Here is a 72,089-nt window from a genome sequence, read left to right as displayed (position 1 = left end):
TCCAAGTATCCATGTCTACCCTCACAGCTTCCGTTCTATTGCCAAGAAAGATTAAGCCGTTACCCCAAACTTCGATGACTTTGGCATTGTGCATCCAGGGTCAGCCTAATAGGATATCGCAGTCCACTCCCTTCATGACCATAAAGTCAACTGAGAACTGGATGCCAGTGATTTTCACCGGTCAGTTTTTAAGTACCCCGAAGGGTTTCACTCTCATACCGTTTGCTAGTGTGACATTGAAGCCGGCGGTCTCGACAGGCGGGTTTCCCCAAGTCTGAAGCACTGTATAGCTTAGTACACTAACCCCCGCTCCTGTGTCTACAATCCCCTTTCTCGTTGTGTCACCTAAGGTTAGACAGGCAAAACCGCATGCATCTCGGTGTCTTCCCAGAAAGCATTAATGTGCAAGGAATTAGGCACAGAGTGCAGCGTCAAACTCAATATTTGTGTCTCTACATCATGGTCGTGCATGTCTGCAGCAGCTTGCTCTCGCAATACTTCAACCCACTGCTTCAGGTCTTGCCATAGGGTGGAATGTTGGCTAAGCAAGTCTCTAGTCTCAACGTCACAGGGGTGGTCACTAGCATGGCAAGGAGGTCTTTGGCTGCTCGTCTTTCTCCTATTCGGGATTGTCCTAGCCAATGGCCGTGATTGATTTGCTGGCTTGTAGCATCAAGGCTTTGCCTAAGCGGTACCACTTGCGGCGTTGTCGCATCTCTCGATTTTGGTCGAGTGGGTGAGACTAGTGTACTTATGCTAGAGATATCTTTGATCTCGTCCTCTAGGATGGGCTCAGCATCTTTTAGGTGCTCTGGGGCCTCTTTTACCCATTCCTTCACTTTCTCGATAGCCTCTAGTTGGCGCTTCGGATGCGGGTATTCCCCTACCTTAGCACTTCCCTTTTCGGCTGTCTTAGGAGCTCAGGTTTCTGCCTCTGCATCAGTGACCTTCTTTTCAGCAGAGAGAGTTATGGCATCTCAATTTTCAGTGTGATCTTAGCTTCGGGTTTCTTCTTTCTCCATCTACGGCTCTTCTTCCCGATCGAGATTGCATCGAGGTTGCTAGGACTTGGCAACGATATGCCGGCCTGCTTCGTCTATACTCGGGTCATGACATGGAATGGGATAGGTGTTGCCTCCCCATCGAGGTTCTCGATGCCAAACAGTCCCAATGGGATAGATGGCACGTTGACTGAACTTGAGGATGGTTTTCGCTTAGGACAGTCAATGAAGAGATGAGTGATTCTGCACTCATGGCACCTTAGGTCTTCCTTGTCTCTATTTGGTTGCTCCCTTTCAGGACAACATGATGAGACGTGCCCTGGATGACCGCAAGTCCAACACATGATTGGATCCTCCGTCTACCCTCCTAGGCCTCTACCTCGGCCTCTTCCTAAGGCTATCATTGGTACTGGTCGATAGTCCATAAGGACTGCTTTGCCCTTGTCATCGTGCGAGACATATGGGTATATATAAGTCTCTTTCTCATTTGGCTCCTCCACGTAGTAGACTGGAGCGTCACTCGGTGGATGGGTCACGTAGGGACCAGGAGGTCTAGGTATGCCTATAGGGTTTATCTCCATTCTACGAATAGCCAATTTAACATCGTTAGGCACAGGAAGGGCCAATGGGCTCCCCTTCCGAAGAGTTGTTGGTGTCTACTCACTAGATATGGCTAGCCGTATGGTTGTGAGTACAGAAGTCTTCTCGGTAATCTGCAATGCACGAGGTCGTGACCGAATCTATCGCAATTAGCACAAGGCCGTGACCTAGGGTCTTGACACTCGACCGGTAAGTGGGTTCCGCCACAGTACACGCAGTGGACATGTGGGCGCATTGGTCGTCTCAACATATCCTGCAATTTGGCTATCTCCATTTTTACCTCAGTCAAGTCTTGGTTTGTCTCAATGGCTTTCCCTTTGTCTTGGGCCGATGGACCTAATCATTCACTAGAGATTGACGCTCTCTCTGAACTCTGCGAGTTGGTCTCTTCTAAATTTGAGCTCCTGGAGCTCCGCTCTTTTAGCTAGTCGTCTACTCGAATGGCCTCTTCAAACACCCTAGCTAGCGAGTATCGCTGCAAGCTCGAGTTGCATGCCAAGGCCTTATATAGCTACTCACTCTGTATTCCACTGATAAACACGGTGGACACAGCTCTTTCGGTAGGTCGTTCACCCATGGGGATTCTCTTGAAGAGGCTCCTCACATGGGTGACATAGTCGTGGATGTCCTCTTTCTCTTTCTACTTGACATTCATTAGTCTTACTAGCAAATTGTCAAAGTATCCAGGCTCAGAGAATCTCTTGATGAAGAGGTTTTTGAGATCGTTAAATTCTGCTTGTTCTTCGACATCTAGAGTCATGTACCAAGTCCTACCCTGGTCGCCTAAGCAAAGCACGAATGCTTGAGAGCATTGAGTCAAGTCAGTGAGGCCGTTGGCCTCGTAGACTTGCTCGAATTGCTCTACAAAGCCATATGGATCATCGTGGAGTTGGTACTTGTCGAGTTGCTTTGTAACAATTGGGATTTTAGACTGGCCCTTAGAGCCTTGGTTTGCTCCTAATCCTGCTAGTAATGATGTCACTAGTGCTACAGCACTCTGCTCTGCTGCTGTTTTGTCAAGCAGTCGCTTCATGAGAAACTCACTCAATGTCAAGTCTCCTTCCAAGGCTCTCTCGTGATTGGTCCAATTCCCACCTGCTAGGTTCAACACCCATTGTACCTCACGCAATTCTGTGTTCTACCTTATGCTCCTAGCACGCTGGTCTTGGTTGTATTTCATTATGCCTTGCAACACCTTGTGAGCTAGCTTCCATTCCTCTTCCAAGTCTGTTATGATGGCCTCTACCGTTCTGCCACGGTGCTCATACCGAGCGTGCGCATCGTAGCTGCTCACTAGCTACTGAATTGCCTCTGGAAAAACTCCCAAGTCGAGTTTCTTCTTTGGCCTGCAGTCTGAGCTTTCCTCTGTCATGATCACGTTCTCGTGCTCCACCAAGTTGTCGATCAGGTTGAGCAAGTTGGTCAGATCCACTTCTCTAGCGCCGCTTGCTTGGTTCTACTCTGTGCTTTGGTCATCGATTTATGTCTTGGGATCTTCTCATATTGGTGGGTTCCTTGAGGTGTTTATCTGAGTGAGTTCCTTGACTTGTTGCATCCAATCCTCAATTTATCTCTACTCAGTGTGTGTGTGTGTTATTTCCCGTGCACTTGTACTCAATCAGGCTTTTAACTGTCCTTAAGTGTACTTCAAGTGTGGAAATTCAGGGTGAGTGCGGAAAACAAGTATCTAAGCGGCTTACGCACTCTCGCTTCGTTTTAGGCCAAATAGACTTATTGACCCACTCTAGTCGTCTTATCAGGTTTTAGGGGTTCTCGCTGCGTTGTCTTACCCATTTTAGGTTTGTTTAGGGTCTTTGGCTCAGCTGGCTATCGCTAGGACTCTAGGTCTCACAATAGCCTACTCGAGCTGCTAAGTGGCTGCATCGTACGAATTTGCCTATTCTATGCGCCAGAATCGAGTTATACGCGTCGGGAGGGCTCATCAAGGTTTATGCGACCGAACTCTAGCCAGGTCTGGTCTTATTTCTTGAAAATTTGGAAAAATCCTGACTCGACCCAACTTGTCCAAATTGCAAGGGCCGAGTGATGGATTCGGACAGGCCGAGGAACAAATGGAAATTGTGGGCCAAGTGTTGCTCAAAGGGGCCAAGTTATTGTGGCCGAGGGCCGAATGGAAGCTTGAACAGGGTGACTCGGACGGGCCGAGGAGATTCACTTGGACGGGCCGAGGGCTAAATGGGGTAGATTAGTCAAGGCCCGAGTTGCGAATGGGCCGAGTGATATGCTCAGACAGGCCGAATTGACTAGTGGGCCGAGTCGGCCGAGAGTAAGTGGGCCGAGGGCCGATCTTGGGACTCGACCCAGGAACCGGCCACTCGGACGGGCTGAACGACACACGATGATGGCAGCGAAGGTACTAATTTGCTCAAATCTTGAGAGACATGCAATCATATCACACCAGAGCTTCCAGATTAGTACCAAGGCATAAGGGGAAGGGCTCAATATACCTAGAACCCGTGGTAGACTCCCTGGCGGCAAGATCGAATCGAATCTCCAAGAGCTCTCTCTCTCTCTCTCTCTCTCTCTCTCTCTCTCTCTCTCTCTCTCTCTCTCTCTCTCTCTCTCTCTCTCTCTCTCTCTCTCTCTCTCTCTCAATGTCAGGGTATGAAATGAGCTCTTCCTTAACCTCTTGGCTCTTAAACCCCTTCCCGGGTAAGGTTTTGATGTCTCCAATCACTCACTTGCTGACATTAAACATCCCAAGGACTCCTTTTTTCAATTTTTGCATAATTTGTGCCCTAATTTTCCCTGTTTTTCAGCAGCAAACCCTACACTTCTCCGATCCAGTTTCCTAATCCTAACCTACGCTAAATGCAACAGAGATTGAATGCAAAAAACTGAAATGATTTCTCCATCTTTTCCAATCATCAAACCAACAAAATAACCCAAGATACTTACTTGTTTCAAAGATAAAATAACCCAAACTTCCTACCTATCTCAAGCTTAGTTTTGGGGATGAATCCCAAACTTCCTACCTATCTCAAGCTTGAATCTGTTGGTCCCGGCAACGAAACCAAAATGTAGTGGGAGCTCTCGCTCAACCGCCAAGACCCACGGACCACTTATTGTTTCAAGCGTTTCAAGCAAGCTCTCATGGCTATCTCTCACCTAGCCAATGCGCCGTCGATCCTCTCGGGGTGTAGTGAGATTACCTTGATGCCAAAATGAGTTGCCTCCTCTCTCGTACATGCCGGTAGCTCCACGATCCTAGATGCTAGCTCAAGCATCATCAAGCCTCCTCCATCTCCAAGCTCCATCCACCATAGCCATGCGCGTGAGAAAAGAGAAGAGAAGAGAAGAGAAGAGAGAAGAAGAGAAAAGAGGAGATGGTGAAAAGCTTCACCCTCTTGATCCCTCACTCCCACACACTCACTCTCTCCCTCACACTCTCACACTCCCTCTCTCAAGAGCACATACACAAGTAAGGTGAAGAGAATAAGAGGAGAAGAGAGGACTCTTGTTAGCCACACACCAAAGAATGAGCTTCTCATTCACTTTTCAACTTTATATACAAAACCCTAAAATCCCATGGACACCCATCCCTTTTTACATGACCGGCCATTGTGGCAAGGTCCCTTTTTCTAATTCCCTCTTCTTGCTTCATGCCCTAAGCCTATACCTGCCATCTATTCTTTTACAAATGGCACAGGAGGGAGCCTGGCGCTCTTTTACAAAAGTTTTTAAAGTTTTTTGAGGCGCCTTTCATTTAAAATTGCAGTTTTTGTCTCAGCTTAGCTTTAGGGGCCGCCTCTACGCCTTTACTCTTTTTCCATCATTTTTTTACTTTTTTTTTCATTTTTCTGGCATCTCGAATTGAGGCTAACACCTGTGTATTACTACACTGATAGTACCCACCACTGCACACTGCAAGTGGCAGGCGCCCATCACAGTCACTTATTCTTTATTCTTTTAGTGACAGTTTGAATAAAGGAAGGCCCGGCCACACATTGTGGTTGTTGGAGTTCCCACTTTGAGTTTCACTCTCTCTCTTGCTCTTGCTCTCCATCCGCTATAGCTCTCACCGCCAAGCTTCTTCCTCCTGGGTTCCACTTTCCTTTCACATAGTAGGAAGTCCACTTCCAGCTGTCTTTACCTATGTTATAGGTGTTGTTTCTTTGATATCTAGGGTTTAGAAATGTACGGCTCTATCTACCACTGAGGCTGAGTATGTTGGAGTCACTGAGGCTTGCAAGGAGACCATATAGTTGGGCCGTTTGGTTCATGACCTTGGGATTGATACTATACTGCCGTCTGGTCTTCCATGTGAAGACGAAACACATTGAGGTGAGGTATCACTTCATATGTGGGGTCATGGAGGACAAGTCTGTTAACCTTGTCAAGATCTCCACTGACGAAAATCTTGCAGATTTGCTCACAAAAAGCCTCACTACTAAGCGCTTTGCCTTTCTCAGGAGATTGATGGGCGTTGGATGAGATGGCGTTTTTCCTCATCCTGTTGTACATATGTACATTGTACTGTCTTTTCTTGTTCTTTTCCCTCCTCACTGGGGCAGATTCGCCTTTAAGTGGGAGGTTGTTGGGGGTAAAGGCACCTCTGCCTAGCCACCTGTGCATTACTACCCTGACAGTATCCGCCACTGCACTGCAAGTGGTGGCGGGCACCCGTCACCATCACTTTATTCTTTATTCTTTTAGTGGCAGTTTGAATAAAGGAAGGCCCGATGACACATTGTGACTGTTGGAGTTCCCATTTGTGTCTCTCTCTCTTCTTGCTCTTGCTCTCCACCATAGCTCACTTCCAAGCAAGCTTCGATCCTTCTCACCTTTCAGTTGGTAAAGGTCTTGCCGCATGATCAAGTTCCTCTCAGTGTAGGAGAGGTGTATGAAGGGGGTATTAGGTTCATACTAAAAGGGGGGAGGTGGTCCACATTGATCTCATATCTTGTGAGCTACTACTCAACCGGCACATACCATGAAGTCTCATGAGCTAGTTGTTTAGAGGCATCAAAGGCTCTCCTAGGTAGTCTATCTAGATGCATGCCACGTACTCTGTGTATGAAGTTGATGATCTAAAAAAGGGCCTCCATCATCATGGGGGGTGTAGTAAACTTGGCTCTCATGATCTCGTATGGTACTAATGGTTTGCTTCATTCGTGAGAACATGATGACATGTGGCCTCTCAATGTGTGTCCATAGGTATGTAGCCAAACTAGGGGTTCGAATAGGTGTACCATTCATCATGGCTGGTGTGACCAATGTGTCAAATAGCCACCTCCCTGTGCAAGTGTGTGAGGCTCCCGGAAGTGTACCTAGTGGCATTATCTCTCCATCATGGCCAATGTTGCATATCCTTGTGTGAATCAATCTCTAGCTCCTTATACCATGGTGAATCTCTAGTAGATGTAGTGAATGTAACCCTTAAGTAGACATATGAATCCACAACCTCCACATGTCCTCTTCTTAGGGTAAAGAGACCGATCTCCTCCTCATTGGGGCCGATGTGTGGAAGATCAAGATCTTGGTTTTTCCAAGATTAACTACCAATCCATGTTATGTGCAAAAGTCATGAAGTGCATAAAGATGTCGTTGTAGACTCTCCTGTGACTCAAAGACCAAAACAATATCATTAGTATAAAGCATAATAGAGACCAATATGCTTGCTATCTCTATCCCATCACCTCCTCCTAGTATGATGTGATCTTTACCTTGTCAATGTAGGGTCCTAACGAGTGTAGAGGAGAGTGGACATTCTTGCTTCACTATGATGGTGCTAGAGATCATGTCTAAACGTCTTCCTGGGCATCTCACTCAAACTATCACCCTCTTGTACATTGTATAGATGTCCCAAACTATGTTAGATAGAATCCCCAATGTCATAGTAGTCTATCTCATGGAACTATATCAAAGGATTTGCAAAAATCCACAGAGCAGCAAAAAAGTCTATTTTTTCTCACTTTTGCTTGCTCAATCATGCTCCTCAAGGTAAAGATCTGGTCAAATGTAAAGAATCCCCATATGAAATGAGCTTGTCTTCTTACTAGTCTCAATCTTCCTATCATTGCATGTGTGTTGAGTTGTGCCTCCATCATTGGACCATATACCTTTTACATTGTATGGTCCACCATCATGGTTCTCTAGTTGCCAAATCTGGGGGATTTCTTGACTAATGGATAGACACAATCATATGCATAGTCCACGTCTAGTAAGCCTTTTACTAGAGCCCTATCAAATATAAAAGCATGGAGAGGAGCAAAAATATCCTTTGTGTAAATGAAGTGCTCACCCTATATACCTATGTGATCCATTGATCATCCATGCTATAGGTACTTTATCAATCTCCTCACCATATCATGTGTGAAGAAGGTGGATATGGTAGGGTGGGGCTCTGGTGGGTAAGGAATTGGTGCTATTGGTGTGGTGACATCTCTACTCATGAATAAATGGTATAGATCCCAATATTGTACCTCCTCATTTGCTTGCCATTTATGATGAGTCAAGGTCCTCATTTGCCTATGAGTTTCTCTCTCTATAATAGATCCAAGTCCTCTCTAGATTCGGAGGTGCCTCTATAGCTCCTTACACTCATCATTGTACCACCTGTTTTGGGGCATGGTCCGAGGTCATGTAAGTCCACTAGTGTGTATGGTGTGGAAAGCTCTAGAGAGTGGCTAAGTGCATGATGGAGGTGAGTGTCCCTAGGGAGTAGTTTGCTCAAACTATGTAAGCACATCATAGACATGATAATTGTATATGTCAACTAGGTTGTGCATGAAATGGAAAGTAGTATGCTTTGTGTGGGCAATGGCTAGTACCTATGGGCATGGAGAGGAGGATACAGTGAGGGACATGTAGGTATGATATGCTCCAATCAAACAAGGAGGGATGGTGAAGGATATAACTAGTTCCATTGTGACAATGGAGCCTAGTACATAATCCATCATGCTAAAGCCAATGGGTTGAAAGCAAGTTACTGGTTTGGATCTAGGCCATCTCTTCATCCCATTATATATAATGAGATGGTGAAGGATCTAACTAGTTCCATTGTCATAATGGAACCTAGTACATAATCCATCATGCTAAAGCCAATGGGTTGAAAGCAAGTTACTGGTTTGGATCTAGGCTATCTCTTCATCCCATTATATATAACGAGATGGTGCCATGACCCTAGCTCTAGTAGGTACTAGTTGATGAGTACTACCTCCTCTACTATTAGTTGATACTCTACATGTGCCCACCTCCTCAACATCCATCACCTCTAGCCTCCCTAAATCCTCAAAATCATACATATCACACTATTTGCTTTGCATCCTAGCATTAAAATCTCCTACAAAGAGGATCTCTCCTAGTCCGAAGTAATATACAATCTCATTTGATAGGTCTATGAAAGGGGACTCGCCTCCTCCATCTCCCTCTCTCTCTTGGCTACTTGAGCTCCTTGGTAGCATATCACAACCTCGTCAGGGAAAAATAGCAAAGGGCTATATATAGTAGCATTTGATCATGAGAGATCTCCACTTTGATTCATATGTATCGTGCATCAAGTACTTGTGCCATGATGAAATTTCATCCTATAGCTCCTATTTGATCAAAATTGTTACTCCTCTTGATCCTCAAGTGGTACTTGATGTCTCTGTAGCTCTTATATATGAGAGAGAGAGAGAGAGTACAAGGATATAGGGGCATAGCGACGGGCAGTTGTGACGCATATTAGCGGCGGTACTCAGAGAAAAAAAAAGTGGGCGAAACTTGAGTGTGGCATTTTGTTGCAAAGAGCGAAAGAGATCGTGCCTTTGGGAGAGGGAGAGGGAGAGGAAGAGAGAAAGAGAGAGAAGGAGAGCTTCTTACCACTACCATTACCGCCATCATCGTTGTTCACAAAGAAGAAGAGGAAGTGCACGAAGGAAAAAGAGGGGCCGTCGCGATGAAGAGGAGACGAAGAATCCATCCTCGAGCATTTGCGGTAAGTACATTGCCCCTCTTGGTTTGTTCTTGTTCTTTCTTGTTTTCTTTTGTTTGTTTTTTATGAGAATGAAGCACATTGAGGGAGAAAGAGAGGAAACGAGAGAGGGAGAAGAATAAAGGAAAAGGAAGAGAGAATAAACATAAACATAAAAGATAACAAAGAAAGAGAGAAAGAGAGGGAGGGAGGGAGGGAGGGAGGGAGGGAGGGAGAGAGGAGAATGAGTGAGAAAACACGAGGGGGTGGAGAGAAACAAAGAAAGGGTTTTGTCACGAAGAGGAGACGAATAATCCATCTTTCTCTTATTGGTTTGTTCTTATTCTTTAAAAAAAAATTCTTGAGAATGAGGTGCATTGAGGGAGAAAGAGAAGGAACAAGAGAGGGAGAAGAAGAAAGGAAAAGGAAGGAAGAGAGAGAGAGAGAGAGAGAGAGAGAGAGAGAGAGAGAGAGAGAGAGAGAGAGTAAACATGAAAGATAACAAAGAGAGAGAGAGAGAGAGAGAGAGAGAGAGAGAGAGAGAGAGAATAATGAGTGAGAAAACACAAGGGGGTGGAGAGAAACAAAAAGAGGGTTTGTCATGAAGAGAGAGAATAAACATGAAAGATAACCAAGAAATGGGGAGAGAGAGAGAGAGAGAGAGAGAGAGAGAGAGGAAGGAAGGAAGAGAGGAGAATAAGTGACAAAACACGAGGGGATGGAGAGAAACAAAGAGAGGGTTTATCGTGAAGAGGAGACAAACAATCCATCCTCCTCTTATTGGTTTGTTCTTGTTCCTTTTTTTTTTTGAGAATGAGGTGCATTGAGAGAGAGAGAGAGGAAATGAGAGAGGGAGAAGAAGAAAGGAAAAGTAAGAGAGAACGAGAGAGAGATAATAAACATGAAAGATAATAAAGAGAGAGAGAGAGGAGAATGAGTGAGAAAACATGAGGGGGTGGAGAGAAACAAAAAGAGGGTTTGTCACAAAGAGAGAGAATAAACATGAAAGATAACCAAGAAATGGGGAAAGAAAGAGGGAGGGAGGGAGAGAGGAGAATGAGTGAGAAAACACAAGGGGGTGGAGAGAAACACACACACACACACACACACACAGAGAAGGGGAAGAGAACATAAAATAAAAAGCGTAAAGAAATGTGCAAAGAAAGGGGGAGAAAACCAAGACTTTAGTTGACATTAATTTTGTTGAGTTACAAGAGAAGAAATCCCTTCTCAAACAAATTAATAAAGAAAAAGAGAATGAGAACAAAAACCAATTGTTTGTCATAACGTAGATAAAATGAAAAACGATAATGGTCGTGATGTTCAAGATCGTAAGGTGTATCTTAATCAACATGTCCAGTGTCCTAGCTCTCAATGCAAGCTGGCAATCAGATGAAAGCATCGCTTGTCTATAGAACACGTACAACGCTTTGGCGAGTTTCAATCGAAGATCATGGATCAGACAATCTCAAACTTTGAGCAAACAGTAAGAAAAATGTGTATCAAGCATGCCTTATATTCGCAAACTAATTAAATATCATATACAAAAACATTAAACGTGGCTGTAAAATTTAAATAGGGAGGTGATGTCTCATCGCAAGGAGGAATACACCTATTGCGGCTTAGTTAGAAGAGTTCGTGGGCGTGCAATGGATGGAATGCCTGAGCCAATCCACCACTTGGAAGGCACGACCCATTCTATACCATCAATACCAGAGGAGACATGTAGCCTTTCAAACTTTCCTACAATCTTGGAGCCTGAGATGGAGGCAATGATCGATGCATTGATGCCCAAGGATGCTGAGACATGTGATCCGCTAAGAGAGGAAGCATCCATACCATTATATGATAGGTGCCGAGTATCTCACCTAAAGGCGTTGCTTGCACTCTTAAGTGTGCAAGCAAAAATATGGATGGAGCGATGCGAGTGTGACCGAGTTGTCCAGGTGTACCTCGTATGCTTTGTTGATTTTTTTTGACACCATTATAAAAAACAATTGTGCTTTTTCAAGATGTTTAATTTCTTTTCAAGTTGCTAAAGTATCATATATTACCACTTGGGAATACCATGCCTGAGTCTCGTGATGATGCGCGACATGTTTTACGAAATCTTGGCATGGACCACAACAATATCCATGTATGTGTCAACGATTACGTGCTATTTCGAGGAGAGTACGAGACTATGGAGACATGTCCAAAGTGTGGTGGTCATAGGTGTCGACAGGACTTGTAAGGGCAAACCATCCCTCAAAAAGTTTTTAGACACTTTCCACTTATCCCCCGTAAATGTCATATGTTTCATATGTTGGGCATGGCAAACTCAATAATGTGGCATGCACAAAATAGATCCATAGATAGAGTCCAACGAATATCAACGAATTCACGCACATAGAGCCACATTGACTTTACCTTTCCAAGATTTGCATGAGAGCCAAGGAATCTTCGGTTAGGTCTTGTTATGGATGGTGTGAACCCATTCGGTCTTCACTCAACTTCTTACAGTGTGTGGCATGTAGTCCTTGTTAACTACAACATCTTGCCGTGGCTTTCTACGAAGAAAGGACACCTGATCCTTAACTTACTTGTTCTTGACTGCTACAAAGTCAAGAATATGGACGCCTATCTCCATCCATTAGTTGATGAGCTTAAAATTTTATGGGAGAAGGGGGTCACCGTGGAAGATATGAGCAAGCGTGATGGTTGATGGTCCGCCAATATAGGAGCCATTCTCACGTGGACCATGCATGACTTTTCGAGATTCGGGGAGTGCTCGAGTAAGTAGGCTTTTGTTCTCGTTGGTCATATTTATCATAGCTCATTCAAGTTTGTATTTACTAAATGGAGGTGTTGGGACAAGTCTAGTTCAATAAATTATCAAGTCTATTTACACACCGATGGGTATAATGCATTCTCTCATATTCGCTTTTTCTAAAGACGACCAACTATCAGGGCTAAAATCCCATGATTGGCATAAGATATGCTAGGTTTGTACTAGGAATGGATTGTAAGTGGCTTGTGCATTTTGTTATTTGGAGTCTAGTACAATGTTTGTAATGCTTCTTCATTTGTGGTAGCTTATACTACCGATCGTGATTTCAAGACGCCTTACTCCAGAAATACACGGGGCGATTTACAGGTTGTCAAATTTAGTGTAATGGATCTCACAAAAGGAGATCAAGACATCCTCTATTAAATCCGCAAGGCAGGAAGCAATGGAGTCGATCTGTCTCTTTGAGAAGTACCTACCTACTAGCATACTCACGATACAAACCTATCTCTTGGTACATCTTGTAGATGAAGTGGAGATTACGGGACTTGTCCATACACGATGAATGTTCTTCTTGGAGCGCTTCATGAAAATCCTGAAAGGCTTTGTGCAATAACAAGCTCGGCCAAAAGAAGGTAGCATGGCTGAAGGTTGGTTGGTGTCTGAGATGTTAGGGCATATTTCACATTAGCTACCAACGGTGGATTCAAACAATGCTAGGAGATTGACATGGGACCATAGGCTACATCATACTTGTAACATCCGCCTACACAATTCGTTGATCAATTGCTTATAAGGATACTTTAGAATATGCATTTTAAGTAACACTATTTTTTTCAGAGTTATATTACCGTGCTTTGCTTGAATCTTTACATTGATTATGCTAACATCACTTTTTGTCTCTGCAGGTGACATTTGACGATATTTTGAAGAGCACAATGAGTCAAGGGATGAGCGACGAGGAGTTGCAAGATATATTCACATGTGTATCTCCAAATCAGATGGCTCAATGTAGAGATATGGGGGACCAGGAGTTGTCTCAGACACCATCATGCCATTTCATTAGATCTACATCGGCACCCTCTGATGCTTTAGTTTCCAGTAGACAAGGTCGATGCTCCAAACTTGGGCTCGAGCGTCGCCTCAGATGGAGGGAGTGGTTCTAGGGGATGCTGCGGAGACATGGATGTCGTGAGCTTGCAGTCGACTCGAGATACATATGCTACTCCTCGCTCTCGTACATGTTCGAGAGAGGGTGGCTTAGGTGGTGGTTATGGAGGCATTGATGCAGTGTCTCTGTCTTGTCATTCTAGTAGAGTTGTATCACCCATAAAATTTGTCACACCTGTGGGGACATCTACTCTAGTGACTCCAGCTTTTGCAGTCATCCGTAGGTGGCACCCCTATGGGTGCTACTCCGAGAGATACCACCCCCGTGGGTACACCAGATATATAGGGGTCTCCTAGTTATGCCTAGGGACGTGGTCATAAATGGAAGAGGACACATCTTAGACATACCCCATAGGGGTATGGATACCTTGTAGATAACATGACAGGAGGTGTGATCATGAATGATGAGGGGAGGAGGGTGACGGCTCGTATGAGAGAGTTGTGCCAACAAGTTTTTCGACACAACATCTTAGACCATTGAAAGAACATACTTGAGGGAAGCAAGGACTATATAGTAACATCCTTGCATGAGGAGTTTCCAGTACCCACCATGGTAGAGAGGTTTTCCACAGGCTGGATGATGGAGTGCAGGCGTGCGTACATGTCACACAGACAATTGGATGCACGCAAGGCACTCAAGAGTGGCACCTTGAAGCCCGAGTAGCTCCATGTAGATGTCTGACGGAGACTTAGGAAAGAGGCTATAGATTCTCCGAGACATTGGAGACAGCAGCGCGAGGCAGTGAGGGCACAAGTGGAGATAGGGGTGGTCCATCGTCTTGGGAGTGGCAGTCACAGGACTTGTCTGGAGGACTTTGTAAGTTTTTCTTTTGTTATTCTCGCTTTCTTTTTTGCAATATTACTTGTAGTGACAATCATGTTTCTAACAGTTGTATTTTGTTTTCTTTATAGTACTCCATTATAAACTGTAATCCCACCGGCCTAGAGACTCAATGTGCAGAGAGACACGGTCTCACCGCATTGATCAATAGACTGTATACACACGGCGGCCCAGTAAGTCACTCATCTTTCTTGTCCGTAGTTAAAATGCATTATATATGGTGGACTAATATGTAGTAGTTTTTTTTTTTTACAGACTCTGTTTGATACTCCTTTGCGTCGGGACAAGCTTTCGAATGGCAAGGATCTATAGCTCATGCTTGGATTCGTGGAGTGCACATCCTCTTTCTTTTTGGTCCTATGATTTATGTAGATATCTTCTATGTACTATGTTATTATCATCCTTTGTATCTTGCCATGATTCCATGAGTTTTCATCAACGATCTTGTATCTATTCTATGTTTCAGCCTTGTGGGTTCTAGTACATTTTGTGCTCATTTTGACGACCATTGTACACTTAACATGTAATCCATTTGTAGAATGTAACTGTCGCTATTAGCGTCGCAAATTTACTACATGAGTCGCTATTGGTGTCACAATTTTTTTGCTCTGTAACCATTGCTATTGGCATGCGTCACAAATTTATTGCACGTGTCGCTATTGGCATCCCAATATGTGTCACAAACCGTCGCTATTGGCGTCAGTATTTACGTCGTTATTTGCATCAATACCAACGCTAATAGTGATGGTTTTATTGAGATACTAATATTGACGCGTTTAATAATGACGAGGGCAAATTTTTTTAATGAATATTTTCGTCACTTTAAACGTTGGTATGAGGCTTGTATGTTGTAAAGAGAGAGAGAGAGAGAGAGAGAGAGAGAGAGAGAGAGAGAGAGAGCATCAAAATGATCAAAGAGTTGCATAAGAGAGAGATGTTACAAAAAAATGACAAAGAAATGTAAGTGAAAAAGTTGAAAGAGAGATAGGAGATGTAAAACGATAGAGAGAGTTGGGAGAGAGAAAGAGAAGGGAGAATTATAACATCCCAAACTTGAATACATTGGGGATGAAGAAGTAAGGGAAGTAAAGTTGATGGACTATTGAGAAAGAGGGAGAATTTAACATCCCAGACTTGAATATATAGGGGTCGAGGAAATAAGATGCATGACAACTTTGCTTCCTTTTGGATGTTGCTTCATGTGTCACGAAGTGGCCTAGCGTTTCGCACACAAGGAACACTAATTTAGTTTAAGAAGACTTTTGGTGAAGATAGGCCTTCCAAAGCAAAGAATATTTTTAAGTGGGCATTGTAATCTCAAGGACCAAATTTCACCTTGGTTTTCTTTTGCATACATATAAATTGAAAGCCTTCTCCACCACCTTTAGGGGCAAAGGATTACCTAAGAAGGCTTCCATTTAACATTATTGAAAAGAGCTCTTACCATATTGATGAATACAAGACCCAAATGCTTGGAGATTTGAGATGATGAAGCACTAGCTCATCCTATCGTATGCCTTGTCAAGGTCTATGTTGACCATCACAAAGTTTGCATCCATTGCAAGGGCATGATCAATCGACATAATAAGGTTGAGAGCAACATGTTGGATCTTCTTGCCAAACACAAAACCAAATTGGTGGAGGTGGATAATTTTGGCAAGGAGAAACTTGATTCTCAATGCAAGCACTTTAGAGAGAATTTTGTAAGTGAAGGGAAGCATAGTGAGTCACCTCTAGTGTGAGGGTTTAGATTTGTTGAGGGACTTTGGCACTAGGTCTGTCGATGGGGTAAGGAGCTAGTTTTCCTAAGCCAATTGAGCAGTTCTAGGAGCTCATTGGATCATGCATCCCAAATGACTTGAAAAAGCTATGGGGGTAGTCCATCTATGCTTCGAGTCTTACCTTGCTTCATGGCATCCAAGGCAAACTTGGCTTCTTCTTTGGTGAAGGGTCTCACGAGCAAAGGCCCTCATCAGCTGGATTGGTTTCACCACTCCCTCCAGAAATTGAGAGGCATTTTCCTCAAAGTCCCCCTTCGAAGACACAACAAGGTGTCGATCAATACATGGCTAATTGTGTGACTGAATAATGCTACATGGACGATGGATGACTAGCTCCGTCTGCTTGTCGTCAGTGGATCTCCTTCATGTTTCTTTTGTGTAGCCGCTCTGTCTGTGCTCCTCTGCACCCTCAGTCGGTGTGCTGCTTTGATCTCCACAGGTCTTTTGACTTTCACGCCTATTTAGGTGGGTGTATCACCCCTCTTTGTGTAGGCGTAGCGTGTGTGGTCACTTGTTTGGAAGCGAGAGATGGAGAGAAGCTCGCGATATCGAGGGGCAGAGGAGAGAAGGTGAGGGCTGCGCAGAGAGAGACACACAGATAGAGAGGGTGTGTGTGCGTTTTTGCTTTACACGGAAGGGAGAGTGGGTTGTTTTCCTGTCACAGAAATGGGGAAAGAAGACGACGATCAAGGAAAAGATGAATGAATTACCTTGGAGTGTTGAGGGCGGTCCGCGCATGCATGCTGTGCTCTCGGAATGTTGCTTCTCGTCGTGCTAACGATTAAATGTCCTACCCCTGCTCACATGCTCGATGAGATAGGAGATTCAAATGCTTTTTAGCATCGTTTCATGCAATGCTCAGGGTTGATGCTTTTTTCCCCCTCCACTGAGGAAAATCATGCAATGTTCAGGGTTGATGCTTTTTCCCCCCTCCACTGAGGAAAATCAGAAAGAAATAGATTTCTTCTTAGTTAAATTTCAAAGGAGAAAATTTTGAGCGAAAACGCGATCCATCGGCCCCTGCTACACGTATCCTACTAGTTCCTGCACGTGTAAACTGGTAATAGGACGACAGTAGTGTAGGTCACGACAACTCTTGTGTTTGTGCCCAGCTAGACGATTTGGTGTCAACAGGCAAGTCTCGAATGGGGAAGAAACGGAGACACGAGGAAATCCATGAAGCCATAACAACAGCGGGACAAGCTCATGCTCGAGAAGATGAAGCAGAAGGAGGAGGAGGTGGAGTGAAATATAAAGCACCGAACGAGGGGCAAACTGATGTGCAAGCCGAGGATGATGTTCCTCCTTCACCAGCAACAGAAGCAGAACCTACAGCAGCAAAAAGACCAGCAGCCACCACAACGACAGCATCTGCTTCTCCCAGACTCCCCTCTCTTCCTTGGATGAGAAAACCACTCGACTTAGGCTCTTTCCCCACCTTGCCCCTCGAGCGCGTCCCTGGTATTGACCCCCGGTGAGGTCCCTGATGCTTTTTGTTCTCATTCAATCCTTAAATATACCTGTAGGACCGTATTTTGTTCCCTTCTTCACATGCCATGAGAAGAACGAGGTCCTCATGCATCTCGCTGTCATTCAATCTCTAATCATACCCTGAAGAATTGCATTTTATTCCCTAATTCAAATAATATGAGAAGCGTTTCTTGATTTTTTTAGTAGCGAGAGTCATCCAACAAATATTATCAAATCATACAGCAAAGCCCTAATTTGCTTGTAATCCGGATTTGTGGACCTGCAAATGCGGACATAAAGTATGATATGACGTGTGAAATTTCATGCACTCTGATGTGGTGTATGATGGCTTGCAGATAACAATTCCAATTTCCTAAGTATAAGCTGGAAGTTTTTGTTCTCAAATTCATCAAGTAACTGTCGTCTATCACCACTGTGGTTACACTTTCTTCTGCATCCTAGACAAAGATGGAGTTCTCATTTTTGAACACTCAATTCCATATTTTCATCTGTCAGGTTGATCAGAGCTCTCCAAAATATTGGGATTCAGTCACTTTTCCCTGTCCAAGTAGCTGTTTGGCACCAAACTGTTGGACCAGGTGGCGGGGAACGCGATCTTTGTATATGCTCTCCAACAGGCAGTGGGAAGACTTTAGCATACGCACTGCCAATTGCCCAGTTGCTTTCTGGGCGGATTGTTAGGAGACTAAGGGCTCTTGTTGTTTTACCAACGCGTGACCTCGCCATACAGGTTTTAACTTTTAATTCTGCCTTTTGCTTCTGGATGCCACTCATTGCAGGGTCTTCTAAGTTATCTTGTTGAAAGTCAGCCTTAACTAGGGTGTGTTGAGCAACCAAATGCATTAATGTTTAATTGTACTGCATTCATTGCTAATTTTGGTTTCCATTAACACTATAAATAGGGTATGTTGTGGGCATTGGCAATCCTCTCAATTACTCCCCTGATCATTCTTCTCATTCTCCCTCAGCACTCTCCACTGCTGTCAACACCCCTACAGGATGATATTGCAGTTTGTGGAGTTGTTGCAAGTGCTGCCCTCTATTTCCAGAGGCTGTCCAGCCCACCACGAACTGTCTAGGAGATTCTTCAGCTGCAGGCAACATCATTACACTCTGTGTCTGCTCACCCTCTGCGTTTACCGCTGCATGGGGCCTCCCAACATCTCTTGAGGCTCTCCTTGTTAGTGGTATACATATCATCGGTGTTAGGCTTTTTATCGGGTGCCTTTATGGGCAGTTATCTTGTTGTATTGAATCACATCCATTTGGAGAGAGGGAGTCTGGAGGTATCGCTGGTCACCACATGTTCTTTTTGTATTGGATCACATCCACTTGGAGAGTGGGAGTGTGGAGGTGGTGTTGGTCACTAGACGTTGTGCCACTATGCGGACACAGTGTGAAAAACTCTGGAGTGCATCATCATCCAACTTTCTTATTGATCTAGCGAGTTAATGTCATCATAGTTATTAGTGCTAGTATCCATGGCTTGGATGGTTCAAAAATATTAGATTTTTGGACAATTTTAGTCTATTTTTGATATTTTGAATATTATTTGTTGTAAATATCCTAAAAAGCTAGGAAAACTTCTAGATTAGTGTGGCATGCAAAAAGCAAGTTACATTTTCAGCCAGTTTTGGATTTTTCATGAAAAAGAAAGATGGACGAAATCGCGTGCGTTGCGATTGTAGTTGATAGGCAGAAAACATCACTTTGAACTAGAAGAAGAAGAAGGACTGAACTGGGAGATTCTTGAGTAGGCGTCCTGGGGTTTTACTCCCCTTTCAGAGCCAATGGAGCCATCATCAGATTTGGGTTCCGAGTAGCAGAGAGGAAGCTGTTGTTTTATACATGTTTTTGGTTTACAAGGGAGCTCCAAGAGATCTAATGCTTGGAGATTGCTTCTGAGTAGTGCCAGACAAGGGATTCCAGGTTCTATCAATACAAATTGATTCGATTCATTGTGCTTTGTCTTTATCGTGTTTACCTTGTGTTTATTTTTTTTCTTGTCTTCCATCTCCTATTCTCTACTTCCTTCTATCTCTGATCCCTGGTGGATACGACCTTTCGACTAAAATCCCTCCGACATTGGTGAACTCGATGTGAAAGGTCAATAGAAGGAAGACAAGATGGGAGAACCTTCAAACACAATTTCCAGTGATGTTTTGCAGCAGTTAGTGCAAAATATGAATATGCTTATGCAGGTTCAACAACAATAGGTGATGCAGGCTTTTGCTCAAATAGAAATTGTTGTGATGAATGCTCTGCAAGCAAAGGAGCATGAGATGAAGTTGTTCAATGGCAGAAATGTATCTGCATATGTACATACCTATGCTCAAAAGATGAAATTCTTTGGGGTGACTCAACTTGCATGGAGCCAATATTTTGTTCGGATTATTATACATGAACTGAAAGAGTGAATTACTAAATTGTACATGCAAAATGTCGATTAGGTAGCTTTCAAGAAGACACCTAGGAAAGAATTTTACATTGAAGACACCAGTTTGATTGTGCGCAAGACTTTTCAGGAGTGGGTTTTACAACTTAATAAGGGTCTTGTGGTTACGGAATTATGGAGAGAATTTGAAAGTCGATTTGAGCAGTTAGATCTTGTAGAACATCAAGCTTTTGCAAGTTAGAAAATTGAATTGTTTTTACAAGCAGCAGATCTTGAGCTTTAAGAGAAGCTTGATGATTTGCTAGAGAATCAGACTACAGAGACATGTCTTAAAACAGAGTGGATGCATGTCAATGACGGTGTTATTGCACTTGTGAAAAAACATAGAAAAAGAAAGATTGCATGTCTCTAGCTTGCCCATTGTTATGTGCAAAACAGTTGATGTATCTAGTAAGCTATCCACTTCTGTGGCTAACCCTATGGCTGTACCTGCTATTGTTTCCATTGTTAGGAAAGATGTATTAGATGAATTTGTCAAAGGCTTACAAGATCTTTAATTGAAGGTCACGAAATTGGATGAAAAAGGACAAGAGGAAAGGGGACGGGTAACAGCCTCTAAGCCAGGAAAAAGATATATGTGGTGTGATAGTTTGTAGCATGAGAGAAAGGATTGTGTTGCCTATTAGGAGGCCTTGGCACGATAGCTCATCTTTTGGAAAGATGGCAAGATCCATGCACAAGAAACGGGATTGTCTCTTGCTTTGAATTTTGGAAAGGGAGCTATACAAAAGTTGTTGGAAGACTTGGCTGTTCGAAATGCTTATGCGACTGTATATGCTTCTACTTTTGGTCTACAATTGGATAGAATGCATGGCCAAGTGATGGTTGGTCCAAAGGCTGTAATATGGATACGTGCTTTGCATGTAGCTGAAAAGAAAAAAGTCACTGATAGTGAAATGTCTCATGCAAGGCAAGATATTCGTGACATAACTGGTTGGGAATCATTGCTAGATGCATATTCAGTGTATGCATATTTAGTAAAGGTGCAAAACACGGATGTACTTATGGAAGAGGAACGAAAGAGAGATGAAGATAATGCAGGGACATCTAAAAGAGTGACAAGAAGAAGTGTGGATTAGCCTAAAGCTACAAATCAGCCACCTTCCGAGTATGTTATGGAAGAGATTGGGCATGAGCAAAAATAGGATAGCAAGCAGCTGGGATATAAGCTATAGTTTGATATTGAGACAACCACGAATGCCTTGGGAAGATCCTGTAGTGGAAGAGTCAACCATTACATCTGTAGATTTTTTAATGCATCTGAAGAGGTTTATGAAGATCATATTTTACTTGATGGAGGGACTCAAACAAAGATTGGTGACTTGTTGGATGCATATGATTTGCAGGGTAAAGTTATTATCTTTGAGACAGTTCATGAGCTTGAGGATATACCTTTAGAGAATGTTAGATATGATACTCTATAGTTGAAAACTGTTTCAAATGCTTCATCAAAGGCCTTGATAGGCAAATCAAAGATGCTTCAAGATATGGATTGCTTTACTATTTTTGGTGATGGTGAGAATGTGTTGGATGTAAGTGAAGCTCAGTTTACGTTTGATGTGATACTCAATTATCAATATAAGCAGACTTTCATGCGCTTGACTCTGAAAGAGCAGGCATGCTACTATGTATTTGTTGATGGGTGCATTGATAGAATGTATATAGAGATTCAACTGTCTCTAGTATATGATACGCATCCAAGGCCTTATGACTCTAGAGGGGGTACTAGGTATGGCTCAAGAGTTATGCAAATGCTGAGTATTTTGATCTATGATTCAGGGAAATGTTTTCTTATATGCATGATAAGCGAAAAGTTGGTGCTATGGGTGTTTGACTTGGGTGGTACATCGTTAGTACATATCAGAGGATGTATAGATTCAGAGGGGATAGATGTCATGTCACTATGCGAATCTAGCGTGAAAAACTCTGGAGTGTATTATCATCCGATTTTCTTATTGATCTAGAGAGTCAATGCCATTTGAGTCATTAGTGTTAGTGTCAATCGCATGGATGGTTCAAAAATACTAGATTTTTGGACAATTTTAGCTTATTTTTGATATTTTGGATATTATTTATTGTAAATATCCTAAAAAGCTAGGGAAACTTCTAGAATAGGGTGGCATGCAAAAAGCAAGTGGCTTTTTCAATTAGTTTTGGATTTTCATGAAAAAGAAAAGATGGGCGAAATCGCGTGCATCGCGATTGCAGTTGACAGGCAGTAAACAACACTTTGAATAGAGAGGAGTGATTTGGGAGATTCTTGACTAGTGTTTAGTGTCCTGGGTTTTACCCCCCTTTCAAAGCCAACGGAGCCATTAGATTTGGGTTCCGAGTTGCAGAGAGAAAGAAGTTGTTTGATACACGTTTTTGGTCTATGAGGGAGCTCTAGGAGATCTAATACTTGGAGATTGCTTCTGAGTAGCGCCACACAAGGGATTCCAGGTTCTATCAATACATATTGATTTGATTCATTGTGCTTTGTCTTTATTGTGTTTACCTCTTGTCTATTCTTTTTCTTCTCTTCCATCTCCTATCTCTACTTCCTTCTATCTTTGATCCCCGGTGGATACGACCTTTCGACTGAAACCCTTTCGACAACGTGCCGTTCACTTGTGTGGTTCGTATGGTACATTTCTTGTACTGTATTATGGATTCCATTGCCCGTTTGAGTTCTTGTGTTCTCTCTTTCATCAGTTATTCTTCTCAGTGTTCAACAATTGTGATTCTTTCACTTACATTGCTCATTGTCACTGGTATTAGGTGACTAGTGTTGCTAGTTTTCGGTGCTTTGTGCTATTGTTAGTCACTATCTCAGATTTGCTAAAGGCTGCGTATCTTGCTCCAAAGGCTTAACCCACTTGCATTTCTGTACCTTCTTTGATTGACTGGGTGATGAGTTCACATTGCATTTGAGCTGGGCAACTTGTTACATGTAGTTTTTCAGCTTGGTCTCCCTGCCATGCTGCAATATGCTGTTGTGTACCTTGTGTTTCCTCCTTTGTAAGTGCTGCAGCTATGTTGTTAGCCTCTTTATTCGGCCAACTATCTCTTGCCCCCATTGTGATTAGTGCATGTGTGATTAGACTATTGACATCATGATTTGCAGCTATCGTTTTGAATGATGTATTAGTGTTCTTGCTGATGTTTTTTTTCTTCATGCATGCGTTTCTTATGTTTTTAATTGATGGTTATACCTTTGACTATACTTTTGCTTTAGAGTAGGCTCGTATGTGTTGGTGGTTGTGTTTGTGCACTATATGCTTTATGTTGTTGTTTTCATTTCTCTATGCTTAATTGAACTATAGTTGTAAAATATTGAACCTTTTGATTGTTTGGGTTGGTTGACTATGATTGTCCATGACATCTCTCTCTCTCTACTCTCGTTCATCATCTTGTATGTCACTGGTTTTCATTTTGGCTTCTCTCTTTAAGTAACTTTTGATTTCTTTATCATAGTAACCTTGTCTTCTGAGACTTTCTTTTTGAGCTTGTGAGGATGCTTGGCCTTTGGTTTGTATTTGCCAGTTTTTCACCTTCTGCTTCGATTGTGTTCCGAGCGTTGTGGATTCACTGTGCATCTTTGGTGCTAATAGAGTCTCCTTTAGAGGGTGGTGATTTTTGGCATCATTTTGCATCGGCTATTAGATTTCTATGCTCAAGGTAATAAGATGCTTTTAGATGTTTTTTGGCACTTTTAAAGTGGCCATTATTATGAGATTTATGGCATTTATTGCTTGGCAATCAGCATTAAATGTTGGCCAACCTGATGCATTTTCTTTATTTGTTGGCTTCTTGTGTGCATTCCTAGGCTAGTTTTTGCTTTCCACAGTCTACCTACACTTGTCAGACATTGTCATTGTCATTTGGGATTTTTCCAGGGTCTCCTAAAATTTTTGATTTTTTTCTTTAGTGACTAGCATTAAATGCTGGTCGGCCAGTTTTTTTGGTACCTACTAGTGTAGGTCGGCCAAATTTGGGCATTTATGGCTATTTATAGCTAGTCCCCTCACTTGGTAGATACACACACTCTTTAGTCTTCAGTCTTCCCCTTGCAAGTGCACACTCCGACTCTCCATGCTTGGTGCTACTATTGTTGATCTAGTGCCCTCACTGATGCTTTGGGTTGTGTGAGGGGATTGATCAATCCATCATCATTATATCAACATTCTTCTTCAGTTAGTGCAGTATTCTTCCTTCATCTTCTGCTTCCTCTTTCTCTCCCTTTCTTCTTCTCTTTGTGTTTGTATTCCTTTTCCATTGCGCACTCTCACATGGTATCAGAGCCTAAGTGAGGACACAGTCTGGAGATTTCTTGTAGAAGAGTAGTTTTCATTGCAGAGGAGCAGCCTAGATCTTCAAAACACAGATTTTCAGCTTGCGTTTATTGCATTTACAGCCCGAACAAGTGGATCTACCAGAGTCTAGTAGATCCTTTCTGAAACTAGGCGACATCATCCAAGACTAGTCGAGACCTTGTCCAATCATTAAGCGGTCCTTACCCTTTGCGTTTTGCAGCAAATGCAGATTTGCGTTTTGATGGCGGCAGCTTCTTGGTATAGATGGCAACTCTGTGGCATAGGTGGCAGCCTCCTGGTGTAGGTGACCCCTTTTGGTGGTAGACAACAACCTTCCTTTGATAAACGTAGTTTTTTGGGTGATTATAGGATTGTAGATGTCTTACTAGTTCATGAGCTTTGATGAAAACAACAAGAGCATTGAGCTTGTCAAAGTGTATACAGATGATAATCCTGCAGATCTTTTCACGAAGGGTCTTCTAGCAGAGCGGTTTGCTCATTGTCGACAGATGATGGGAGTTGGATAGGTGTATGTATTTCAGCTTTGTACATACCTAGACTTAGCTGATTCTTTTCTACTCTTAAGGCACATTGCCTTTAGGTGGGAGGTTGTTGGGAATAAAGGGCCATCGTGTCTTTATATCTGCACGGGTATGAACACACCCTTAGCACATTTGTACTTTCATATATATCTATCTAAAACCTAAAAAGATACACTAGTCATTATATCGAACATCAAGTATCATTCTCACTCTCCTTTCTACTGCTCTCTACTCTGTGTGCGCTATCTGTCGTGTTCACTCTCAGCTCCATTAGGATCCATCATGTTTGACAGTTCCAACACTCCGGGATTTGCATTTTGCTGCCCAGGTCACTCCCCGGCATCAAACAACTGTTCTTCACCTTCTAGTGATTACTTCGATAGCCCACTGCCTAGAGAACTGCGTTTCGCTCCCTTCACTCAGCAATTTCCCACAGGTGCTACCGCCCGATTCAGACAGGATAGTGTAGTTACCTTCTATGCTTCAACTCCTTTGTAACAACTTTTTTTCTCATAGCATGATTCAGTGCATCATCACCGTGTTCTTCTTGTGTTTCTAAGTTTCTATTCTCTCTCAATGCTTGCCACACACACATTGTGTTACTCCCCACAAACCCTACTGTCTCTCTGCACTGTCGCTTATTTTGACATGGTATCAAAGCATACCTATTATTTTTGACATGGTATTAGTGCGCAGGAGCCTAGAGAGCTAAAGACCCTGTTCATCAAAGAAGGCAAAGACAGGTTGCAAATTCAGCATCATCTACTGATTCCCCCCTTCATTTCCGTTGCATCACCAAGAGACAGAGATATCATTCTCTTCCTCTCCCACGCACCCTTCCCTTGCAGGTTAACACTCCGGTGCTATGACTTCTCTACAAGCAAATGGACAGACCATTGGGTGCTCCTCTTTTGGCATTAGCAGCACCTCCAATGTGTTCGAATCATGGAGTTTGCCTTCTTTGGGTAATGAAGGTAAGACAAGCACCTACATCGAGGATATCAAGGACGGCATCTTCACTTCATATGGAGCCTTTTGTGATAGATGAATAGAAGGGGAATGGGCCGCAAACGAGGGACAAACATGAGTTACGAATGCATCCAATTTTTAGTTTTATGTCACGTTTATGCTGGTCAGAAATTTTCAGCAAGTTTTTGGGGCATATGGCATGGTTAGACAACAGTGGCCAATGTTGTGATTGTGATGCCTTTTGGAAGTTTGAGTGCAGTATGCTTTTGCTTTGTCACAATGCAGTGCAATTGAGGACGATTGCAAGGATTTCAAGGGGGAGGTTTGTCAGGAGGACGTGAGATTTGTGAAATGCTTTAATCTTGCTAGTAACATTTGATTACTTTAATGTTCAAATGTGCAAGGATGTAAGGCATGTGTAAGGTTGTAAGGCATGTGCAAGGTTGTAAGGCACATGTGATGCTAATTTAATTATGGATGGGCGTATTTAATTCTAGGCAGGGTCGGATTGGTTGAAATTAATTAATTTCATGGCTGAACATAGTTGGAAAGTGGGATTAGAAGGCTGCCACTTGGCAAAAATACCCATGTAAGTGAGAAAAACAATTTTGGGGCTGGTGGAGAGCTATTTAGTGCATTCAGCTATGGGAGAGAGGAAGGAACAGCTCTGCTGGTTTGGTTTTTAGCCATTGGAGGACCTTCTAGGGCAGAAAAAAGCATGACAAGATTGAGCAGGGGCAGATGACTGCAGATTTGAAGCTGCTTCTTGTTCTTGCTGATTTCTAGCATCGTGAGGCATTGAAGTTCCCAATTCATGACCATAACCAACATTTATAGGATGCTGCCCATGTTGAGAGCCCGTTCCAAGATTAGGCCTTGCATTATTTACGTTGTCTTTTGATGAGGATCACCATAATGTCTTCACTACTAGAAGAACACAGGCTTATTGAATTTCCTCTATGTGCTAACTCGCATTTGTAGCGGCGTCTCTAGAAGTCCCCTCTTCAAAGATACAATATATCCACTCCTGTAGTTCTCATGTGTCAGACCATAGAGTTTAATTGTAGTCAAAATTCCAATGCGACAATGTAAGCACTATTTTCAAATGCTAGCCCATACTACATAATGCAAAATCACAGCAATGGCCGCCTTTGATCAGCCATTGGCACTAGCATCCTCCTCCCTGTTGTAAAATTAACTTTGGTGCTTGCTTGCTTATTATTATGGTTGTGCTTGTGCCATGTGCATGATAACAGCTTGTAGCACACTGTTTTATGTGATTACCACAGGTGGTGTTCTATGGTGTGAGAAATGGACTATTTGATGTTGGTAATTTGAAATTTTGCTTGTATGAGCACTCCCAAGTACTTAATGCCCCTTTTTTTTCTGTGAAGGTGAAGGCTGTGTTTGATTCAATTGCGCCAGCAGTGGGTCTCTCTGTAGGCCTGGCAATCGGGCAAACTCAGATGGCTGCTGAAGCATCTGAACTTGTCTCTCTTCCAAGGAAGTGCATGCACAGTTTTAGCAAGTCTGAAGCTGAGCTATTGGATTCTACAGAGAGTCGTGTCGACATTCTTGTAGCTACACCAGGACGCTTGATGGATCATATCTCAAATACAGAAGGGTTTACTCTTGAGCACTTGAGCTACCTTGTATGCTTGCACCATCTTGCAAAACTAGTGTGTTGTTTGCTTACATGCATTCACTGAGAATTGTCTTTTAAGTGTGTCATCTTCAAATGCTTTCTTGGCCATACTCAAGTATGTTATACAGTGAATAGGTTTAACGAAAATGTGTACAATTAATTCAGATCAGTAGAGGAAATCTTGAATTCCTAGAGGCCATTGATTGTTGTTAGTACAAAGAACAAAAATACCATATGGGAAGCTATAAAAGCATCTGGCAGCATGATTCTTAGGACCTCTTGTTGAAGAGCTTGTGGATCTCGAGTGAAGTTATGGATGAGTGCTTCCATATGGCAAGTAGATCCATGGCAGCTTGTTACAGTGCATCTGTTAAAGTTAATATTGAAAGAACTGCAAAGATTCTTCATATCATTACAAATAATCTAGAGAGTTTTTTGGTGCTGTATAATGGCACTCTATGTTAAGTTTATGATTGTGGCTCTTCTCTTCTGCTGAGTATTTAGAGATCCTCAGAGACGGTTTGGTCAGAGTGTAGCAATGTTGCTATCATAGAAGGCATACAATACTGTTCCCTCTGCTCTTTTTGATATTTAGCCAATAGTAGATTTTTGAGGGGGAAAAGAGTTTCCATGCATCTAATATAGTGCAATGATGTTCATCTATAGACTCACATATCTAGTTATACACACTGATGCATCTCTACATTTCTGACACATCTACGTTCATCTTACTGCCATTTTACATCCAAATATGAAGATGTATAAGATTCATATAAAGCAAATTCACATCTAGTAATCTTCATAATAAAATTTGTCAATGCACAGGATGTATACATAATTGATGATTGTACAAACTGAACTTTCAGGTCATTGATGAAACTGACAGGCTTTTAAGACAGGCCTATCAAGATTGGTTACCAAACACTTTACAGAAAATACACTCAAATGACCCGGCTGGAAGCACACTCCTCAAGTGAGTTGTCCAGAGCTAGTGTTATTTTTTGGCCCTAACAATATCATAACATTGCTCTTAATCAATGCTTCTGGTGTTAGAGGTCAGCAAAGAGGTTTCTCCAGGATCAGGAACCATTGTGCAATGAAGATGGTTTTGTCAGCAACTCTGACTAGGGACCCTGCAAAGATATCACAGATTAATTTGTGTTACCCAATGTTTTTATCTGCACATGTTGAGGAAAAGAGGTATCAGCTACCTGAGCAGTTGCTGTCCTTTAAACTGGTATACTTCTTTTCATATCCAATACATGTGACATATCAGTAGAGAAGGTCTTCACGATAGTACAATTTGCATCAAATCTTAGTTTTTGTCGTATGCGTTTGAACTTTGCTTGAGTATGCAAATGTATGTTATTTTTGGTATGTTTGGCTGAAACATTCTTCACACTTTTTTGGCTTTAAGAAATAGTTGGAACATTTAGCTTTTAGAAAACATGCTTTTGGAATTACTTTAAAACTTCTTTCTTTCATAATGACTTAAAAACTTCTCTCTCTCTCTCTCTCTCTCTCACACACACATTTAAAACGAGTCGACTATTTGTTATAGCCTATAATGGTGAAGCTTATTAGAATCTATATATATTACTCCACCAACAACTTGGAAAAACCCCACCCCACCCCACCCCACCCCACTCCAACTGCCACCTCCCCACCCCTTCTGATGTACTTGCCCTCAACTCACTCACTTGCACTCCCTCTCTCACTCAGCATTGTTGAGATGGCAAGCTCAACACGTGCGGCCATTGATGATGGACCGCCTGGCTAGATGGGTTTGGACATCTACACTTAGCACGTTGGTTGTTATTATGATGCTCACATGGCCACTGACTTATCGCTTATTATATTTAGTTTGTTGCACTTACCTATAGCTGGCATAATTATAGTTCTAGTTGATTAGTATAGTCAGTTATGCATTGTTTGACTTCGTAGGTCACTTTCCTTTATGTTGTATTTTATCTATATTTTGTGTATATTGTATTGTGAGTGGATGAAGAAGAAAAAACTAGCTAGGAAATATTTTGATCTCCGTCTCTTTTCTTGTGTTCTTGCGTGAGCTTCCTCTTGTGTGTATGATGTATGTTTAGCGCAACAGTAGCTCAAGCAAACCTTTCACCACGCGATTCTTGACATAGTGCTAGAGCGGCGCCATTGAGAGAGGATGATTTAAAAGACTGAAGTGAAAGAGAAAAATCAAGGATTTGAGTAAGCGAGCGATGGATAAGAAGCTCTTTCATTCTTCTACTCTTTCTCTTGGATAGTGCTTGTGGAGGCATCGGAAGCAAGGCAGAGCAAAAGTTTTAGACCCGCAAGGTTGCGGACAACAGTTTCAGGATACGTTGAATCTTGACTGTGTCGACCGAAAGTTGGTATACGGGTTATAAATTTCAAATATGTAAGCTCTGAGGTGTTTGCAAGAAGTAGATAGAAGTTTTATCTACAAACAAGTTACAGATTGCATGTTGAGCAGTTGATGAAAAGAGCTGCTTGGTGTGTTGTTGTGCACTTGTGAAAGGTTACAGAAGACTTGCTTGTTGTTTTGTATCAATTTTGTGATAATGACAGAGAACAGTAAAAACCCCATCATTGAGAAGCTGGACAAAAATAATTATTCATCATGGAAGTTTCATGTGACAAACTTATTGGAAAAGGTCTTTACGAGTTTGTTTCAGGTGAAGAAAAGGAGCTAGAGCTAAGTAACCCTGCGACTGTAGATGAATTAAAGATGTGGAAAGAATGGAATGGAAAGGACAAAAAGGTGATGTATTGGCTATTCGTAGTCATTGATAATACTATGCTAGGGCATATAAAAAATATAGAAACTTTACATGTAGCTTGGACAAGTTTTAAGAATATGTTTTTAGTAAATACAAAGGCACGGAAGATTCAACACAAGCAAGAGTTGAATGCTTTAAAGAAAGAGAAAATGTCTGTTAACAAGTATATTTTGAAGGTGAGGAGCATTGGAGATACTTTAGCAGTGATTGATACAATATGTAATGATGATGATTTGGTTTCATCTACTTTGGGTGGCTTTAATAATGAGAAGGTCTGAAAATCATTTGTTACTTCATTTGTTACTTCTATAAATGTATGGAAGCCATTTTTAGATTTTGATGAGTTGATCTCTCTCATGATCATCGAAGAGATCAATATGCAAGGTGAATCATTTGAAAGAAGTGATGAACAGGTCCCAGCATTTTACTCAAGTTTATGAAGAGGATGTGACGGATCCTTTTTAACAGGCTGTGGTATTGGACGTGCCAGTGAGAACTAGCAAAACAAGTTAAATCAACAATTCGGTGAAATCGAGGTTTGAGGAGGTCTGGAAACTTTAGAGGTAGGGAGAGCTGTAACCAGACTTCCTCCTCAGATAGGGTGGTAAATAACCTGATTAAGCACTATTTATAGCAATTAACAAATTTGCAAAACTGAAAAGTAGACTTTACCATATAATCTTGGACATTGGCCCTAAAACTAGTATCCCTTTCGGTATTTATTTAACTTAATTGAAGAATTAGTTGATGTATAATGGGACTCTCCCAATCTCTTTCGGTATTCCAACTTCCCTTGCTGTTCAAAATGACTAGCAAGTCTTTAATCTGATTTTTCCCTTGATTCGGACACTCAATTAGTCTTCATCCGTTTTGATGGAGATGGAAAATGCCCCAAATTCAATTATTTGCTAGTCCCTTCACTTGAATAGGCTAAAAACAGCTTCAGCTCTATTGAATCCAAGTCTTGGAGCTTCCAATTTTGGGCACGCTTCTCGAGGCTGCTAGACCCTAATTTTGTGTAGATTAGGGTTTACGGTAGAGAATTTTGAAATTTCGCAGCCTTTGGTGATCTCAATGTTGCAATCTTTGGAGCGAGCATGTAGAAAGATTGGAAGATGAGAGAGAATGCTGAGAAGAGAGAAAATTCAAACTTTCTTTGCGAAGAACTGAAGAAAATCTGTCATTTACTGCTGTTGCCCTGTCTCAATAGCTTGTAGATACAAAAAATTGAAGAAAATTAGTCATTTACTGCTGCTGCCGCCCTGTCTCAACAACCTGTAGATACTGTCACATGTTATTGATTGGTCTTCTCTTGCTCTTGGTTGTCTCAGAAGGTCCTCCAATGGCTACAAATCAGACCAGCAACATCTCCTCTCTCTCTCTTGCAGACTGAATATACTAAAAATGTCTCTCTTCAGTCTCTAAAAGATGTTTTTCAGTTTGCCTGGGCATTTTTGACAAGTGGTAGCCTTTCCAAATGATTTTTTGAGTATTATTCATAATTAAATATTAATTTTCAGTCTTTAAATACTAAAAATTAATCTAATAATTATTTCGGTGCTTTGAAAAATAATTTGATTAGCCAATAATTAAATTGGCTAGGCAACTTCCATTCCCGAGTGTCTCTATGTCATCTTTGACTATCAAATTGGCATTAGGTAGCATTAAATGCCACTTCTGTAGTATCACCAACTAACACTTATGGCTAAATGAATAATCTAGGCCAACAACTGGTACCAGATACCACCAAGTACATGTGCAGTATAACTTATAGTAACTTTTGCCTTTGACATCCCGTGATTTCCTCGGGTTTCGAGCTTGTAAATTTACTCTAATCCTAGTTAAACCTCACATGTGCAACATTTACTCAACCATGTGATTAAAAATTAATCCACATGTTAAGTGAGTTTTCAAAAATACATGTCCTCACATGACAGGATTTCTAGAGAAAGAGATGGATGGCAGAACAGAGGTTTAGGCAATTTTGGTATTGTTTGTTATTATTGTGGCAAAATAGGTTATATTGCAGCCTATTGTTATGCTAAGAAGGATGATATCTACAATGGTAAATCGTAATAAGAAAACTATGCATCGTCTTTACGATAGAATGAAGATAAAAATGAGCGTCTGTTTATTATACAACATATAATGAATGCTGTTACAAGAAAGAGGACACATGATGATGTATGGTATATCGATTCAAGTGCATTTAATCATATGATTAGTCATGTTGAATGGTTTGAAGAGATGTAGGATTTACAAAAACTAGGTTATATACAAATGGATGATGATTCATACCATCCAATTTTTTACATTGAAAAGATTATCTTGTCCTTGTATGATGGCCAGACAAAGAGTTTGTCAGATGTATTACATGTACTATCAATCACAAAGAATTGTGTTTGTTAGTCAAATGATAGAGCAAGGGGTACAAGTTCGATTTAATGCAAAAGGTTGTTTTGTAGAAGACTTTAATGATAAGTGTAGGTTGGTCGCAAAAGAAAGTAGAGTTGATCGCATGTTCACTTTAGATGTTGAATTTTTTGCTATGAATGTTGCTATGTATATCAAAGAAAAAGGAGTGGTTGCAGACATTGAAATATAGCATAAATATATTGGATATGAAAATATGCAAAGGCTGAAATTAATGCAGTCCAAAGGATTAGTTACAAGGTTGCTTGCTTTTAGAGTTGTAGAATCTCATAAAGTGTGTAAAGCATGCTAGCTTGGCAAGTAGGCAAAACAACCGTTTTCGCATGGCAGAGAAGTGAGCAGAAATATACTAGATGTTGTGCATATAGATGTTTGAGGCCTACACAGAATGTATCTCTTAGTGGCAGCAAATACTTTGTCGAGTAGTTGGTATACACTTGTTGGTGATGTATTGGATGATGATAATGATCATGATAATTGTCTGTAGAAAGAAAAGCAAGAATCATGGGGTCTTAGTGGACCAAAAATACATCTGGTACTATATCTACAGTGAGTCCTTGGTTTTGGGAGACTAAGGAGTAGTTCCACATCTTCTGGTGGATCTACAAGTGTTGTAGGCAAAGGCAAAGGCAAAGGAAAGAAAGTGTTGGATGGTAATGATGCATCTACCAGTCATTTGGGATTTGATGGAGATTCTAGTGATTCAAAGAGTTTGGATGATGAGCTTGGTATTCCTTCAATTAGGACACTAGGTTTATAGAGAGCACATAGTAATGTAAGGCTTCACTGAGTGATTTAGTTGTACCATAGTACCCAAAAACGTTAGAAACGTTTAGAAACGAAATGTCAGAAATGTGTTTCGTAAGTTTCTTTCAAGAAGGGGTTTAAAAAAACACGAGTTTTTTTATACAGTTTTATTAGTTTTAACTAGGGAAAGAGGTTGTAAACCTTTATGGAACTCTCTTAAACAAAGAATGACCAATTGAGCTTGAATGATAATAGAGTCAATTGAGAATAATACGTTACATATCCATGATCCATTATCGATTTGTCACTTATGTCAAAGTTAGTCTTTGGACAAGCTATATTATGGTTCAGAACTCAAATATTATGATTTATACATCTCATACAAAGAAAATTGAAATTAATATGTAAATAGCTTGTCTACAATATGGACTAAGTCAAGTTGCAACATCATGATTCTCTGAAAATGAATCATAATATATCATAAAGAACTCATAAATGAGACTAAAGTTGTATAATATTTAACTCTCAAGACAAGAATAGATAGTAGATTGACAAAGTCTAATAACTAAATAAAATCACAAAAAAATCAGTCTCTCGTCTAAAATCTTGAGTTCTCATGAGTCATTTCATATCATCATCATCATCATCTTTAACATTGCCCAATAGTTTTTGTTAAAAAAATCATGTTTTGAATTTCAACTAAAAAAAAAAAGCCACGTTTTTAACTCTTAGAAACGTTTCTTACTTTAAGAAATGTTTCGTAAGTTTCAAATACAAAGAAATGCGTTTCTTAGCTGCTATGAGTGGTATGTAGGTCTAGCAGGGTCAAATACCTTGTTAAAAGATTTGGTTTTTAAGGTTATGTAACTCACCATTATGCTTATATGGTGAAGGTAGTTGAGGATATTGAGTCCACTTGTTTTGAGAATGCTATCGGTCATGCTCATTGAGATGCAACAATGGATTAGGAGATGGCTGCATTAGAAGCCAATAAGTCTTGGAATTTAATAATGAGAAGGCCTAGAAATCATATTTTACTTTTGTATATATACGGAAGCCATTTTCAGATTTTGATGAGTTGATCTCTCTCATGATCACCGAAGAGATCAATATGTAGGGTGAATTATTTGAAAGAAGTGGTAAACATGTCCAAGCATTTTACTCAAGTTCATGATGAGGACGTGCAAGATTCTCTTTAAGAGGCCGTGGTATTGGACGTGCCAATGAAAACTAGCAAAAAAGTTAAATTAACAATTTGGTGAAATCCAGGTTTCAGGAGGTCTGGAAACTTTAGAGGTAGAGGCAGCTCTATAGAAAGAGATGGATTGCAGAATAGAGGTTTTGGTAATTTTGGTATTGTTTGTTATTATTATAGAAAAATAGGTTATATTGTAGCCTATTGTTATGCTAAGAAGGATGATATTTGCAGTGGTAAATTGCAACAAGAAAACTATGCATCGTCTTTACAACAGAATGAAGAAAAAAATGAGCATCTGTTTGCTACGCAATATATAATGAATGTTGTTACAAGAAGAAAGGGGACACATGATGATGTATGGTATGTCAATTCAGGTGCATTTAATCATATGATTAGTTATATTGAATAGTTTGGAGAGATGCAAGGTTTACAAAAGCCAGGTTATGTGCAAACGGATGATGATTCATACCATCCAATTTCATACATTGAAAAGATTCTCTTGTGCTTGCATGATGGCTGGAAAAAGAGTTTGTCAGATGGATTACATGTACTATCAATCACAAAGAATTGTGTTTGTTAGTAAAATGGTAGAGCAAGGGTTGTAAGTTCGATTAAATACAAAATGCTGTTGTGTAGAAGACTTTAATGATAAGTGTAGGTTGGTCACAAAAGGAAGTAGAGTTGACCACATGTTCATTTTAGATGTTGGAATTTTTTCTATAAATGTTGCTATGTATACTAAAGAAAAAAAAGTGATTGCAGACATTAAAATATGGCATAAATGTATTGGATATGCAAATATGCAAAGATTGAAATTGATGCAGTCCAAAGGATTGGTTATAAGGTTGCTTGCTTTTAGAGTTGCAGAATCTCATAAAGTATGTGAAGCATGTCAGTTTGGTAAGTAGACAAGACAATCTTTTTGTATGATAAAGATGTGAGTAGAAACATACTTGATGTTATGCATACATATATTTGGGAGCCTATACAAAACATATCTCTTGGTGACAATAAAATTTTTGTTACGTTTATTGATAATTGTTCAAGGAAGTTGTGAGTATATTTTATGAAGAAAAAGAGTGATGTATTTGAGTACTTCAAAACTTTCAAGGGTGCTGTTGAAACAGAAACATGCTTGAAAGTTAAGTGCTTGAGATCAGATGGAGGGGAAGAGTACCTCTCTAATGAGTTTAGTGACTTTTGGATGTCTCATGGGATAAAGAGACTGTTTATTTTCAAGTATACCTCACAGTAAAATGGTGTTGTAGAAATAAATAATAGGCATATTGCAGAAGTTACACGTACATTGATGGCTGAAAAGAATATGGCAAAACATTGTTGGCTTGAAGTTGTTCATATTGCTGTTTATATTATGAACAGAACTTCCATAGCTGGAGTTCATGGGATGACCCTTGAAGAATGCTTTACAGGCAAGAAGCCTGATGTGTCACACTTGAAAGTGTTTGATTGTATTGTATATGTTTATGTGCTAGAAGAGTTGTGAAAGAAGCTTGATCCGAAGATTGAAAAAAGTATTTTTATTGGATACTCTTTAGAGCAGAAAGGATATTGTTGTTATAACTCTATCATAAGTGAGTTCAAAGTAAGCAATGATCTTATTTTTAATAAGATGAGTAGTTGATATGCATCTATTGGTGATGCATTGGATGATGATGATGATAGTTATGTGCAAAAAGAAAATCAAGAATCACAGAGCTTTAGTGGACCAGAAAATTATCTGGTACTATATCTTCAATTAGCCCTTCTTCTGGGGAGACTAAGGAGTAGCCCCACATCTTTAAGTGCATCTACAAGTGTTGCAGGTAAAGACAAAGAGAAGAAAAAAGTGTCGGATGGTAATGATGTATCTACTAGTCATTTGGGATTTGATGAAGATTCTAGTGGTTCGGAGAGGTTGGATAATGAGCTTGGTATTCCTTTAGTCAGGACATCAGGTATACAGAGAGTACATGGCAATGCAAAGACTCCACTGAGTGATCGAGTGGTACGTAGGTCTAGCAAGGTCAGATACCTTGTTAAAAGATTTGGTTTTGAAGGTTATGCAGTTCACCATTATGCTTATATGGTAAAGGTGGTTGAGGATGTTGAATCCACTTGCTTTGAGGATATTGTTAGACATGCTTATTGAGATGCATCAATGGATGAGGAAATGGTTGTATTAGAAGCCAATAAGACTTGGAATCTAGTACCATTGTCTAAGAGTAAGAAAGCTATTGGCTGTAAGCGGGTTTACAAAATCAAGCATAATGCAGATGGTTCTGTTAGTAGGTATATGGCTAGGCTAGTTATAAAAGGCTATGCTCAAACATATGGTATAGATTATGAAGAGACATTCAATCCAGTCACTAGAATGACAATTGTTAGATGTGTGATTGGTTTGTCAGGCTTCTAGGCTTGATCCATTCAAGGATTGATTTGCCTATTCCTTGTATACGTTCACATTATTTACTTGAGGGGATTTTTGTTACACTTATCGTGTTCCTCTGAAGTTCTAGTGTGAATGCTGCCTTATCCACGGGCACTTTTTACCTTCTAGTTAGAGAAGGTTTTTTTTTTCGTGTGAACACCGGTTAGTGGGTGTGATACTCAGTACTGAGATTGTACTTTCATATCATTCTCACATAGTGGATGTAACAGTTGCTCACTAGAGGGATCACATCATGTTTGTAGGTCATGGTGAACTATAGGTAGGCGTGGTTGGCTGATGCTGTTGCTAGTGGACGAGGGTACACTCCAAAGGACGGTATGTTGGGGATGAGGGATAAGGGCCCTAGAAGATAGTCCACCGTGCTTGCTCCTAGTCTTTTTATAGGTCCTGATGGGGCTCCTCTTGTATGCTTGTATGTATACTTACGTGGAAAGCATGTGTGAGTGTCCGATCTAAGCCATCTATCCAAGCCATTAAGGATGGCTAATCCATGTGTACCTCCCAAGGCTAGCAGGTGGTCGCCATAATCTGTGCACTCAATTGTGTTCTGTGATGTCCGATTGAGCCCCATCTCCTTTGGTGCTCTCTCTCTTTGTACATGTGGTCCTAACTCTGGAAGAAGGGAACCTATTTTTGTGCCGTGCGAGCATTGAAGTTCTTGGCCAGCAGGACATCTCCAATGCTAGAATAATGCATGATGTCCTCATATAATGGTAGATATGGTGACCCTCTCCCCTTGTTGTGTATATGGAGAATTCGTTGGAGCGAAGCAGCACACTACCATGCATATATCATGGGGGCAGTCTATATATACCGGATCCACATGAAGTGAACCTCCTCATCTCTTCGCATGACCTGTACCATATATTGTAACTCCTTCCTATATAGCACAACTACTCTAGACCCTCTGGTCCCCCCCCCTCATGGCGGCATGCCATCTCCCATCTATACCCTCTCACATTTGGCAAGTGCGTGCCTAGAATTTGGTCTATCTTTGTATATAGACTGATGTCCTTGTTAGTGAAGGTCTCTTAGAATAGCCTTATATATGTCCTCATGGCTCAATTGTAGTTCCACACTGCGAACTTCAGGTGTGTCTCATAGACTGCACCTCATCATTGGCGCCTGCCTGTGATAATGATGTGCTCGTCTCTATATACTATCCAATTTTTTTTGTTTTGTGGGTCTCCATAATTTGTGGCATGCACTTTCTGCAGTGGGCTACTTGGGCGGTGTGAGATCATCCTCAAGGTATATTCTTTCTCCTTTGATAGCCTTCCTTTTGGAGAGGAAGGCTCATCATGACTCCAAATCAGAAAGTTTGTTGATAAGGGGCCGGCCCATTTCTATATCCTTCCCTATGCGCCATGCGTTTTCCACAATGGAGGGGTCCTCCACTCCCATTTTTTCGCATATGCTCTTGGCATCTTCTAGGGGGTTGTCTCCCTCTGAGGAAGAAAAAGACATGGTTCCCCATACTGAGATAGAGGTCCCCTATTTCAAGGTTTCGTTTGGCCTTGATGAGCATCGACTAATTAAACACAACAAACATGTCTCTGATGCCTGGAGAGAGGAAACTGATGCAATGCTGCTGATTGATAATCAAGCATGCTCTTTTGTGCAGATCTCACTGTCATTGAAGACTCTCAGGACCTTGATTGGGAACACTTAATGGGGTTTGCTAATACTTTGTTTGGTGATTACGTTCAACACAATCATGAAGCATTCTCCAATCAGGATTAGGATGATGTCCAATGGCTCGACTCAATGCTATTGGGTGACTATGTTGAGGAAATTTTTGTGGGACCATGGGGCTTCTATGAAGTAATGCTCAAATTGACATTACCGCTTGAAATGGGGCACCTTTAATGGTCATTGTTTCTCTTGCGGGCAGCTAGGGCATTTTATGACTGAGTGCGTGGATAAAAAGGTAATTCCAAAGGCGGGCTTAGGAAGATCTTGATTGAAGGCCCAACATAGACAAAGGGAAAAACCTATGCAGTCCAAGAATCAATTAGAACAAGGTTGGATGGATGTCCATTCTAAAAGGAACAAAAAGGTTAACATAGATATCTCAACTACTAAATTTGGCGCTGCTCAAGACTCATTATGGACCTATGCGCGATGCGAGGATAAGGAGCCCATGGTGTGTCCGTCTGCTCACAAGGTTTCTTTGCTTCACGGAATGCTTTTGTTGGGAAAACCCTTGTGGATTGCTTCAAAGATCTCCTAGTTGCACTTTCATTTGATACACGAGGCAAGGTGATCAATCCGTGGGATTGGGGTTATCCTAGATCCCTTCCCAAGAAGGGGAATGATCCTTCTACCTCTAAATCAATGAGTCAGCACACGAACTTGTTCACAGTTTTGACAGATTTCTTGGATGAGGGAATGCTTGAGCTGTTAGCACAAAAAGTTAAAGTGAGGCATGACTAGCCTCGACCTTGATTTTGCATGAAAATCAATGGGATGTCTTATGCACCCTCGAACAAAAAAGTCACGGTGAAGTAGGAAAGATTGTGGATTGTCATGGTTTTCGTTTGTTTTATGGTGGGGGCTTTGCACAATACTACTTTGGTGTTCTCATGGTGGTTCATGAGAGATTTCAGCTAGTCCTTGTCAAAAATGATGTGCATGGCCGCTTTGTGGTGACTGAAATTGTACTTGATGTGGGAGGTTGTGTGGCTGGTTGGTCTCTATGCTCTGAATGATCTTTTGTCTAGACGTATTATGTGGAGTAGATTGATAACCTCTTTGACACTTGGTAGACTGAGGTTGTTGATGGGAGGCTTCAACATGTGTGTGGATTCATTGCAGTTTACTTCTAGGCATTTAGTGATGGATGCTCCTAAGAATTGGGTTTGTCAAGAATTTGCCTTGAATATTCTTAAACAAGACCTTTGGTCGTAGCTATATCTGTTAGATCCAAGATTTACATTTCATTCAATGCAATATTCCGCTACATGGTCTAGATTGGATCGCATGTATGTCATGCACAATGGTGCATTTTTGCTAGAGATCCTGGATATGCAAGTCCTTAATCAATATGCCTTATTAGACCATTTTCCTTTGAAATTCGATATGCTTGTGCAATCTATTGCGCCTTTTGCACAATTCTTGAAAAAGCTCCCTTTGCGCTTTAATTTCTTTTATTTGAAACACTTGGTTTTTAATGGCTACATGGGATAGTTGCTTGACTGCTTCTTGTTAGACTTTCCAATGAGCAAAAATCGATCCTTTGAGCAATTGATTAGTAATGTGCAGTGGGTTCCTCGACAATATGATATTCATCATTCATCCCTTTGTAGATAGTGCTGGCAGGAAGTAAACAAACTTAGCCTTGGGTTTGTTTATTGCTTCTTGAGTCACCAAATGATGTGTTTTTGCCCCCATTGGCCACAAGATTGGTTGATCTTATTTAGTAGTTCGAGTTAAGATCTTACCAACAAGTGAAATTAAAATCTTCGACTGAAAATTTGGAAGATGCCTCTTGCCAAACCCATAAATTCTTTTGGGGTTTGCACTCTTCCCCTATGTGGGAGAATATGGCTAGATTCCAAAACCCAGAGGGTAACATGGTCACAGTTCTGTTGGCTATTGTTTAAATGTGTCGAAACTATTTTCTAGATTTGCTTGGTTTGGCTCAAAACCCTTCTACACATATCTTTGACGCTTCTGTGGTTTTTTATCACTTAGGGATCATGTTTCATTGATATCCATGATGCCTTGGAAAGTGACATGTGTGAGGATGAGGTGATGGATGTGTTATTGCATTTACCCATGGATAAAAGTCTTGGTTGGGAAGCCCTACTAATGAGTTTTTTGACACTTATGCCACTAGTTTGGTGAAACCCTTGACCAACATGTGCCAGCAGGTCCTGGAAATAGGATTTATGTCAACATCATGGAAGGAAGGAGTCATTAAATTGATTCTAAAAGTGCCTTCTCCCTTCAATGTTGAAACATTGGAGACCCATCTCTCTAATGGGGTCAATGTATAAAATCTTCTCGAAAGTCTTGGCCAATCGTCCCGAACAAGTCCCTCCTTGATATTTTGCACGCTAGCCAATATGGATTTATCAAGGGTAGGAACATAGTGCATAATGTACTGAATGTATAGATGGGGATCGTTTATGCAAGCATTCTAATTAGAAAGCGATCTTAGCGCAGCTAGACTTGGAAAATGCATTCGATTATCTGGATTGGTCCTCATTGTAGAAATTAGGCATATTATGGGATTTGGGCCACATATGTCCTAATTGATCTACATGATCAATGCTGGTGCATCCTCTCGAGTGATATCAAATGGTGGTGTCATTGATCCCATTCCCTTTCAGCGCTCAGTCAGACAGGGTTGTCTTTTGAGTCCTTTGTTTTGCTTTGGCAACTTATCCAATTGGCTATGGGGCAGCTATTTGGTACTTGGGGGGTTCATGTCCTTCCACATAGCTAGGAGACTATCGGATTTCTTGTGGATATGGTGAGTTGTGGGGTTAGCTAGACAGGATGTTGCAACCTTCGCGTACTGGTTCTTGATTGTCCCTGGTAGGACTGGGGTCTTCTTGGCTGTCTCAACTTTCAAAAGACTTCAGCTAACCAAGATTATCATCTCATGATTAAGGATCATCATAGGCTGGTCAATAAAGCCAATGTGACTTGGGGTATGCATAAATCTAAGGTTTGGTGGAAGATGACTGTGATGGAGGGCTAGCTAAATAAGGCACCCTTTAAATGCAAGGTCTTTCTTTGGCGAGTGATCTTTTGGTGGGCTGCCTCTCACTTGGGCTCTATCAAAGTTCCAAATATTGAATGGCAGCTGCTTCTTTGCATGATCACTATGGAGTCCTCATGTCATCGATTTATCTCCTGCCCTTTAGCCAGGAAAATCTGGTCTTTCTTGTCAGATATTTGGAGAATTGTGGCTGGTCCGTTGCTGCGTCCCTCTGATTGGGTTTTTGTCCGCCAAAATACCCCACCCCACTGCAGCAACATATGAAGCTTATGTTTCATTTTCTCATATTTTGGGGTGGTTGGCATAATCGTGTTACCCTGAATGCTTTTGTCTTCGACTCAGCTGCAGATGTTCAAGGACATATTGCGAGAATCAAGGATCTTCTGCATTGGCAGTAAGATCTTATTCAATATGCTGATCTTCTCCCTCGGGAGGATTTGGCACCTCGGCATACGACAATCTCCTCTTTTCAATTGCTGTGACTTTGTATCTTTTTCCACACGATGGCTTTTGGAGCTCTAGCACTGTTCTTAAGGACTTTTGGAGCTCTAGCACTGTTCATGTCCGTCAGTTCTTTGCTTGCATTGGGAATGTTCAGCCTAGGCCCATTAGATGGAGGCAGCACTTTACTCAGATCTATCAGGTCCATTATCTATTTACCATGTCCACATGTGCAGATAGGCCACATATATAAAGTACAAAGTGTAAGGGTGCGTTCACACCTGAACACGGTTAAAAAAAAAGGCACGGTAAGCTTTTATTCCGAACAACCTCCCACCTAAAGGCAACGTGCTTGAAGGTAGAGGGAAGAATCAGCTAAGTGTATGTATGTACAAAGTTGAAAGACACATATACTATCCAACCCCCATCATTTGGCGGCAATGAGCAAATCGCTTGGCTGGAAGACCTTTCGTGAGAAGGTTTGCAAGATTATCATGTGTATGTATCTTCACAAGCTCTATGCCTTTGCTGTCAAGTACATCCCTGATAAAGTGATACTTCACCTCATAGTTGCCTCCGTACAACGTATGGTATTGTTTGCACGGTATGTATTTGTACGAATTCATATGTGATTTTGGGCTACCTCGCCTACATGTCCTGCGTATCGTGTCCCGCGTTTCTTGTGCCCCTGCCTTTACTCCTACGCGTTCTGCAGGCACCTGCCTTTACTCCTGCGCGTTCTGCTTGCCTGCGTGGAACTTTTTGGGGGGGTGGGAAGTCTTGGATACCTCATCCCACGTACTTTTCCAGCCATGCACTTCCCTCCCGCCCCCCCCTCTTTGGATTCATTCCAAGTGGCAGCCCTCTCTTTGACCGCCGTTGACCCCTCTTTGATTGTTTGAACTTTGATCCTTCTCTCATCTATAAAAGGTGCTCCTCTTCTCCATGCTTTCACACCAATTCAGCAAGCACTTACCATTCTCATCTTCCTCTCTTGGATCTTGATTCTTGAATGGACTTGTGGTTTGTCATTCTCAAATCTCGTCTCCCATCCCCTCTTTCCCGCACCATATTGAAGCATTTGCCATTCTCAAATCTCATCTCCCATCCCCTCTATCTCACACCCTATCAAAGCATTTGCCATTCTCATCTCCCATCCCCTCTCTCTCACTCTTGCTCTTTCAACTTTACCCCAACCCTCGGGCCTCTCAAGTCTCCCTCCCTTTCAACTTTTGAGACTCAAGTTTCAAAAGTCGAGACTTAAGCATCTCTCTCTCTCTCTCTCTCTCGGGCCTCTTTATTCATCATTGGCACCATGACTCGTGAGAAGCACGAGGCCTTCAATTTGCATGCGATCCATGTGGAGAGGGACACAAAGAAGTCGAACTTCCACCATTGGTCATGCAAGTATTGCGGGAAGCACTATATAAGCGGTACAACTTGGCTTCTCCAACATCTTTTCAAGACGGGGAGGCAAGTTGCTCCATGCAAGGAGATCCCTCAAAACATCGCGGAGAAGATTCTTGCCAAGATGAGAGGGGGATCCACAAGAGGATGAGGAAGTGGCTTATCGACACCAACTCCTATGCCTACTAATGAGGAAGCATCAAATGTGGGCGTATCTTTAACCGATGCGGGAGAGGCCTCTACCATTGGTGGTGGGAACTCCACATCCGCATTTGGCTCCGGTAAAAGACAAAGAGTGGAGACTCATGCGGTGTCGGAGAGACAATCCTCTCTCTCTTAAGCTCCCGGTCATGTGCGTGGATCGGTTGTCTTTCTTAGAGAAAGGCAACGACTTGCGTACATTGAAATTGCATACATAGTGATTGAGTGCAATCTTGCATTCAATGTCCTAAAGCAAGAGCAATGAAGAAGATAGTAAAAGCCATTTCCAATGTGATTCTATTTGAAGGATGGACCGGTGTTACATACAATGATATGAGGACGAAAAAGATTGATGAAGAGGAGAGGATTGATAGAGCCCTTGATCCTATTCGGGCTGCATGGATAAAATATGGCTGCTCCATTCTAATCGACGGATGGAGTGATCGTAAGAAACGGGGCATCATCAACATACTCATCTCGTGTCCACTCGACACATACTTTTTGCGGGCCGTAGATACCAGCCAAGAGGGGGAGGAAAACGACGAGCGCATTCATCTACCGCCACATTCAACAAGCTATTATTGAGGTATACATTGCAATTTGCCTTTTAAATTTGTTTTACTTTCTTTCAATATGATAATTGAAATTTGATCTATGCATAACTATCTATCTCCCTATTCTAATAATTAATTTCTCTTTAGTATCTATGATCTATCTCAATTCTCTCTTTTCCCTCGGGCCGCAAGGCCCCCAACCCCCATCTCTCTTCATTTTTGAATCTTGAAAGCTGAAAGTTGAAAGTTGAAAGTTGAAAGGCTCAAGTTTCAACTCTCTCTAGACTCTTTCTCTCTCTAACCTCCAACTTTCAAGTATTATTAGTAATAAGTATACTTACTTGTAATTTGTAAATTGTGGTTGTAGGTGGGCCCCTCAAATGTGGTGTAAGTTGTTATCGACAATGCATCGAATTGTTGGCGCATGGGTTGTTTGCTTGAGGCCGAGTTCCCTATGATTGTGTGGACTCCATGTGTAAGTCATTGTTTGGACTTGCTCATGGAGAACATTAGGAAGCTTAAGTGGGTGAAGAGGGTGGTCCGCAAAGCTACATCAATTGTCACATTCTTCACGGTAAAGGTAAAGGTACTTGCGATGTATCGTGAGCATAGCACATTGGAGTTGAAGAAGCCTTCTTCAACTCGTTTTGCTTACATGTGGTTATTGCTAGAGCGCCTTTATGAGGCGCGGTCCACCTTGTGCCACATTGATGTCCACTCTATGGAATGAGTGGGATGAGCATGAGACAGAGGAGACCAAAGCCATGCAACGCTTGTGTCTTAATGAGCAGTTTTGGCAAAAAGCCTATGCCGTTGTCATTGTCATGACTTCCTTTTATAGGGTGTTACGTAGGAGTGATTGCGAGGGGTCCACTATGGGCCTTCTCGTTCACTTCTTTAGAGCAGCATTGGTGGAGGCACGTGTTTGTACAGTGATCACAGAGACACAACATGCACATGTTTTAGAGATAGCAGAGAGGAGATGGGCATGGATGCTTAAGCCCATCCATGGTTTTTGCCGCATTGGTATATCTAGTCTACAAGTCACCAATGGTTATGGATGATAGAGAGTTTCCTTTGGACCAGCTTTGCTTATTTGACTTGTGTGGTCCCAGTGGATGAACACAATGCAGTGTTGGAGAAGCTAGGATGCTATGCAGATCAAAGAGGGCACGTGGCTTTTGCTTCTTCCACTTGTTGGAGGAGGGAGTCACTTGTGAAGCCTTTATTTTGGTGGCAAAACTTTGGATATGCATTGGAGACTCTTCAGTCCTTAGTCATGAGGGTCCTTGCCTAGGATTGCTCTTTGGGTGCACGTGATAGAAACTAGAATGTCTTTTCTCTTATTCACACAAAGATTCGCAAGCGGCTTAGCACACGACAGTTAGAACGGCTAGTCTATTGCCGCACTAACGTACGCATGATGAGGGCTATGATGAGCATGGATAGTTCGAAGCAGACAAAGTTTAAACACTTAAATATAACCTTTAAAATTTGTTGTTTTAAACTTTGAACTTTGAAGTTTATACTTTACATTTTAGACTTGAGCATTTACAATGATCAATCTTATGTGCATCACTGCATTGTGTAGGTGAATGTTGATACATTCAAGTTGACGGGTGACACTCTTCCGAGTATATATCAGGAGGTGGATAAGAAGGAGGAGATGATTTTTACAGAGCTCTATAGAGAGCTCATAGTAGCAGATACTCATGACACTCGTAGTAAGCGTGCTCGTGGGCGAGGAGTTCGAGTAGGTGGTAGCAGAGGCATGGTCATTTGACACCCTCCATCATCAAAGAGGGGTGGTTCAAGTGGCTTACAAACATATGTAAGGTGGGGCTCTAGTAGCTCACATCCTGTGTTTCATGATGACATCTACCTCTTACCTACACAGTTGTCATATAGGGAGCCATCATTTGATGATGATGGTAACCTTATCACACTAAGGATGAGTATGAGCGTGTCTCATCATCCGATACTGAGGAGTCATCTTTAGACTCTCTTGATGAGCACTTAGATGGTTCTGATGATGATGATGATAGTGATGCCTCATTATAGATTCATAGGTCTCTTTTTTTTTTGTATCAGATATGCTAGATTGTAGTTGTATCGCATGTTTTGTGCAGCCCATGTGACCGCGATGGTCACCCTCATATATTCATCTTATTCTGTAATGAAATGGCTATTTTCACTTTAAACATGTATTCTATGATCTATCATTTATTTGATTTACGGTTTTTGTTATTTAAAAAATCATCTTAATTTTTTTTCACACTCATATCGTATCTTACCTTATAAAATCATAAGGTACCATTTAGTATCATATTTTATCGTACTGTACTGTATCGTACTTTTCATACTTGAAAACTATGCTTCACCTATACATGCTTTGTCTTTGCACGAAAGATAGGATTCTGTGCTAGCATGATAGCACTTTGATTGTCACAGTGGAGGATAGGAACCTGTGTAATCCCAAGCTCTCTCACCAGGTGTGAAAGCTATAAAGCCTCTTTGCATGCCTCTATGGCAGCCACATATTCTACCTTTGTAGTAGACAATCCAACACACTTTTGTAGCCTAGATATCTAAGAGATTGCTCCTCTTGTGAATATAGATACATATCTTGAAGTAGACTTTCTGCAATCAGGATGGCTAGCATAGTTTGCATCTGTGAAAGCAACAACAGATGACTGCTGCTTACCAAAGCAGATACACAAATCCTTTGTGTCCTCAAGGTATCTCATGATACCCTTCATTGCTTTCCAATGCTTTTTGCCAGGATATGCCATGTATCTACTAACCACTCCCACCGCAAATGCAATGTCAGGACGTGTAGCAACCATAGTATACATCAAGCTACCAACAATTGAAGCATAAGGTATCTTGGCCATTTCAGCCCCACCATCATCTGATAGGGCTGTCGTCTACACTAAGTTTCACATATCGAGGCAATGGTATACTAATAGCTTTCCCCCTCTCCATATTGAAGCGTTGCAGAGTGTGGGAGCTTTCACTCAACCGCCAAGACCCATGGACCGCTTATTGTTTCAAGCGTTCCAAGCCGAGCACTAATGGCTACCTCTCACATAACCGACGCGCTATCAATATCTACGGGTGTAGTGAGCTTACCTCCGTGCCGTTCGAGTTATCTCCTCCCCCGCGCACTCCGGTAGTTCCACGATCCAAGTGCAAGCTTCAAGCAAGCTCGATCCTCCCGCTCCAAGCTCCAAGCTGCATTGCCGCGAGCAAGAGAAGAGAAGAGAAGAGAAGAGAAGAGAAGAGAAGAAGAGAGGAGAAGATGGAGAGTTTCTCCACCCCACGGTCCCTCACCCTCACACACTCACTCCCTCACACTCTCACACTCCCTCTCTCAAGCACAAGCTCAAGCAAGCAAGAAGAAGAAGAATAAAAAGAAGAAGAGAGTCACTTTTTGCCACACACAAGAATGAGCTTCTCATTCACTTTTCAACTTTATATACAAAACCCTAAATCCCTTTTGGGCGGTCATCCCCTTTTCCCCTTTTTTTACATGGCCGGCCGTAGCCTGGCTCTTTTTCCCATTGTCCTTCTATCTTCCTAGCTTCCTTTCCACCGCCCGTCTACATTTACAAATTGCACGGGTGAGAGCCCGGCGCTCCTTGAATTAAACCATGATGCGCTTGCGCTCTTTTACAAAAGTTTTGACTTGCGCTTTTCCTTGTGCGCCTTTCTCCCTTATTTAGGACTCTTCTCCTTGTGCGTCTTTGTCTTCCGTTTCTCTTTGCCTTGGCCTTTGTCTTTGTCTTCTGCTTTAACTTTTCTGGATTTTCCACATTCGTTCGTTTGAGGGTTATTTTTCCACCTTCGTTCGTTTGAGGGTTAACATTACCCCCCTCCTAGACGAGTGCCAGTCCCATGGCACTCACCGTCGTAGGTAGCAGGTTGTAGCATGCACCGAAGACGTGGCTGACAAGGACGCCTATGGTTTCCGTGAGGAGTGTTGGTGGTGGTGTGGAAGAAGGTCCTGGGGGCCTGTTGGTGGCTAAGGTGGCTGGTGGAAGGTTGTTGGAGTTGGTGGTAGGGCTATTCTGTGTTGGGGATTGCATTGATAGCCAGCACAAGTGTTGGTTTATTGGGGATTCTGCTCATGACGATTCTTTGCGAGCTTGTCGGATGGTAAGGGATAAGCATTCAGAGTTGGGTGTTGAGGAAGAGCGAACGAAACTTTCGTTGGATTTTTCAACACCTGCAAGTGAAAACCTCTCATGTGATCTCTCCCTAAGGGTAGTGCTAGTCTTCTCTATTGTGTACAAGACATAGTGCAATTAGTTTGGGAGACAGGTCGAACTCTAAGCAAGCTGAGAGTATTGTCCTGCACTTGAGGACCCAAACTGTGTATATACTTCGGTGCAAGTATTATGTGAGTGCTTGTGCATACTTAGATATTACTTAGTTAGAAGATTGTCGGCCTGGTTCCTTGTATAGCAATGGGTTAGTGAAGCAAGGGGCTAAGTTGATGGAAAATTTTGTTGATGAAGACGGGGAGTACACTTGAAGATTGCTTGAGACATCATTATGGTCTTGTCAAGGCCATGTAGCATAATTGAGCTCCGTGATGTCTAGCTCTTGGTAGCTAGTGACTACTTGTAGTGCTTGAAAAGTATAGTGTACTTTTCCAGTGTCTTTCATGCCTTGCTTACCACTGTTGATTGTAATGGCATTGAGATGGAGTGCAAAAGAAATGACAAGTGGTTCAGGGTGACAGGTCTAACCAAAGGCGAGGCGAGCTTCCTCGGTATGTCCTGGCCTTGATGTGCCCTGAACAATTGTGGGGGATGTACAAAGGGCTAGGAAATTAGGGACGGAGCCAGCCGACCAAGGTCACTGGGCGTACCTAATTTGAGGACCCCTAGGTGCGGTGCTGTGATCGTGTGTGCTTTTTTTTTTTTTTTTTTTTTTGTGGGAAAAGTGAATACAATCAATGCCATACATTGAGACTGTTAGCCTTTCATTTGGATTGAGAAATGTTGGGATTCAAAGGCTATGAAGAATTGATAGTACAGAGATGATTGTGTCACCAGCCTTGATGCTAGAGGAACTATTATTGAGATGAAGAGAAACACTTGAGATTTTGCAAACCTCTTTGTAACCTGTGAGACATCGAACAATTGAGGTAGCACTTGGAGTGAGCTATGCATGGATAAGGGCCGAGCATCTTGCGAATTGAATCCTGGATGATGAAGAGACGTTTGCCCTTGTTGAGAGTGTGGCTCCTGCTCGAACATAGAGTTTGGCCAAGAAGGAGGAGGTAATCGATGATTATGCTTTGGCCATGCTCAGTTACAATATGTGCTTTTTCTGCAGAGGTGTCCTTGGGTTCTCATCCAGTTGCGTTTCCGTCGTGGCTTTTGTTTCTTGGTATTTTTGTCACTTCCTCCATAATGGTTATTTGTGGGGTTGGTGGTTTTGTGGTGACTTGGATATTAAACACTTCTAGACATTGACCTGTGTCATTCTGCATCCATTTGTCACTTCGTGAGAGTATATGCTCGCTTGCGTTAAGTACACCGAACCAATGCAATCATGTTAAAACATAATTTTTCAGAATGCTATGATGCCTATCCCATTACTTGTTAAGGTCGCATACATTAACGGTAGGTGAAGGAAGTGTGTACAAGTGGGGATCTTGTCCCTTTACTCATCAAAAACAAAAAGTTATGGCATGATGACTTGTCAAGCTACTTGTACATCATAGGGCTTAGTCGATAGGAACTAGGCGGGGTGAGTCCGGTTGGCTAGGCGACTGAGGCTGTGCTGGTGAGGGGCTCATGTGAGGCTGGGCAAGGAACATGTCAGCCGGGACATGAATGGTGTAGTCCCGGGCCGCTACCGTTTCCAGAATGTCTTTAAACAATTCATTAAATTCTTCCCTATCCCGGGCTGCCTTTTCTGCCCTTGAGCATCTGGTGCCCGAGCGTACGTTGGGGGTTTGTGTCACTGGTGTTGCGCGTTTCTTCGAGTCTCGACTTTCCTGGCCCGGGGGTTCTTCGGCCTTCGTCCGGGACGGTGTCGCTTAGGGCCTCGCTTCTTCGCATACCTCTGGAGGGTGGGCACGTAGCGCACCGCTGGAGGGGCGTGTGCTGCATGTTCCCGTCGGCAGCGGAGAGTATCTTTGCAAGCCAATTGCCCTAGGCTCTCCATGTTTTCCTCGTAGGGGGACCTGCAAGGTGCGAACCAAGGGTTAGACCTTGATACAGGATACAACTGTTCGCATGGAAGGGATTTTAGTATGGTTTATCAAGCACATATGACAAGAAGGGGAGGGGTGAGGCATGTAGTGTTTGTTGTAGAGGGATGGCCTCCATGATGATGTTCGTTTTGCCTCCAGCCATTAGCAGATATTGGCTTATTCTAAGTTGTGTGGATTGGTTGTCATGGAGTGGGACAGGGCACATCCTCGAAAGGATAGACCAAATAAGGGAAGAAGGTGTATAGAAAGGGACTACACCCTGTCTACACCATCAGAGTTGTTGGTCAAGGCTTCCTATGGCGGTAATGTGGGTTGCATGCCCTTCACTTGGAGGTGGGGACACGGCTTTTAAATGCGTGATGAGAGGACTTGAGGGGCTTAGCCTATCAGACCCAACTCTTCTCCCTGCGCTTAACTATCATTGCTTGTGTGTGTTGACATTGTTTATACATGGTGACACAAAAATCAGTGTTTATTTATATACGTATTCATGAATCCATGTCACTTCACGAGGATAAGAACCAATTGTAGAACTCGGGGTTGTACTGGAGCGTGGCACATGTATCCAGCACTCGTGGTAGCTTACTTAGTACCGATAGATATTTTGCCACATCGAGCAGCATGGAACCTTGTTCGAGTCTATTGGCAACATGTAACTCCTCCTCAGTGAGAACCTTATCAATCAAAGGGCTCCCTAGACTAGTTCCAGCTAAGTCCGTACCCTGAATGTCAGTCAGCACTCGAAGGGAAGTTGGTGCCACATAGGTTGGGTCTCTTTGAGACCGCCATTTGACCAGTCGCTCCTCTGAGACTGTCATGATCTGAGCCCCTAGTTCGGCCATTACAACGCGGTTTTCACACCAACGTTGTTCAAATTGACTTCGGCCTGCTGATAGTCGCTTTAGTTGCTCTAGGTCTACGAGATTCGGTTGGCAGAGCACTTCATTGAACGTGATGGTTAAGCGTAGTTCATCAGCTTCCTCGTCAGAGATGAGTCACATGCGTTCATGTAAGAGCTTGTTATAGTGCTCGTCAAGATGTTCTTGCTCTTCCCAAGATAGAGGAAAGGGCAAGTAATCTCCAAGCTGCTCCTTGGGGATTGTGCCCACGTCTGTAAGGACGTAAACTCGTGCAAACACCTTGAGCTTAGCATCCAACTCAGTTAAGCATTCTGTGACACTTCTATGTTCAACGAAGGCTTGCTCGGTTGCTATCTCATGCAAAGTTCTAAGAGTTTCCTTAGGCTTTAGCATGGCTGGGGGCTCAGGCCTAGATGAGCAAGATTGGTCAACGCTAGGATTGCTTATGCTCTCAGGGATTGTGCGTTTTTCTTGAGGTTTTGCTGCTATTTTGTCATGGTTCTTCTCTGATGTGACTGGTATAGATTTGTCACCCTGTTGTGACGACATTGTATTCACCCTTGATTGGTCGATGTGAGTTCTATTGTCGGTGGATTGAGTGTTGAAAGCAACTGTTGATGGCAACAGCTGCTTGGATTTTTCAAAGTACACAGATGTGTCTAAGGGTTCACCGCGATTAGGAGAGGCATTAATGGGTTCGTTGGTGGATGGACTCAATGCTTTATTCATTAGCTCTCCGGCACTCTTCGTCCCAGTGTTCTTGTGGTCCACAACCACCAGCAATTGTTGTTTTCGCTGTTTTCTCCTTTTTTTCCCGGTCCGTGAAGGTGCATCTCTCATCGACTCAGGATCCTAGACTAGGTCAACCATTGATGTGCTTGGTTGGGCCTCAGCATTCTCTTTCTCTAGTGTGTTTTTATGGGTCATAGCTGTGGCCTGCTGAATAGTCTCGCTAGGTTGCGAGAGCACAACTACCTCCCTTTTTGGAGAATCTAGCTCTTCAGCCAACTCCCTTGTGTGTAACTCCTCCAGCCTAGGCTTTAGGCACTTTGAAGGTGCTGGAGTTGTCGAGGGATTTGGTTGCGACACCTTCTCCACAGGTAAACTACTAAGGACACGTTCCTCACAGCCAAGGGCTGTGACTATTGTGCTATTTGGGTACTCATGGTTGGTGTACAAAGCATGCCCAAATAGTGCACAACTACCTCCCTTTTTGGAGAATCTAGCTCTTCAGCCAACTCCCTTGTGTGTAACTCCTCCAGCCTAGGCTTTAGGCACTTTGAAGGTGCTGGAGTTGTAGAGGGATTTGGTTGCGACACCTTCTCCACAGGTAAACTACTAAGGACACGTTCCTCACAGCCAAGGGCTGTGACTATTGTGCTATTTGGGTACTCATGGTTGGTGTACAAAGCATGCCCAAATAGTGCAAAGGAAGGTTATCTTATAAAAAAGGAGGGTACACTTAGTGCTACTAGGGCACACTTTTTTATCCCAATAGTGTGAGGGGAAGCCTTTATGCAGGAGAAATAGGTCATTTTCCTATTGTTTAGGTAGTTGTGAGTGGTCTCCAAGTTGTCCTTAAAGAACACGAGGGAAAGCCCTTGTATGGGAGAAATAACCCCTCTTTGTACTATTCTAGGCACTAATGAGTGAGTTGTAGATGCCCAAATAACATAAAGGGGGAGTATCCTAGATGAAGGAAGGGCACTCCTCATGCTATTAGGGGACACATGTTTATCCCAATCCGTGATTGGAAGTAGTAGTAGCTAGTTTAGTGGACTGGCTACCATTGGTAGATTGCGGTGTCAAGTCCCTAGGCAGATCAGAAGTGGTCATGTCTTTTGTTGCCCTTTGCGCATTCACTTGTGCAGATTGAGCAGCAGCACGAGACTGCTGCTTCCGTGCTTCCCGTGTCCATTTAGGTGAAGAGGATGTGGGAGATTTGGGACTCCCACGTGGACTTGGCACTAACTGGAGAACTTGCTCGTGGTTGTTAGACGATTCTATCAGTAGCTTTGTTAAGCAGTCAGCCTTATCATGTGCAATGTTGTGCATGTGGTGCTTATTATCCTCTTGGGAAGTCAAAGGCTCCTTGGGTACTAGTGGACCTTGTGCACGCTCGGCAGTTACCTCTGATATCTGCTTGCTAAGTACGCCAGGCTGGGGATCTACTTTTTGATAGGCCATGTTTGGTTTCTTGATTTCAACAGTGAGGGGCTCGATCACTCCAATATTTTTGGTTCGAGACTTGGCTTTTCGTTTAGTTTTCCTTCTACGCCTCTTTGCTTTGGACATACTTTGGGCTTCTGACAGAGGTGGCTTAGCAGGGAGTTTTGGTACCCAAAGCCATTGATTGCTGCATAATACCCTTGAGCACGAAGCAACGCCTTGGATATCCATCGTGGCTTTGTGCTAGCTCTCTGTCGATGCCTTCGTCTATAAGGCTTGGGCTTCTTTCGTGGTCTTCTACGATATTTGTAAGTCCAAACTCCATCCTTGGCCTTGTCTCCTAACCTTTTTGTTTCAAGCATGGCCTTACTCACTGGTTCTCGTTGCTCAACCTGTGCTTGTATCAACTCTTCCAACAAGTCCTTGCTCTTGTTAATAGGCTTGACTGTTACATCAGCACCTTCCTTGCCTTTCCCTCGAGGTTCGCTGAGGTCACCCTTGCTAAAGGTTGTGACTATCCTCACACCCGGTAGTGTCAGGTATATCCTCTGAGCTACGTAGTCAGCCTCACACTTGGTCTCCCTTTTGAAGGGTCTTCCTAGGAGGGTTTCTTTCCCCCAGTTAACACTATTTGGAGGAACATGAAATAGGATAGGCAAGCTTTCAGTTTCAATTGTTGCAAGGATATTGCACTTCCCTACGAGTGCTTGTGGAGGTCCCCCATAAGGGCTAAGAGTTGCATTAGTCGGTGTCAGCTCTGGTTGGCCTAGTAGGGTCCATGATTCATAGGTCAAGATTTTAAAATCTGCTCCTTCATCAATCAGAGCATCAATAGTATGCTCTTTTTTTGCGGTGAGTTTGACCCTAAGATAAGCAGGTGGTACTATGTCTTCATCTTCCGAGTCCTGGCTTGTAAACTTAAGCCTTCTGACAGATGCCCTTGAGTCCCCACGTGCATGACCAGACATGGATTCTCCACCAATGTCTTAGGCTGTCTGTGCAGTGTTGCTCAAGGTACATCTCTCGTCAAGAGTGTCATGTCTAGTCCTCTTGGCATTTGTAGCTTGCTGATGTTGCATTTCACTTTGATTAGACATGGTATGAACACAATGTCTTTGTGTTCTCGTGGTGTGGCCTTTTTTCCCTTGATAGCTAGATTGGCCCATTGATGTTCTAGGGTCTCTGTTTCTCTCTGTTCGGGTATGGGCTTTTGGCTGCTCTTTTGCAAGTGAGAATCCATGCTCGTGTAGAGCCATTACTTCACTAGGGTCCAATTTGGAGGGCCTGTCACAGTGCACGTTTTCTCTCCAACCTACTCAGGGGAGGTGCGGAGGGCCCCCTCTGCGGGGGTCCGGGGGGGGTAGTCTCCCCCGGCCCGTGGGGCCGTTACGGTAAACACCATTCTCAATTTGGAGGACCGTTTATAGCCAAATTTTGAACTACTTGCTCTAAGTTTCAGTCCAGTGATGGATCTGTGATGTGCCTTTAGCTCTACGTGGTCTTTGGGGTCAAATTCGGGGTTTAGATGTGTCAGAATTTGTGCTCTAGATACCTGTCCGATTTTGATAGTTTTCTGTCCGATTCTCAGATGTCCGATTTTCAGGAGTCCGATTATCAAAATCGGACGTCCGATTTTGGGTTGGTCGGATTGGACCAGTGGTCTGATTTTGGTCACGTCCGATTCTAGGAATCGGATCGAAAAAGTGGTCCGATTTTCAAACTGGTCCGATTTTGGGAATCGGATCGGACAGGGTGGTCCGATTCTAGTAGTCGGACGGTCCGATTCTGGGACTGGTCCGATTCTGGGACTCGGACGGCCTGGTTTGATTTTGGACTGGTCCGATTCTGGGACTCGGACAACCTAGTCCGACGGCGCGGACGGCGGTCTGCGAGTTGTGCGCGATGTCTCTAGGTCAACGTCTACTCCACCAAATCATCTAGCGCCTTCCAAATAGGTACAAAACACTATAAGGAAATGCCAAACATGCCTTGAATCACTATGGTGCTCGAATCAAACGGCACTCCAAGGATCTGTGTCCCTATTTCCCTGTTTTAGCCTGTTATACAGCAACAGAAAACCCTGCTGTTTGTTTCTTTTTCTTTGTTTTTTCCTATCCTAAATGCATTCAAATCACAAAGTAAATACCTACACTACTCCATCTCACAACATAAATCTCAAAAAATCAAAAAACCTACTTGCCAAGGAGATCGAATACCATCTTCAACCCCCTCACTTCCTACCTATCTCAAGTACCGGTTCGGGGAAAACCCTACTCCATTGCTCGATTCGAAGCGCGCAAGCGCTCAAGGCTTGAATCCGTTGGTCCCGGCAACGGAACCAAAATGTGGGAGCTTTCACTCAACCGCCAAGACCCACGGACCGCTTATTGTTTCAAGCGTTCCAAGCCGAGCACTAATGACTACCTCTCACATAACCGACGCGCCATCCATATCTACGGGTGTAGTGAGCTTACCTCCATGCCATTCGAGTTATCTCCTCCCCGGCGCACTCTAGTAGCTCCACGATCCAAGTGCAAGCTTCAAGCGAGCTCGATCCTCCCGCTCCAAGCTCCAAGCTCCATTGCCGCGAGCAAGAGAAGAGAAGAGAAGAGAAGAGAAGAGAAGAAGAGAGGAGAAGATGAAGAGCTTCTCCACCCCACGGTCCCTCACCCTCACACACTCACTCCCTCACACTCTCACACTCCCTCTCTCAAGCACAAGCTCAAGCAAGCAAGAAGAAGAAGAAGAAGAAGAAGAAGAAGAGAGCCACTTTTTGCCACACACAAGAATGAGCTTCTCATTCACTTTTCAACTTTATATACAAAACCCTAAATCCCTTTTGGGCGGTCATCCCCTTTTCCCCTTTTTTTACATGGCCGGCCGTAGCCTGGCCCTTTTTCCCATTGTCCTTCTATCTTCCTAGCTTCCTTTCCACCGCCCGTCTACATTTACAAATTGCACGGGTGAGAGCCCGGCGCTCCTTGAATTAAACCATGATGCGCTTGCGCTCTTTTACAAAAGTTTTAACTTGCGCTTTTCCTTGTGCGCCTTTCTCCCTTATTTAGGACTCTTCTCCTTGTGCGTCTTTGTCTTCCGTTTCTCTTTGCCTTGGCCTTTGTCTTTGTCTTCTGCTTTAGCTTTTCCGGATTTTCCACCTTCGTTCGTTTGAGGGTCATTTTTCTACATTCGTTCGTTTTGGGTTAACACAGAGCTTTCGTGATATACTCTTGTTGTGATAGATAAAGAAGACCCTTTGATTTGTCTCTGAGTATACGCATGCCAAGAATGTGATTTGCCTCACCAAGATCTTTTATATCAAAGCTATTGTGTGTAGACTCTGCTTCAAGGAGTCCAAGGCATAAACATCCTTGCTTGCGATTAGCATGTCATTCACATACAATACCAAGAGAATAAGGCTACCATTTGTTGTGTTCTTGGTATATAAGCAATGATCAACTTGAGAACGATGAAATCCCTGAGATTGCTTGAATGTATCAAATTTGTGATACCATTCGCGTGGTGGTTGCTTCAGCCCATATAGACTTTTGTTGAGTTTACATACCATGTGTTTTTTTCCCTTTGTAACAAAACTGTCAGGTTGTTGCATATAGATTCCCTCATGCAGATCACCATGTAAGAAGGTGGTTTTTACATCCATCTGTATGAGTTCCATATCCTTACAACCAAGCGCAAGATGGTTCGCAAAGTAGTCATTTTGACTATAAGAGAAAAGATTTCATCAAAGTCAATTCCATGTTCTTGCTTGTATCCTTTAGCAACCAAGCGTGCCTTGTACTTGGGCAAAGAATCAGAAGGGACTTTCATTTTGTAAACCCATTTGCAAGGTAGCACTTTTTGTCCTTTTGGCAAATATACCAAATCCCAAGTGCCATTCTTCATGAGAAATTCCATTTCTGATAGCATTGCTTTTTGGCCATTTCTTACTATCCTGTCTGTCCATTGCTTCTTGGAAGCATGTTAGTTTACCACAATTTGTTAACATGACATAATCAGCCATATAGTTTACTTCGGGAACAAATCTATTTGGTTGATTTTGCACTTTGGTCGACCTACAGACCTAGTGGCCAATATTTGCTGGCTATTCATCTTGTAAATCTGCATTAACAGCTTGCCATTTTGCAGGTACAACTTGCTGTATAACTGGTTTAGGTTATTCTAGGTGCACATGTTCTTACTGAGTTTGTGGGACATCATGGGCAAGATCCTGCTGATCATTTACATCATCATTCCTTGCATTTTCAGGGACATTTTCAGTAGGTATTTGCTGTGCTATTGGTATATCCTCACAGAATACAACCCTTCGGATCTCCTTTGTTCTTTTGGGCTGTTTGTGCATGCGATCTTCTTGGAAGATGATATCATTGTTGCGTACTACTTTTTTTTTCTCGGGATCTCATAATCTATATCCCATTTTACCTTCATCACCATATCCTAGGAAAATACATTTACAGGACTTTGGCTCAAGTTTGCTGCGTTCTTCCTTGCGTATGTGCATAAATGCCTCGTAGCTAAACACTTTTACGTGTACATACGAAGGTGGCTTGCTCGACCACATTTCTTAGGAAACTCCCCCCTCCCCCAAAGACTTGCTTGGTAACTGATTAATCAAGTGTACGGCTGTCATAACAGACTCTGCTAAAAAACCATGGGATAAAGCAACATATGATAGCATTGTATGGACCTTGTCTTGAATGGTCCGATTCATACGCTCTGCAACACCATTTTAGGGCGGATTATGAGGAGCACTAAGCTTCCTCTTAATCCCTTTGCTGTTACAAAAGTCTTGAAAGGCTTTGGACACATATTCCCCACCATTGTCAGAGCGAAGACATTTTAACGTCTTGCTGCATTTGAATTACTCAAAGCTGTCCTGAAAGTATCCCAACTTTCAGGTAGAGTGCATAGCAAGAAGGTAGCTTTGAACTCTTTATCAATATGAAAATCCAAAGCAATCAGCTGATTGAAAATTGTGTTAAACTCATTCAAATGTACAGACATGGCTGTACCCTTTGTCATGTGAAAGTCCATCAGTTTTTTTAGCCAATAAACCTTGTTGGGTGCACTTTTCTTAGCATACAATTCTTCAAGTCTTTGCCACATTACATATGTTGAATTCAGCTTCTCAATGTTGAAGAGCAAGTTGTCTTACACTGAGAGCTCAATGGTAGAGCGAGCTAGCTCGTCCAAGTCATCCCACTCGTCTTGTTCCATGTCTGTTGGTTTGATTCCCTTTGTTTTGATGGGCTTTACATGTTTCTTCTGCACCAAGACATTGTAGCATTGTTTTTGCCAGATTGCAAAATTATGGGCACCCTCAAGCTTCTTAATGTGCAAAAGATTACTGTTGTCACCGTTTCCAGCCATAATTTGCAGGCCCAAATTGACTAACCAGTCACCAAAGGCAAGCCCAAATATTACACAAGTGACCACAGTGCACAAGAGTACCAACCAGCAATGAAAAATCTCAAGATTGCAGAGATTTTGAGATATGCAAATGAATTTTCAGAATTAAAAAAATGTCATTTGCTGCACTCCTCAAGCAATTTCTGACACAATTAGAGACCAAGCCAACAGTTACATGTGAAATCCCCAAAATTTCACTACAATTTCTGCTCCAAAGGCATTCTTGAGCACAAATTTGACAATTTGGGTCAAAAACCCCAAATTTTTTGAGGATAATCTGTTCAAAATTGCATCAATTCAAGTGCCCAAGTGCATATACCAAGCAATTCTTGCACAAATTGATGAAATTCTGCAAAAGCCCCAAATTTTTCGGGTCCAGTGTGCACAAATTTCACTGAAATTGAAGAAATTTCATTGAAATGTGAAAAGTCCCAAAATTTTACGGGCAATTGTGTACTAATTTCCCAATTTCTGAGTCAGATTGTCCACTTTTGCATTAAAATCCCCGAATCCGAGGAAAGCCCCAAAATTTTGGGTCAAAATTGCACATTGTGCTTGTGCATATGAACACTTGGCAAAGGGGAGAAGGAAAAATTTCAGGAATTTCTCAAAAAAATTGATGCAAAAGAAGATGCCCATCAAATCTCGGACTCGACGTGTTGACCTGTCCGGGTGTCATCAACTCCGCCTGCCCGCGTGTGCCATCAGCTCGCCTGCCCGCGTGTGCCTTCAGCATGTCATGTCAGCACTGTTTGTCCCATCTGCCCATTTCGTCAGATTGCAGCACGTCCATCCTGTTTGCTGCCTGTCTGCACGCGAGCCTGGTTACATTTGCACAGGTCGAGTGCAGATTGTGCTGAGGCTGGTCACTCCAACCTATTGCCTGTGCGACTACCTCTCTTGCACTTGCCAAACACTGACGACTGGTGCCTGAAGCTCTTGCTCGCCTGTCACATGGCCCAATGACCGTTACTGGCTTTGGGAAACGTGCACAACCTGTGTGCTCTGATACCAGTTTTTTGCAGAGGTTGTGCGCAAGCTGAGCTGAGAATGAAGGGAGTTGAGAGAGCAGTAGAGTGCGAAGAGTGAGCATGACACTTGATGTTTGGTACAAAGACTTGTGTACCACATTTTAGGTTTTGAATATATATAAAATACAAAGTGTGAGGGTGCGTTCACACCCAAACACGGTAAAAAAAAGGCACGGTAAGCTTTTATTCCCAACACCTATTATCACACCATCTTTCCCCTTTATCAGCTGGTTGTGATCGTCTGCTGTCTGCTGATCATAGCTCTTTTCTCTGTCCAACCCCATTCTCTCTCCTCTTCCTCATCATCAGATCTCTCTCCTTGTCTGTTCAGTGTCCTCACGCATCCTACCCTTTGTTGGCTCTCGTGCAGGGGCGCAGTCCATTGTCTTCAGCATTGTACACAGTTCTGATTTCTTCATCATCATTCAGGTCTTGTGTCCACTACATTCCTTTTCTTTGTGTTCTCTCTTTCTCTCTCAGCTACACTATTGCTTCTGCATGCACAATGCCCCACTCACAGACAGATCCTTTCAAAACTCTGCAAAAGGGCTAAGGTAAACATACAATACATCCTGAAGCTTAGTAGAAATAAAGAAGGAAGTGCAAGGCTGGCTGCTTTCAGGGGAGGATGTCTGAAAAAAATGACCCAATTTGTAGTGAAACATGTCTTCCATAATACCGGACCGTGTGAGGTGCTTCAAGGCAGAGGAAAGTGCTAGAATCCCACATAAGGCACTAGGAACTATGTTGATGAAGGTAAGATGGTTCAAGTCTGAGATGATTAACAGGCAGCTTGAGATATATAGTTAAGTTCTGCTATATTAGAGCCTTTTTTGTCCATATTGGGAGGTTTTCCCTCTGGGACAGCGGGGTTCAGTTTGGTCTCTTTTAATGGCAGAAGGTTTATCCTTTTTTCAAAACACAAAAGTCAGAGGAACTTGTTGCTAACCCATTGCTCGTGTTGTTTTTTGTAGGTTTGTGATGCTGATGTGAAACCTTTGCACTTACTGGGGCTTCTTCAGCTTTTAAAGGATCAAAAGACTATTGTTTTCACAGCTTCAGTTGTTTCAACTCATCGCTTGTTTCTATTATTGAACTGTTTTGACAACTTGTCTTTCAAAGCTGTTGAATATTCTAGTCTACAGCATCAGCACAGCCGGAGGTATGGTAGAAAATGTGAGGAAAGCTCTGACATGGATACATGTAGAAGCATAATGATGAAACTCTGATATGGATACATATTGAAGCAATCGCTTTATGTTATCAAATGTTTTTACGTTTTATCTTTGTTTTTTGATGGAGTTTAGTATTGCAGTAAGGCGTTGGCAGATTTCAGACGAGGAGATGCTCAAGTGCTTGTTGCATCTGATGCAATGACACGGGGAATGGACATTGAAGGGGTAACAAGTGTTGTCAACTATGATGTGCCTGTTTATGCCAAGACATATGTACATCGTGTTGGTCGCACTGCTCGTGCTGGAAGGTCAGGTTCATCGTACACCTTACTACGGAAGGAAGAGGTGTGTGATTTTATGCTTGCTGAATGGGATATTTCGCATCGAAAATGGAAAAGCATGTTTGTTCAAGTATCTATATCTTCACTAGGTTTAGAGCCTTAACAAGACGAGACCAAGACTGCATGATGGTGTAGAAACAACAAAAAAGAGCACAAGGTGCCTACAATCAATTGGGGCTAGAAGTGTCCCATAAAAGTATGTGTTTTGAAGGGCTCACAATTTTGACAAGGATTGATAGCTAGAAAGACATTTCAACGTCATACCAAGTAGGTGAGGCTTGCATAAGACATGGATTACCATTCTAAGCAGTAGGGTTACAGGTGTGGGGACATTTTTGCAGTACTGATAGGAAGGTGGAATTGAGCTGAGATGTGGGAAGTGTGCATACCAGGTTTGGGGTGGTTCAAGGTTGGCACCCGTAAGACATGTATTAGGGTCCAGACTTACAGGCTCCCTAATGACTCATTTTGTGCAGTGAATAAAATTATTACTACGTATTGTATTTGAGAAAACCACGTTATAGATTTATAGTCAAAAGTGAAAATTCAACTGACATGTTTTGTGCAAGGTAGCTTCATATTGTCTGCAAATGGTGCTATTAATGAATTGTATTGTTTTCATGTTTTTCATTAGGTGAGACACTTTAAGGAACTACTTGAAAAGGTAGACAACAGCAAGTGTAAAAGGTTCAAGGTGCCAAAATCAATAATTGAGGAACTGTATCCTTCTTATCTTCAAGGTATTTCTCAAACAACATTATCTTTTGTTTTTGTCACTGACTTGGACTGAAGTACTTTGACAAAATAAAATTGAATCGAATGATGCCTTTGTGAGACCACTAGGTTTTGCTAGTTCAGCTACCAGAGAATCAACAACAAAGAAGAACATGTACACCATTTTAGAGCACAAAGCCAGAGCCCTATTTACTAAAAACCCAAGATCTATATTCAAGAAGTGATTATGACAGGCTGGTGTTCAAAAGTTTTGTTTGTGGGCAGCAAGTCATAGAAGAGTACAGACCACAGATTGAAAATCTTAACCATATTTGTGACAATCTAAAGCCACCATCCAATTTGGCATTTTCCCACATTTTTACTGCATTCAGATAGGTCTGCTTTTGAAGCAGTAGAATCTGCTCCATATTGGGCAACTTTCCTGTATTTGGATACCTTGCAGGGGCAATTTGTGTCTTTGACTTGACTTCCTTTCAGCATTGAGAATTTCCAAAAATTGGGACCATTCTTTGTGCTGATATTGAATGGGGATTCCAGACTGTTCTAAATTGGTTAAATTTGCTTTAACGTTTGTTTTTTAAGAAAATTAGGCCATTTGGAATGGTACTTGTCTTTGCAGAGTTTGAAGCATTTCAACAAAACAGGGTCTATCATGGCGAGATATTGAGCTGATCTGCATCTTGAGAGAGTCACCTTATTATGAATGGGTATGGAGCAAGAGCGTGATAGCTCCCATTTTGGTTATATGGAGTGTATTTGAAATTGGATTTGCTGATGTGACTGTTAGTGACTCCAAATTGGGGAAAATATCAACGTCAGTCAGTTGATTGGCAAGCAAACTCACCATAGAGAGAATGCCCACTTTTTTTTTTATCACAGATGGAATGTGAACATGATCCTCTTATCTTCGGACAGGGAAGCCTTGTGGCTGCTCAACATCAGTCTCCTCCTGAAGGTCACCATTTAGGAAAGCTGAGTTTACATCCATCTGAAAAATTGGCCACTTGTGATGGGTAGCCAAGGCCAAGCCCATCCTGATGGTCGACATATGAGTTGTTGGAGCAAAGGTCTCTACATAGCCCAATCTGGGCTTTTGGGCAAAACCCTTGGTGACAAGCATGGCTTTGTGCTTGTCCAAGGTCCCATGAGCCTGGTCCTTGGTCTTGTAGGCCCATCTGACCCCAATCATTTTCCTCTATAGAGGACGGAGGATCCAATAACAAGTGTGATTCTGCTCAATTGGACCAAGCTTATCCTACATGGCACTCCATCAGCTGGAGCCATCTTCCACTGCTGCCCACATCCCTTATCTGGCAGATAGCTCAGCCTGTGGTGCAGCCATCTGACGTCCATCTGCTGGTGACCTGTTTACACACTATTGCTTGTTGGGTTTGCTGCAGGTGGCCTGTCTCCAGCCATTCAGGCTGTGTTTTCATTGTGCAGGCCTGCCCTGAGCTGACATCACCATCCAAAGCTGTTGGCTAGCTTTTTTGGTGCAATAGGCTGGTTTATGTTTGCAGCTGGTGCCCTCATCTCAGACATCACTTTCTGCTTGCTGCTCTGACTGAAGGTGCTGCAATTTCACTGCAGCAGTCATTGGAGCTGTCCTAGTTTGTGTTTTCAGCATTGTGCAGGCTGTGCTCCTTTGTCTGAACTTCACAGTCTGCATATAGCAGCTAATCACTGACAAAGGCTGCCTACTGCGTTCCGCAATCTGTTTAGAGTATGACACACTCTTCAGTTCATCTTTGCCCTGGTCCACACCATGACACAGGTTTGAGGTCATTGTATTTTCTTTGCATAGTGTGTTTTAATCATTCATTTTCATTCTCCCTCAGTTACTGTTCACCTTTGAGTTTATTTGTTTATCATCGTGTTTAATTGTACACTTTGTGTTTACCTTCTTTGCTTGGGTATTTCTTTACACCAGGGTGGTTTTGTATGTTTAGTACGATATGTTTTGTATGCGAATATGTATGGTACGGAACATAGACAAAAATCTTAAGAATAAAAGATGTTGTTTTGCACATTCATTAAAAATACATATAAAAATGTATATAAAATCAGCCTACACACATATAAAATGTGCAACATAAAGATAGAATATGAAGAGGCCTAGGCATTGTGGAGAAGAATGAGAAGAAAGGAAGAGACGGAGAGGAAGAGGGATTTGGGAAAGGGAGAGGGAAAGGGAGAGGATGTAATATGTATGAATGAAATGTGAAAGTGAGAGAGAAGGACAGGGAGAGAGAGGAAGAGGGAGAGGGATAGCGATAGGGAGAGGAGAGGAAGAGAATATGAGGGAAAGGGATAGGGAGAGGGATTGGGATAGGAGGAAGAGAAGGTGAGGGAAAGGGAGAGGGAGAGGGAGAGGATGTAATATGTATGAATGAAATGTGAAAGTGAGAGAGACGGACAGGAGAGAGAGGAAGAGGGAGAGGGATAGCGATAGGGAGAGGAGAGGAAGAGAATATGAGGGAAAGGGATAGGGAGAGGGAGAGGGATAGGGATTGGAATAGGAGGAAGAGAAGGTGAGGGAAAGGGAGAGGGAGAGGGAGAGGGAGAGAGAGTAGAGGGTGGTTAAAGAAGATGGAGGCTTGAAAGTTGAGCTCAAGAGAGGGAGATTGATGAAGATGGAAGCTGATTTGTGTGGTGAGATGGGGGAGGGGGACTGCCCCTTTATAAGGGCTGAGGTGAGGGAGAAGAGAAGAGGGAGGAGTATGAAAGAGGGGGAGTGTGAAAGAAGAGAAGTTTGAATGTGTAACTGCACAAAATATGGCCAGAGTTTTCAAACAAACTCTAGCATTGACATATTTGTCAAGATGGCGTGCGGGAACTGAAGCTCTGCTAGCAAGCTTCTTTGAAAGATGGCCTTAGTGGTGCCATCATTGAGAGCCCGATACTCAACCTTGACAGTGAAAGCAACAACCATCTCCTGTTATGGCTTGATCAAACAATGGAGCTATGACCAAAGAGAAATTGTAGCTACCATGGAAATGCCAGTTGAGTTTAGTCCATAGTTGTTCTATAGTAGGAATATCATTTATATGAACCAAGAGACTGTTAGTGTAATTAAGGCAAAAGAATGTCAAAGCTTTAGCATTTTTTTCCCCACAAGTTGGTCTGATTGTGTGAATCATCATTAGCGGGTGTAGGGAGTGGATGGGGAGTAGGTCCTCGGAGATGAATGTCCACATCCCATAGGTGTCGAGAATTTGACGTGCTTTAACCTTCCACAAGGAGTTAGAGCTATCCAACTTTTGAGCCTCAGGAAGATTGCGAAGGATGGGAACATGCACTGCCGGTGCAAGCATAGAGAAGCGAGGTTGAGACCTTAGGCGCACTGTAGTATGTCAAGAAGAAGATGCATTTAAGAGATCCATTGCTGACAAAAACTTCAGCAACCGAAGAGATAGAAGATGGATGACCACCAACCGGAGATTTTGGCCTGCAGCTGCTTTCCAGAATGAAGTTGATCACTCATCTAAGCAGGCCAAAACCCGTAGCAAACAAGCAATTGTATCTCCCCTTGATCTCATAGTAGACCTGACATCTACACATGTAATGTTTCTCTGTATTGCTTTCTACCCTTGTGATCAGCATTGTACCTTCATTGTTTGTAGTGTATATCACTGCCCTCTGTTAGTTTGAGCTGAGGATTGAGGAGGTAAAGATATATAGATGCCGGAGGTTATATATAATGCCATGATGGAGCTTGTGTGCTTGCACTTTGATAACATTGGCAAGGGAGTTGTACACAAGTCGGGTGCAAGTAGACTGGCATTCATGCAGGCCTTTTGGGCCACCTTGTTTATATTTTTGTTCAACATAGATATGCAATGGCTGTAATCAAGCAAGCACTCCATCTTATGTCACAATTTCACGTGGTAATCCACCTAGATCTAGAGGTTAAGTAGACTTGGCATCATACACTTCGAATGGCATGGCTGTACTACTTGAAGATTGTCTTGTTGGGATCTCTCCATGTCCATTGCTCGAAATCATCAAGTAAAGCGAGTCTTAAAATATAGAAGGAAAGTTGGAGGACATGTTGCCCAACTTTACTTGCACGACTTCGAGAAATTCTAGTCAGTACTTGGTTGGCACCACACTTATGTTGTAGCCATGTAAATGTTGTGGATGCGCATCCTTTAAATGTCAAGTGTGGTTATGCCAATCTGCAGTTTGGTTCGGGTTGCTTGTTTACTCTTCATTATGTACGTCATGTATTGGCTCTCATGAAGAGCCTCATCTTTGTTGGCACTTTAGATGATGTAGGTTATGTAGTTTCTTTTGGTGACTCCTCATGGAAGATTACATGTGGAAATCTTGTCATTGCATGTGGTGCTAAGTCCAATACGCTCTACCCCTTGCTTGTATCTAGGTCAGTTGACCATATTTTGGTAGTGGATCCAGTTCCATATGTATCTTTGTGGCATCGTTGCCTTGGGCACATTTTCTTGAAAGGAATGAAAATGCTTACCCGTTTGTAGTACCTTCCGCCCCTTCACTATAAGTGCTTTGAGTCTTATGATCACTATAAGTCTAGGCATATCCTATTAAGCAGAAATCGGAAGTCTTGGCTACATTTCAGCGTTGGCTTGCTTTGGTTGAGAACTAGTTTGGTTACCAGAAGCATTTGAGCTAACTCCATTCTAATTGCTTGAATTTTTTAAACATGTGTCAAGGACCTGCAAATATGTGGTTCTTGGTTGAAGTTCAACATTTGGCTGTGTTTTGTGCAGGTCTAGAGAAGCTGAAAGAAACTACTGCTGTGGAAGCTTCAAAGTCTGCAGGAAAGAACAAGTGGAATCATCAGGATAAGTTGCAACCACTTGCCGGAGGAACTAGCTGAAAAACTTGTTTTCAAAAATTTTCGGTACTTGTTAACACTATTCAGTTAATTAGTTTGAATGAGACCTTTACTTTGGGGTTTCAGTCTAGCAATCTAGAGGATACTTGTTAACATCATTCAGTTTGTTTGTATGAATGAGACCGTTACTGAACTATTAGATGCTTTGACCAGATGTATCATATTCTCATTGAAGGTTTGTCTTCACTGTCTTGGGTGCTACCCGATGATCCAGGCTGCATTGGATCCGGGGGATCCATCAGCGAAATTCTCCCAAAAATTCCACTTGGGAGGAAATTGATTGATTTCATATGTTCGAGAGGCCTATAAGGGATTCCATTCATCTTCTACTGCTCACCCCCTTATTAAGCCTTTTTATGGCACACAACCGTTTTTATTTCCAAATTTGCAACGCACTGCTTATGGTTGTATTTATCAGTTCACAATGTAACTCACGATCCCCCCCCCCCCCCCCCCCCAACTCCAAGGAGCGAAATATCTCAATCTTTCACATTAAAAAACAGGGAGAACCCTGCATACACCTCCTGAGTGTAAGATGCCAGCATGTCAACAATCACCATAGCTAAGACTTGCCGGTTTGCTTCATGTATCATCAGGACCTGTAGATAGGTAGATCTTAGCTTTCCGGCTTTCTTCACGTATCATTAGGACTTGTCGATTGGTAGATTCATATGTAGCCGTGGTTTTCTTGCTTCATTAGCCTTATATTTCGTAGACTGCTGTTGACGTCATTGGATAATAATCTGATCAAATAACTTCCATCTTGAAGTGTGTCTATATCCTACTATTAGTATTACTGGGGTGGACATCATGAAAAGGCTAGTTATTGTTCAAGCTATATAACATGTTAAAATTAGAGAATGTACCATGATTAATCACCTCCTGCACTAACACGAGCAATACAACATTTAGATAAGCTATGAAATATACTAGTAATAGAAGTAAACATATCAATGTTCATGCAAATCAAGAAGCTTGATTAAGGATGAAAATCAAGAAGCTTGATTTTCAACTAGGATGCAATAAGGACAGATATCATGGGGCCAAGCCTTGAGCTCTATACAATTTCATTGGTTGCAAGTGATATTTACCTTGAACACCTTATAGGCAAAGATTCTTGCTACGCGCACACTCAAGTTGATTTAGAAATTTCAATTATATTTATTAATACACAATGTAATTCTTGAAAAAGGGATAAATTCACATTTGACAAAGGATTCAATGGTTGTAAGGTAGCAAAATTTGTTTTGATCCTCACTTCAAATGCAATTGGCGCTTCACTTATTTTACGAATTCCTATGCAAGAATGTATTTTTTAAAAGAGTATCTAATGTCTATTGTTTTGGATTGGCATCGATATCCTTGGTTCTACACAATATAACTCTTGATAAAGGGAGCAATTCACGTTTGACAAAGGATTCAAAGGTTGTAAGTCATAGCAAGAATGATTGTTTCTCACTTTGAATGCATTTGGTGCTTCACTCGATTTTCAAAATTGCTATGCAAGTGCATTTATTGAAATGGTATGTAATGTCTTCGCTCTTTTAGATTGGAACTCGTATTTGTGGTTCTACGTATTTTTTGTTACTATAAGTTATACGCAACTACTTCACACTTCATTGCTTAATATGTATGAGAATTGTACTCTCTATTTTGAACTACATCGCATGAAGAAAAGGGCCATGAGTATGTATTCTTGTCACAATTATGAAAAATTGAGTTGGTTAACTATTAAAGCATATAATAGTGTACATGCTTGTGTAGTGATTTTCATAAATTTTTGATATCAATTCAATTTGTTTTAAGAATTTAGAAAGGAAAATGAATAATTCTTTTGGTAATTCTATTGCAAAAGGTGTGGTAGATTGATAGCTACATGTGAACATGAATGGGGTATAATCTTTTGGGTCAAATTGCTTCTTGTTTATAAAGGCTCTAGGAATTTCCTTTAGAGTAAGATCAATTCCTTCAATTTATCACCCTTCTTCAGAGGGTTTGTATACTTTGTGAGCATTGTGCTCTAAAAATGGTCATTACGTTCGATATGTATAATAAGAAGTTCATGTAGTTAATCCAACTTCTTTAATAGCCTTACAACAAACACTAGACCAACCAAGGATTCTTTAATCTACTTGCAATAAACATTATACCAACCAAGTATTCTAATAGAACATTATTAGAATGCGTACTAGTAGTACGTGACGGGTCCAAACTCATTAAAAATGCCAAAGGAGAATGTAAACACTATAAGGTGAAGCATGCTTCTTGCAAGGTTGTTTACTCTCACCCAAGTCTTTTTAGGCAAAACTTTGATGAGATATTAAATTATGTTGACAGATAGGGAAGGTAGGAAGTTGGTGTGAGTGGAGTATTGATAGAATTTATACTATGTACTAATGATATCGTATTCATCCCAAATACTCTACAGAGGGGTCACTTTTGTAGGGTGAAGAGTTCATTGGGATGAGAGTTTTGGAGGATAAGTTTACTCAATAGTATAATGTATTAGGAGCCATGGAGAGCCACTTTCCATGGGAGCCCCAAGCAAAAATTATTCTCTTTGATACACCAATTAAAATCACACTTTTATATGAAGCTTTGATCTATATCATCCAATTGCCTATTTGTGATATCATTGAGCTCACAAGAACACAAGAGCTCTTGTCAATGGGGCCACAAGAGCACAATAACTCTTGTCATAGATGTGGACCTCTTATGGTATATATTTATGACAAGAGCACAATAACTCTTCATAGATGTGGGCCTCTTATGGTATATATTTATGACAAAAAGCACAAAAGCAAAGTTACTTAGTAATCATGTTGCTTCTTCCCTACATTGGATGGATCTATGTCCCTTTAATAGGTATTCTCACTTGTCAAATCAACGCAATCAGCAAATAAAGATAGAAGATCATAGCCATGTAATTTTGATAGCTTTAGAATATTGGAGTAACCATCTTCTCTTGCTTCCCTATATGTTTTGCACAAGGCTTGTACTTTTGGTCCTCGCACGATTATGACATCTTCTGTACATATTCAAGTACTTTCTTCTTTGTCCAATGAAGATTGACTCCATGATATGAACAATTGTCTTTGGTTATGCAAAGTGGAGTGGTATTCTAGACACTTGAAACTTACATTTGTTACTTTCCCCATTTCCCATCTAGTGGAGGATCACTACATTTTGGGTTTATGATGGACCAAGCAACCCTTTGAGATCGACTCAACTCTCAAGCTTGATTCTTTCTCTTCATGAGTTTGTAGAAATTTGTCCTTGTGCATCTTCATAAGACTTTGGACTACAACAGAGATGTGGACAAAGCTCTCCTCTTTATCATAAGAAGACATTTGCCAACCATATTTCTTTAGTGAAGAAAGTCAAGATGTTCTCTATGGATGATATTTCTTCCATGAAGGATCACATCAATAATATGGAGGAGAAGCATGATGAGCTTGCATCCCTTGGTAGGATGATTTCGTTGAGGACATGGCTTTCAGGTATGATGTGTCCTATACTAGCTTGCTTACCTCAAAGATTTGTGAGACTTTTCATGGGAGGAGTTAGCTCCGCTTTTTTGGGAGAATGAAGAGTGACTCCATGAGATTGGAGTCATTGGATCTAGCTCTACTAAGGCTTTTATTGTGAGAAGTGGATGCAACAATGGAACCATAAAGAGATGTTGTAATAAATTGTTGAACACAATGAGAGGAGAAAAACACAAAAGAGCATTGCAATGAAGAGAATAGATGAGGTCACTTATTGTGAGAAGTGGTGCAGCAATCGAAACGTAGTTAAGTGTTGAAATAAATTGCTCAAAACAAAAAGAAAATAGAATACTGCAAAAGAAGAGAACTCAAATATGTGCTCAGGAAATGGAATCCTAATACCAAATACAAGAATGATGCATACAACAACGAGTCTCTGGCTCCTTAGGAACTAGCATCAGCTCCCTCTGTCCAACGAACTTGTAGGTGATGATAATCTAAATGGAGGAGCCAGATATAAAAAGAAGAATACAAAGCATAAATAGTCCCAAATAAGCATAAAATGAACATAATAAAATGCCTAAATAACCTAGCCATGCTCGACATAGATTAGACTCGCATGAGCTGTTTGGACTGCTAACACCTACCCCATCTCACTATCCTCCCACACTACCTTTGGCACTAGAGAGTTGAGGGATGATTGCATCACATGTACTAGAAAGCAAAAGGAGGGGTAGCCAAGCCCTTCCTACAGTTTGAAGAAGATTATCCTTTTTCGTGCCTTGGCTTTGACTTTGGCCAGAGAATTCCAGTTGCACTTGGAGGTGGATGACTCATTGAAGGAGTATGTATCTTGCTTCTTTTTTTTCTTCTATTTTTTCTTTGAAGTCGATAACTTCTTACCATGGTGATAGCATTGGGCCTTCGACTTTTTCTTCTTGTCACCTCACTTTGAAGCTGTAAAGGCCTCATTGGAGCCACTAGATTGTGATGAAAGCCTCCCCTATAATATCAATGATGTCTCATGCTCAAGTAGCATCAAGGACATTTGTGGAAAACAAATGGGTATCAATGATGTTTGAGTCCCCAAAGCATTAGCCCACTCCATCAAACTCTGGAGAGAGCTTGTAGAGTTAGAAAGATTGGATAGTGTCCTTAGGCTCAAACTTCATATGTGGAGCTCTCCATAAAGAATAATGGCATGCATAGGCGAAGGAGCCTCATACAACATATGAAGCTTTACCCAAATCACGAGAGAAGTTGTGTAGGCGGTGATGATTGGAAGAACTTGTTTGAAAATGCAGTGAAGGGCAGAATATGCATGGGCACCATCAA

General features: G+C 42.0%; 1 protein-coding gene across 2 annotated transcripts; it reads left to right on the top strand.

Moving 5' to 3' along the window:
• The first annotated feature begins 16,187 nt into the window (after positions 1-16,187).
• On the top strand, positions 16,188-67,678 carry RH1 (RNA helicase 1). 2 transcript variants are annotated; one of them, XM_087680998.1, is made up of 10 exons: positions 16,188-17,552; positions 18,065-18,299; positions 27,225-27,482; positions 28,342-28,448; positions 28,529-28,712; positions 61,117-61,304; positions 61,458-61,662; positions 62,293-62,398; positions 67,139-67,272; positions 67,420-67,678. In XM_087680998.1, the coding sequence occupies exons 1-9, from the start codon at positions 17,224-17,226 to the stop codon at positions 67,246-67,248; spliced, it is 1,722 nt and encodes a 573-aa protein (XP_087537124.1). In that variant the 5' UTR covers positions 16,188-17,223; the 3' UTR covers positions 67,249-67,272; positions 67,420-67,678. The 2 variants fall into 2 exon arrangements, with proteins under 2 accessions (XP_087537124.1, XP_087537123.1); XM_087680997.1 differs by having other exon boundaries at positions 16,190-17,552; positions 67,139-67,678.
• Positions 67,679-72,089: the final 4,411 nt, after the last annotated feature.

Source organism: Lygodium microphyllum, chromosome 7, assembly GCF_053477565.2.
Source record: "Lygodium microphyllum isolate KBCC chromosome 7, Lygodium_microphyllum_v1.1.10, whole genome shotgun sequence".
NCBI classification, from domain to species: domain Eukaryota; kingdom Viridiplantae; phylum Streptophyta; class Polypodiopsida; order Schizaeales; family Lygodiaceae; genus Lygodium; species Lygodium microphyllum.
Note: the sequence above shows the minus strand (reverse complement) of the source record. Positions and strands in the feature narration are given on the sequence as shown.

Excerpts from the sequence above, each read along its gene's own strand:
- RH1 (XM_087680998.1), top strand. The coding sequence starts at position 17,224 with ATGGGGAAGAAACGGAGACACGAGGAAATCCATGAAGCCATAACAACA. Across the intron at positions 17,553-18,064 it reads GTCCCTGGTATTGACCCCCG|GTTGATCAGAGCTCTCCAAA; the intron begins GTGAGGTCCCTG and ends TTCATCTGTCAG. Across the intron at positions 27,483-28,341 it reads TTGAGCACTTGAGCTACCTT|GTCATTGATGAAACTGACAG; the intron begins GTATGCTTGCAC and ends CTGAACTTTCAG.